The 72,089-nt window shown below is 40.1% G+C and overlaps 1 protein-coding gene and 1 non-coding gene across 3 annotated transcripts; both read right to left on the bottom strand.

The window, feature by feature from the left end:
• Positions 1 to 25,915: 25,915 nt before the first annotated feature.
• On the bottom strand, positions 25,916 to 47,621 carry Cfap418 (cilia and flagella associated protein 418). Of its 2 annotated transcripts, none has more exons than XM_026383658.2 (6): positions 47,444 to 47,621; positions 43,352 to 43,439; positions 40,354 to 40,418; positions 39,742 to 39,807; positions 31,999 to 32,094; positions 25,916 to 27,264 (listed from the first exon to the last, which is right to left on the bottom strand). In XM_026383658.2, the coding sequence occupies exons 1-6, from the start codon at positions 47,593 to 47,595 to the stop codon at positions 27,111 to 27,113; spliced, it is 621 nt and encodes a 206-aa protein (XP_026239443.2). In that variant the 5' UTR covers positions 47,596 to 47,621; the 3' UTR covers positions 25,916 to 27,110. The 2 variants fall into 2 exon arrangements, with proteins under 2 accessions (XP_026239443.2, XP_026239451.2); XM_026383666.2 differs by lacking the exon at positions 25,916 to 27,264 and adding an exon at positions 31,271 to 31,403.
• Positions 47,622 to 48,074: 453 nt separating this feature from the next.
• Trnas-aga (transfer RNA serine (anticodon AGA)) lies at positions 48,075 to 48,156 on the bottom strand. The gene has a single exon. It is a non-coding gene; the product is annotated as a tRNA-Ser (tRNA).
• Between the last annotated feature and the right edge of the window lie 23,933 nt (positions 48,157 to 72,089).

Below are 72,089 nucleotides of genomic sequence, written 5' to 3'. Positions count from 1 at the left end.
TGCTATGGGTCCCCACCTAGCCTGACTGAGTCAGGGACACCTGGCGCAGCAGATCTCTCCTGTTATTTGTAGATAAACAACTCAGCAGGGTGGGAATGTGCCTAGGAGTGCTCTGTGGGTCTTTCCAAGGACAAAGGTCATGTCCCTTCCTTGGACGGGCTTTGCTCTGAGGTAGAGGCTGGTTTTTCAGTGTCCTTGAAAGAGAGAGGAGAGGGAGCTCTGGTGCCCAGGGAAGATGGCCATGTGAAGAGCAGGGAGAGATGGGGATGATGGAGCCACTATCTGGAATGTCCAGGGCCACCAGAGGTGGAGAGAGGTAAGGAAGAGGCCTCTCCTAGAGGCTTTGGATAGATGATGCCCCGCCCCCTGCAATTTTGGCCCAGTGATACTCACTTCCAACTTCTGGCCTCTAAAACTGTGACAGAATTTCTGTTGTTGTAAGCCACCCACTTTGTGGTAATTTCCTGTGGCAGAACAGCCACAGGGAAAGAATACAGCTGGCAAACAAGTAGCAGCACCTCCTCCGCCCAAGGCTGACCTCAGTAATCACTCTGAGCATTCCTTCCCACCACCCGACCCTGCCCACGGGCTTCTTGCAGCCGCTGCCTTACTGCTGGGTAGGCATGCTCCATGAAACCTCTGAGCCTCCTCCTTGACCCTGGCCTGGGCACCAGCAGACCACTGTTGTCAAGGGGCTGGGTCTCAGCCTGGTGCTGGGGTGTGAGTGTCTCACCTCTGCAGCATTAACAGCACCTGCCGGTCTTCAAACATCTGCTCAGGCTACCAGACGCGGCACAGCAGCTGGGACTCCTCCAGCTCCCTGGCTGTCCAGCTGCGGCACAGCAGACCGGCAGCCTGGGAATTGTGGCCTCACCCCCAAGGAATAAGTCATCCGCAGAGACTCAGGCAATGAAAACCACTGTGTGAGCCAGTGGGTCAAGAAAATGCACCAGTGATGGGATTTAAGGGGCTGTGACAGTCCTGAGGGGGCCTTCTTTCTGATGCCAAGGAGAAAAACAGCGCAGAGGTGCGGCATGGGGCTGGGTCTTGAAGGAGGAGTAGAAATTATCCAGATAAGAAGAAAGGGACAAGAAATCCTTAAGGATGCAGCCTTCTCCACCCCCACAGGAGGCCACTTTCTTACCCTTCTGGAAAAGTCTACTTCCTCTCGCAGATCCTTTCTCCCTTTCCTTTGTTTTTCCTCCAACCTTGTGCAACAGAAGTACTGGCTATCCTTATGCAAATGCAGACACCTTGGCTGCCTCCCAGACATACCCACTGCATCCGTCTCTGAGGACAGGGTCTAGGTACATCCATTTTAAATACACAGCCCAAATGATTCTGACGTACCACCAAACTTTAGGTCAACCAGTGACCTGAAGGTACTTCCTGCAGGGCCTGCCACTGCTGGACTGGTTCAAAGCAGTGTGAACACTTCCGTTCCATTTTGTCCTTGTGAAACTGGGCATGGGATATGGATGCTCCATGACTCCCAGAACAACACTGTTCCCATGGGCCCTTTCAGGCAGTTTGGGCACAAGACTAAGCCCAGGTGTAGTCCTCACAAGTCTAGCCTGAGATTCAGTGAGAATGGCATTGCTGTTTATTATTAAGAGATGAGTGATCTTACTAGAGCTATTTAACCTCTCCGTGTTCTGCTCTGGAAATCGAGAATACCCACAGAACGGGGTTATTGAGAGGGTATTGAGCAAAGGTGTGGCCATAAAATGCCTCATCTGGTGCATGCACAACGTTCAGTGAAGCAGAGCTTTTAAAAAATTACTTTTAATTATTTTAATTAATGCAGAAGAGAGAAAACTTAGTTGAAATTATCATTACAAAGCTCAGTGGAAGCGCTCCTGCACATTAAACCCTCCTGGGGAATATTGGAAAACATCTGTCTAAGTGCCTCTCCCCCAGTCCGCACCCTCCCCATTCTTCCTTTAGACCAGTTAAACCAAAGGAATCTCTGGTAGAGAGACATCTGCATTTTTTATAAAGAAAAAACAACAACAACAACAACAACTTTATTTAAGAAAATAAACAGCTGGGGATAAGCTCAGTTGGTAGAGTGCTTGCCTTGTATGCACAAGGCCCTGGGTTCAATCCTCAGCACCCCCAAAATAAAAATAAAATAAAATAAAATTCAGGATCACTTGGGGGCACTTGGAGATATGTTTTATGGACTCTCCAGCAAATTTTGCTTCAGGGGATGGGATCTTGGAACTGGTGTTTTAAAGCAGGTGCTTCTTATCTTTTCAGAAGTTAGGAAAGCACTGACTTAAAGCAAGTTTAACCTTCTATGGTAGCATTTTGGTGCCGGATGGGGAATACTGTTTATGGTGTAAAGACCTGAGTGTTGTGTTTGGAGATTACCAAGTTTAAAGTCTTAGTATGTGCATGTGTTTTATGTAAGGGTGCACACACACGCACAGTTTTTTGGAAAACTACCTAAGGTGATGGATGGCAGGAAAGGAGAATTGGCCCAAATCAGAGAAGTTGGGGGCCAAGATGACACTTGGGGGAATTCCAAGTGGGGATTCCCCATGGATGATGTGGAGAGCAGCAACTGGAACCCAGTTATCACCTTCTCAAGGGGTGCAGCACCATGTCAGGCTGCTGCTCTCTGGGAATCCTGGGAGGACTGACCCTGCCTTGTGTGTGCTGGGGCCTGTCCTAAGAAGCCACTTAGCCAACCCTGCTGGCCGAGACAGGAGCAGAGAGAGACTGAGGCCCTTCCCCAGCCATTTCCATTGCTAAGGACTCTGCTCCTCTCCTGCCAACCCTGTGCCTTCCTTTTTTGACATGTCCTCTGTAACAGAGACTTGACAGTCACAGTTCAGGCAGTGTCATGCTCACACAGTCAGATTTCAAGGAACCATCTGCACCAGCCACGCTGGGGTTTGGGAGAGGATCAGTGTGGGATTAACAGCATTCTTCCAGGATCAGACCAGGAACAACAAATAGAACTGGAATGCAACAAGACCTTGGGCGGTGACTTATGAAACCAAAACAACAACAACAAAGCATCACTGAACGCACTAAAAACCATTAAATCTCGTTTTATTTATTTATTTATTTTTGTGGCATTGGGGATTGAACCCAGGGCTGTGTACACATTAGATAAGCACTCTATCCCATAGCTACATCCCCAGCCCTTCAGATGCACTTTAAATGCACTTTGTATGGTATGTGAATTATGTCCCAATAAAGCTGTTACCAAAAAACAAACAAAACAACAACACAAACAAAACAAAACAAAAAACTAAATGCTGAAAAGTAGGTGATTTATAATCAATCATCAACCTATGTGGGATTCTGTTTTCCCTCCTGCCCTGTCTGGTTCAGAACCCCTGTCTGGGATCATCCACCAACATCACAGAAACTGAGCGATCCCCAGCTCAACAAATCGCTTGACTGTTTGAGGGTATTGAGATTTGACAAATTCCAAGAGTCATAGAGGGGAACCCTCCGTGTTTAGGTTTGGATTGGCAAACTGAATCCTGAGTAATAATAGCCATGAACCATGAAGAATGGTAGCTAGCACTTACAGACCAGTTCTTTTGGGCCAGACCCTGCCTAAATGCCTTCAGCCTTCACAAGAACCCCACATGGTAGTACTTGGGTGAATGTGCACTTCACACTGAGGAAACAAGCACACTTGGAGTGAATTGCCTGAAGCCACACAGCTGGTGAATGGCCAGGCCAGAGTTCAAGATCAGGTTCTAATCTTGGCAGCACATGGAAATATCTGGAGAGCTTTAACAACCGCTGGGGCCTCTTTCCCATCTCTGGAGACTATGATTTTATCGACTGGGGTGTGATCTGAGCATTATGCTCTTTTGGTTTTGCATATAGTGTACCAGGTGACTTTAATAAGTGGACCCTGTGGGGATCACGTTCCTTCTCCATTAATGAGGCTGTTTACCCTTGGCCCGCTACCACACCTGTGCCTGGCCTGTGCACCACTGGGAGCATGGCTAAATTCCTTCATTTGGGGTTCATAGAAGGAAGAGAGGCAGTTTGGGGGCTGTGGCTGTAGACTTGGCACAATTTGTCAGGCCCTGTCTGATGCTTGGGCTCTGCTAGCTTCCCTTCCCACAGATGGAAACTAGGGTCTCACCCCCAAGGACAGCCTCATTGCACCCCAATCCCCCTGGCCATTATTATGGTTTGGAGGTGAGGTGTCCCCCAAAAGCTCATGTGGGAGACAATGCAAGAAGGTTTAGAGGAGAAATGATTGGGTGATGAGAGCCTTAACCCAATCAATGAATTAATGTCCTGATGGGATTAATTGTGGTAACTAAAGGCAGAGCAGATGGGTCATTGGGAACATGCCTTTGGGGTCTATATTTTGTGTCTGGTGAGTGGAGTCTCTCTCTGCTTCCTAATGATATGGGAGCCACTCCCCTACACCATACTCTTTGGCTATGACGTTCGGCCTCACCTCGAGCCCTGAGGAATGGACCCCGCCATCTATGGACTAGACCTCTGAAACTGTGAGCCCTCAAATAAACTTTTCCTCTTCTACAATGGTTCTGGCCAGGTCTTTTAGTCCCAGCAGTGAAAAAGCTGACTAAACACCAGCGCTCACCCTGGCTAGGACCCAGGAGTGGGTGGGTCATCAGGGAGAATTGCTGGTTGTTAATCAACCCAACCCAGTGCTGTGGACTTTGTCTTGGTCTGATCCGTCAACCAAGTTAAGGGCACTAAACATCTGTCCAGCTCTTCCGGGCTGAGCCCCCAACTCACCTGAGCCCTGCTCTCTTTTCATCCCTATATTTCACTTAGTGAGATCGAGGCAGGAGGATCACAAATTGGTGAGGGTCAATCCCTGGGTTGGCAGAGCTTCTCTCTTCCATCACGTGCCTGAGCTGATACCATGATACTTAGCAGCTCTAAGTGAGGCTGCTCTGACTCCACCCCCAACTCACCTGAGGCCTGGAAGCCATTGGAGGCCTTCTTGCTGCTTCTTAATGCTATTTATAGGCACCTGCACTCACCCTCCTTGAGAAAAGTTTCTTCCTTTGAGATCAACCCCTCCACCATCTGGAATGTTTGGGATTAGTTCCTCTGCTGACAGAGAGCCTATAAAACAGTGTGTCAAAGACTCAGAGCAGGTAAGTCTCCTGCATCGAGTTCTCAGGGACCCAAACTTCTTCCCACTCATTTAAGGTGGACCTTAGTTCTCCTAGCCCAAAACGTGGCCTACACTTTGGTTTGGCTTATGCTTTGGTCACCACATCAGAGCTCCGGCTTGGCCTCAGAAGAAAAGCTTCCAGAAGCACTACGGCCACTCCAAGCAACCAGCTAGGCTAGCAGTGCCATTTGAACATTTTGAAGGGTTGGGGACGTAGCTCATGGTAGAGTGCTTGAAGCCCTGGTGTTTGATCCCCAGCACCAGAAGAAAGAAAAAAATCTGGGTGGCAATGGTTCTGGCTAAAAATCAAACACTTTACTAAGAAAGAAGGGGCCCCTGGATGCCAGGAGGCAACTCAGTGTCCCCGTGCTTCTCACAGCTTGCCTCACAGCTCTGAGGACTTCGGTGCTTGTTTGCCGCTGATGCGAGTTACCATCATCTTGGGAGACCTCGGGATCACATCAGTGACCTCTCACTTCCAGCCATCTTAACCTCCATCCTCAAGGGCACCCAGGGAGCCTCATCCCACCTCTGAAGTGTCTGTCCACACCTCTTTATGCTTCCTGTTCTCTTCTCCCTCTCACGAAATTTATTCTAGGCTCCCATGAGGCTCTTGAGTTCCTTACCTCCTCTTTACTTACCAAGTACAAGAGCCTGTTCTCTGTTTACTTCTGTTCCCCCCCTGCCGCCCAGATGCCCACGGTGACCTTTCACACTCGGGATTTCAACCCCCACCTCCATCCCAGCAAGGCTTTCTGGTTTGACTGAAGCCACGTTCTCCCAGTCCTCAGGTATGTTTGGTTGTGTCTGGGGGCCTGGCGGACAAAGTCACCTAAAAATATTTATCAGGGAAAAAGAAGTCTCCTGGGAAAGAGGCAGGCTGTGGGTTCATCCCCTCCATCCCAGTCAATAAATCAGATTTAATTCAACACACACCAGCCAGCACTCTCCTGGACACTGGGAGTATGGCAGGGGGCAAAACAGACGCAATCCTGGGCTTCTGAAGACAGACGTAAACAAGGTAGACGAGTAAGATGCACAACGGACAGAAATAAAGTAGGGAAAGAGGAAATGGGTGTGGATGTTGGCATTTGAGACGAGGCAATCACCAAGATGGGACATCTTGAGCCAAGACTGAAGAGGCGCGTGGTGGCCATATGCAGGGAAAGTATTCCAGGTTGAGGGACAAAGTGCCAAGGACTTTTAAATGACATTTAGGGGAGGCCAACGCTTTGGACTGGGCTCCTTCAATAGGCCCAACAGACCGGACCAGTATGGAGTCACTCGTGCCAGGTGTCGTAGAATCAGACTGAATTTCCCTTCAAAGAAGAAAAACCAGGAGATTCACAGCAACCAAACAGAAGGGGCCCGCTCTACCTCGGTGGGCACGACAGCATCCCTTCTGTTTAACCCTATAAAGAAAGTGGCTTTGAAATGACCAACTTTTCTACCAAAAACCTAGCTCCCCTTCTCTGTTCACTGGAGCACCTTTCCCAAACCTTGAGATAGGAAGTTGCCCAAATACATGAATCACAAACAAGAGCCGATTTGATCTTTAAACTACGTTTGTTGAAATTTTGTTTTTTAACAGTCCAGAGAGGACATCCACGATGCTTTGCAGGAGGACAGAAAGAAGCAGAGTGAATCAGGAGCGGCTCAAAGATCAGATCAGAGTGACAGAGGTGTGTATGTTTTGGTGGGGGTTTGTCAAAACTTTGTAAGGACATGAGTTTAACTCTGAGGAAGGGTTTGGGGCAGAAAAGTGACATAGTATGATTGATGTCTTAAAAGCCTCCCTCAGCCTACTGTGTTAAGAATAGGCAGAAGGACTGACGATCTATTTATTTATTTATTTTTTAATGTAAATTTCAAAAAATTTATATATGACAGCAGAATGCATTCAGATCTATTTAAATAACCCAGGTAAAAGATAATAGTGGATGGGTCTGGGCAAAATGGAGGTGGTGAGACCATGTTAATATCTGCTGCCCATCTTTTTTTAATATTTATTTTTTTAGTTGGACACAGTATCTTTATTTTATTTATTTATTTTTATGTGGTGCTGAGGATCGAACCCAGAGCCTGGCACATACTAGGCGAGTGCTCTACCGCTGAGCCACAATCCCAGCCCTGCTACCCATCTTTTAAAGGTAGTGCCAACAGAATTTGCTAATGGTCCACCCACAGGTGATGCTATTTAAGACTAAATAGTCTAGACTTGGGGAGTTACTGTCTATGTGGGCTATGCCTTTAGATAGTGTGATGTGGGTGAGGTTAGGAATTATTTTTCTCAGATACAAATGGATGTTCTTAATGTTAACCATTGTTGAATGATACCAGTCCAGGGGTAAGAAGGGAGGCAGGCTTGGACTGGAGCCAGGGTGTCAGTGGGGCCTGGATCTCCAGGAATGGAGATACTGAGGACATTCCTGGGATGATGTTGGTGGTGATGGTGATTGTCTTACTCCATGTTCTGATGCTATAACAGAAACAGAGAGCAGAGATTTATTTAGCTTATGATTCTAGAGGCTGGGAAGTCTGAGAGCATGACATTGACATCTGGCAAAGGCTTTCATGCTTCATCATCTCATGGTAGAAGGTGGATAGGCAGGAAAAGGCAAGAGATAGAAGAAGGGGCTGGACATATCCTTTATCAGGAGCCCACTATTGTGATAGCTGACCGACTCTCATGATAGTGGCTATTAATGAGGGACCTGTCTTCATGACTTAATCACCTCTTAAAGATTCCCACTTCTTAATACTGTCATAATGACAATTAAACTTCCTCATGAATTTCAAACCTTAGCAGTGGTCGTGGTGGTATAAGCAAAGCAGGTGGAGGCTGAGTTAGCTTTGACCTGGAGCAGACCAGGATCCAGACAGGGCTTGACTGTGGAAGGACTAGGGTAGGGTTGAGTCCTACTGGTTTTCAGAGAAGCCACCCGTGGTTACACCCCACCTGCTTTTTGTGCAGACAGCAATGCTGCTGATGGTGGGCACTGGTCCCAGTGGGTCACAGCAACAGTGGTGGCAGTGAGGATCAGGTCCAGGCCCACTTCTGAGTCTGGCATGATCCAAAACACCACTGCAGTGAGCAGGAGCTGGGGAGGGGGAAACCATGGATACCATGTAGCAGGAGGGGTCTAGTTCAAGAAGTAAGTTCATGGGCTGGGGTTGTGGCTCAGTGGTAGAGTGCTTGCCTATCATGCAGTGAGGTACTGGGTTCAATTCTCAGCACAACATATAAATAAGTAAATAAAGTAAAGGTCCATCAACAACTAGTAAAAACATTAAAAAAAAAAAAAAGTAAGTTCCTCATGGAGGCTTCCATATACATACACCAAGTTTCCCCAGAATTCCCTGGGATGTGTTTGAGAGGGGCTGGATTTCCCTGAGTGGGAGAAGGTAGAGGCAGAGAAAGACCATCTTGGGTGACTCATTGTCATGCTATTTTTTACTCCAGGCTTCTGTTGTCTGGGAAATGTGCCTTCTTAGAGTCAGCTGACTCCCAGTCTCTCCCTCCAGGCCAGTTTTCCCTCCTGACAGCCACACCTCTTGGGCGTCTTGATTTAGAGAGTTCAGACTTCAAATCCAACATGTCCCCAAAGTTACTTCTTCTCTGCAAACCTCCTCTCCCTCCTGTTCTCAGTCTCCAGAGTCCCACCAGCCAGCTGCCCAGGCTTGAGCTTTGGGCCAAACTGGACTCCCTCTTTCTTATTGTTGGTCACAGGCTCTGGGTGTCACCTCCTAACCATCTCTTGGCCTCTCCTGTTTTGCATCTGTGCAGCCCCACCTTGAGTTCTGGGGTAACTCCTTGCAGTTGAACCTCCTTTGCTTCAATTCTTTCTTTCCTCCTCACCCCCAATACAACCCAGAGTGACTTTTGTGGAGCTGTCACCTCCTGCTTACCATTCTTTAGTGGCTCCCATCACCTTTGGGAGATGATGCACAGAAGACAAGGCTCATATCAGTGTGGCCCAGGCCACCTGTCCAGCCTGCAGCCACTCCCTGAAGCCCTGCAAGTGTTAGTGGTTCCGAACTACTAAAGTTCCTGCACCCTGCTGGGGGTGGGTAACACTTACTCCCAACATCTTCTGTTTCTATTGACTGGAGGGAATTTCAGAGACCCCAGTGGGAATGGTCTTGAAAAACCATCAAGGACTTCTAGTAGCTTCTCTCCATTCTCTTGGGGCTGTGGTTGGGCTCTTTGGAGCCCTGGGAGAATCCCCTGGGCATACCCACCTGGGCATCTTCCCTTCTTGCTCTGCAGAAAGATGCAGTCAGGTCAGCTTTCCCAGTGGTCATAGATGGTGTTGGGCTCTGCCTTGGAAAGCAGTAGGCCTGCATTTGAGCCCCCGTTAGGAAAACCACACCCTTGAGAGTGTTATTTATTCCCTACAGCCCTAGCAAATCTCTGAAACTTCTGTGTCCTACCAGCTGCTCTTCTCTCCCTGAAGCATCCTGTCCTTCTTGTCCACTTGGCAAAGTTCTGTACTATCCTGTTTCCCCTCCATCTGCCTAGTCCCCTCCCTGGCCACTGTTCCCTCCCCTACCCCCCAACCTCCAATCCCCCTTCCCAGGTTTTCACCACACTGTGCTTCCTTCCCATGTTACAAGTGCTAAATCTACTGCAATGTCTGCAAGTCTAATGCAGGGGTGGTTTTTGTGGGGACATCTTTTCATCTTTGAAGTTCTCATGCCTTGTGTGACATCTGGCACATAGCATTTTGGTACATGTTGAATAATTCAGTTTGACATTGTCTATTCAGGGTATATTATGTTCTAGCCATTGTGCATTGGGAGACAAGAGTGGATAAGATGATGGGAACTGCTGGAGGTGTACAGACCCAGTGGAAAAGGCACACTTGCAACCAAATAATTATCAAGTAATGTGATAAGTCCTATGTGACATTTATGAAGGATGCTGTTCTTGTGGGGTTAAGAAGTACTGGCTCTGGCTGGGCACAGTGCACATGCCTGTAATCCCAGTGGCTCAGGAGGCTGAGGCAGGAGGACCTCAAGTTCAAAGTGAGCCTCAGCAACTTAGTGAGGTCCTACTAACTCAGGGAGACCCTGTCTCTAAATAAAATACAAAGAAGGGCTGGGATGTGGCTCAGTGGTTCAGCACTCCTGGGTTCAATTCCCAGTACCAAAAGAAAAAAAAAAAGTACTGGCTCTGGAGTTGGGACCCTAGCTCCACAAGCCTCTAGCCTCCATTTTCATAGCTGTCAGGTGGGAATAATGACATCTTCTCATGTGTTAAGGATCAAGTGAGATAAGGTATATAAACACTTACTAGACCTGTTCTATATGCCCAATAGAAGTCTGTGGGATTGAATGTGTTCTGTTTTGTGGCACCACGGAGCCTAGAGCCTTTGTTTGCTTGGAGGTAGTTGGGAAGACTTCACTGAGGAGGGGCATTGGCACTGGATTCAGAGAAAGCTGTTGGAAATTGCATTTCTGGAGAGAATTCTTGGAGACAGGCTTGGGCTGGAGCCGGGGCCTGTAACTTGGAGAAGCTGCTGCCGGAGGAGTATCCTGCCATAATATCTGCAGTGATGTGTCTGCTGAATCATCGGGGCCCACAGGACTCTGCTTGACCAATGGAGCTTTTGGCTGCAGAACAAGCCTGGACAAGGCCACTGCTACCAGGATTTTTGTGATTTTGTGTCCAGCTCTGTTTCACGGGAGCAGCTTGGAGTTCTGCTTGCCCCACCTCTTCCTCCCATCCCTGCTGGGAGGCCCCAAGGAACCTCAACCCATGTTCCTAAAGTGAGTTCCAGTTCCAGGTTAGAATGGGGATGTGTTTTGTTGGGAGCAGTGTTTTACCCCTTGCAGGTCCCAAAGCAAAGAAGCTGTATTAATTCTTGCTTCAAGGTGTGGGGGGTGGGGGTGAGAGGTCAAGCAGCCCCAGGATGCAATCCCAGCACAATGCTGGGTAAGATGTTTAGCTTCTTTAAGTCTAGTTCCCTCACCTGTAAAATGGGGGTAGTAAGGCTTGCATCCCAAGGCTCTTACCAGAACTCACTTTGCACAGTGAAGGTTTTCACACTTGTGTGGGATGATGGAAGGAATGATCTGAGGCTCTGGCCTCTATTCTCATTTATCATGGAGTCCTGTAGACTCAGTGTTTCTCAAGCTTTCATGCTAGAATCACTCAGGGAATATAAAATGCAGTAGAATTGGGTGGGACCTGAGAATCTACATTTCTAACAGGCACCAGGTGCTGCCCAGGCCTGCTGCCTAGAGCATACAGTGAGCATACAGTGAGCAAGGCTCTAGATGGTTCCCTCCCCTCGGCCCCAGTCCACCCTGCAGTACCCTCCTACCTGCCCCCCCCCACCCCCACTCTTCCTGTAGTGCAGGGGAACATGGCTGGTGGGAGCCACAGGCAGGAGCTGCTGCTTGTGCAGGGGGAGAGGAATGAGAAGGCTCCCTGGAGGGACCCGCCTTTTATCTCCAAAAACACCTCAGAGGCTGCTTGGGGTGTGAGAAGTGAGTCACCCAGGCTGCTGCTTATGCTTAATAAGAAAGATGGCTGTAGCAGACATGACCTCCATGTGATGAGTGGTGGCTGCTAGGCTCTTTGCTGTGACTCAGTTCTTCTGTTGATAAAGAGCTTAGCAGGTGCCTGGGATCCCAAGCCCATCCATTGATTGTCAGTGAGAAACACCTGCTTATGGGAGGAGGCCGAGGTGAAGGGCCCAGAACCACCCTCTTCTGTCCTATCCATCCCTGCTCAGCTCCACTGTGTGTGTGGTGGGGGTGTGTGTGAGTAGGGTGGGGAGGAAGAAGGGCTAGTTTAGTCCCTTAGCCTTTCAGAAACAATTGTCACATGGCTGTTTGGCCAGATAAGTCCTTCTTTTTAAAAGCTCACAGCCATCCTCACATGTGCCCAGAAAATATTTTGGAGAAAAGAGGAAAAGGAGCAGATGGAGGCTCAGAAATAAGGTCGATGTTTCTGTTGAGTGGTTCCAGCAATGCTGGGGCCCAAATCCTGCATGGTTGCCTTCAGCTGGGTGGCCTCCCTGCTATTTTCTGCTAGCCATAGTTCCTGGGGCAAGAAGCATGGTGCTGCCTTCACAGAGTTTGAATGTTAAGAATAGAAAAGTGAGATTTATTCAATTGTGCAAAAATGGCAGAATGGCTGTGCACCAAGAGTTCTGAGTTGTAGCTGGAGATTCTGCCAGGGGCTGTTGATCTCTTAGGGTGGATTCTGAGTAGATCTGGAGGAGCATAATTTTCTAACTGACAAATGAAAAAATGCAGATGGGTGTTGCTGCACATAAATCACATTCAGGAGGACACCGGGGTCCCTGTGAGGCTACATCCCTTTTTTCAGTCTTCTTGCATAAAAGATATGATTGGCGTGAGCTTGGCTGATTTACTAGCTAAACACAGATGTGTGCTTGCAGCTGTACTGCACTTGTTGAGCTGTCAGGAGGAAATTGTACATGGTGCATTAGTGAGCAAATGATTAAACAGGAAGCTGACTGTCCACCCATGGTGGCTGTGATTGCATTTTGACAGGAGAGGCAGAAAATAAAGGAAAGGCTTTATAGGACAGTTGAGGACTGGAGTTGATCTATAACAAATTAGTTTACATCTATGGTGGCTCTGTGGAATTAGAACACACTTTTACATCTTCTTTTTGTAATCTGATCTTCTTCCAGAAAATAATAGACACAACTTTTAATTAAAAACACATATGTAGCTAGGTGTGGTGGCGCATGACTATAATCCCAGCTACTCAGAAGTTAGAGGTAGGATTGCAAGTTCAAGGCCAGCCTGGGCAATTTAGTAAGCCCCCGCCTCCACCTCAAAATAAAAATAAAAAAGGGTTTGGGATGTAGCTCAGTAGTAGAGCACTTCTCTATTATGTGTGAGGCACTGGGTTTGATTCCTAGCACAGTTAAAAAAAAAAAAAAACTCAAAACCCCCAAACACATATGTAAATTGGGTAGCTTAAATACAAGTCAGAAAGATCAGAAATGATAGAGAGGAAGTGGGGAGAGAACTCTGCCCAAAACATAAGGTGAGAGATAGGAGACAGTAAACCTGGTTCTGACGGTCTCTCATTTTGCTGTTTCTACCTGCCTCATGAGGCTGGTAAAGTGCATGTCCCATGGCTCCCTGAAAGAAGTTATGGAACATTCTCCTAGGAGGCCACAGATGAAGCCTTTAGTAGCTTTCTGAGCTGAGACAACCCTGGTCCTATGCTCCCCTGCCCTGCTGTTCTCTTCTGGCCAAGGAAAGTTGAATCCGGTAATACTGGTTGACAGGCTGGATGCTGTGCCTGATCCCAGGTCCTGGGGACGGGCACAGGCTGAGGTCCATACCAGGCCTCTGTCCCTGGCCAGCCTTCCTCCAGCTCCTCTGCTAAGATGAGGAAACACTGGGCTGGGGCTGGGGCTCAGTGGCAGAGCGCTTGCCTAGCATGCGTGAGGCACTGGGTTGGATCCTTAGCACCACATAAAAATAAACAAATAAAATAAAGGCATTCTGTCCATCTACAACTACAAAAAACAAAACAAAACAAAAACAGATGAGGAAACATGCCTGTGGCTCAAGTCCACCTCTTCTGTAGCTACTCTTTCTTCTCCTGGGGCCTTCAGTGGAACCAATGGAATAGGGAGAAGACAAGGGTGGGGAGAGTCAGGAGGCAGGAGGGTGGGCAAGGCCTTGAAGGTGTTGGGAATGTGGGATTCGGCTCTTGAGCGTTTTAGGCAGGGAGGTGACTCAGTCAGATTTGATCCTTGTATTCACCTGGCACTGGGCCCCAACTGCAGGGTGGGGAGCAGGCCCGAACACTCAGCCCACCAGGAATCTGTTATTTGTGGAGTCTGGCAGAGGAACCTGGCTTGGATTAACTATGGCAGAACCATCCCATGGGCTCTCTCCCTGTCTGGCCTGCCCACCTCATCCATGTCACTCTCCCTGATCGTCACCCTGCCGCTGTGCCTGCTTTTTGTGCTCTAGTTGCACTTAGGTCTTTAAGTTCCTTAGGACTTTAAAGGGCTTCCTTCTCTCCTGCCTCTGGGCCTTCCCATGATAGTTTCCTCTCCGCAGATAAAAACCAGTGAACTTCATCTGGCTGCTCCTTCCTTAGGGGAAAAGTGTGATGTCTCATTCTGGGCCAGGCCCTACGTGGCATTTGGCAGTTCCCCTTTTAATCATTCACCTCACTTTTAATTACATGAGTGGGGTGGACAGTCCCTAATTTTGTGGGCTAGCAGCCTATTTACTTTGTGTGTGGTTACAGTACTCTAGTTTTGTTTTCCAGTACCACCCTCCTCGATTCTCAATCTATGTGCTTTGGGTAAAGTTGACCCAACCCCTAGGTGCTAGAGTGGAGCATGTGACTGAGGCTAGGCCAATCAGTACAATCTATCCACCCTGGCTTCAGTGATTGGCTCAGAAATGGACAGGTGATTTACATAAGCCAATCAGCATTAAGGGCACTTGATCCCGGGATTTTTGTTTGGTTCTTGCAATCACTGACTCACTTCCACTGGTCTAAGGTGGTGGAGATATGAGCCTGAAGTCATTTGGGCCATCATGAATAGCTAAGAACCAAACCAGCCCAGAGGGTGCAGAGCCAAGAGATGGCTCCTAGTGACATCATGTACTCTTTGAATTAAGCTGTACCTAAGGCCAAACCAATTCTTGGCACATTTCAGCTCTAGGGGCCAGGCAATTCCCTTCTTAAACATAGACCTGTTTGGGTTGTACTTGTTGTGAGTTGCAATTGAATCCTCTCCGTGACAACCTTGGCCCATGTTGTCTTCCTTTTGCCATGAGTGCAGGGACTGTATTTGTGTCCCCAGGACCTGGCTCAGTGCCTGATTCAACAAATGAACACAAAGGAGGAAAGGGGTCTCAGAGCTTTTCCAGCTCTACTTCAGACCTGGACACGAGGCAGCAGGACTGTTTTTTTTTGGGGTGTGTGTGTGTGTGTGATCTGGCTAAAGCCCTACAGGAACCAATTTTCTTTAGTGTGAGGAACTTCAATTTTAAGAAGGCAGACACTTCAAAGTTATGACAAAAGGGGCCCTAGGAAAGACTTGTTGCTCGATGAAATCTTCAGAGTACACAGCTGCTCCCTCCATCGTCTTGGGGACTTCAGCAGAGTTGAAAATCTGTGCTGGTGACTGTGATCCTAGAAAGCCTGCTGCCCCTCGCCTGAGATCCTCCCAGGGCAGGAAGGTCCCACCTTAGAGACGCGGTGGTGGCAGCCAGCGGTTAGCAAGATTCTTTTGGCCTATGGTTCTGAAAACTCTTATGTATTATCTCTATTTGCTTACAGAGTATAAAAAAACGCTGAAAAGATACACATGAAACTAACAAAATCAGTTATCTGCAGAGAGTTGGAATGAGAAGTGTCCTAAGGGAGGCTAGGCAGGCAGAGGAATGAAAATTTTTATATTGTTAGAGTTTTGAGCCATCTGAATGTATTGACTTTTCAAAAATAAGACTATCTTTTGAGAGTGTAAAACCACCAGGAGTCATTATCAGCTCTTCACAGCTGTGGGGAGGACATTTATTTATCAGCTGGGCTTTCCACAGGGGTATCTGATTTCAGTGGGGGAGTCCCTCAGATGGACCGGCAGGAGTAGTTGGTTTTGGTTGAGCAAGAGTGGTGGAAAGAGGGAAACCCTAGGGGACCATCTGGAGAGGTCTGGCCTGGCAGTCGCCACACCTGACAAGGTGACCTGGAGAATGAGGGGAATGGCGTCAGAGCTACTCTTTTACAGGGGCCCGTCTGCCCCTGGCTGGCCTTGATAATTTCTAAGACTCCTCTTATCTCAAAACAGGTCCTCAGCCCAACTCTGGGCAGGTCTGGAGGCATGTCCCCGGGAGCCTGTTAAATAGAAAAGGGAGGACTCGTGATCTGGGCTAACATTCCGTTCAGCTCTGGTGCTCTTATTTGAAGATGCTGACTTCTCTCCCTTCCCCTGCTCTAAAGTCCCAGCTCTGTTCAGAAGGTACAAGATATGGGCAGGGCCCACAACATGTATCTTCAGGACACACCAAGCTGAAACACTGACAGGAGCTCAAAACATCTCTCAAGGGCATTCACAGTTCCTTCCTGTGTTTAGATACCGTTCACTGAGGTTTGGCAGAAGAGCAGGTGATGTTAGCCCAGTGCGCTGCTGACAAGCTTCCTGCCTGGTCCCTCACTGGCACCTCTGGGGCTCCCCTGCACAGCGCCTTCCTCACACAGCTGCTCCCTCCATCGTCTTGGCGACTTCAGCAGAGTTGAAAACCTGTGCTGGTGACTGTGATCTAAGAAAGGGTGCTGCCCCTCGCCTGAGATCCTCCCAGGGCAGGAAGGCCCCACCTTAGAGACACGGTGGTGGCAGCCAGCGGTCAAGGGGCAGCAAAAGGGGATGAGCAGCATTTGAGGAAACCTGGTGTGGGGGGATGGTGGAGCAGCCTGCTGGTCTGTGGGGCTGGAGGATGGGCGGGGACCCAGGCACAGAGGTTGTCAAGGGGCGGGAAGGCAAGAGGCACAGTCAGAACATTTGCCAAGATCTAAAGTTTAGATTTTGATATTACACAAATGAGACCATGAATACAGGCCAGGGACACAATGGAAGGAATGAAATATGTTCATTATACCATTCACAACTGTCAGTCCCCAGCCCCTGTGGTAGGGGCAGGGCAAGAACAGCAGCGACTGTCCATGGAAGAGAGAACAGAGCAGGGGTAAAGAGGCCTTTCAGGGCTGCAGAACCTCTATCATGTCGGTGCACCCATTCAAAGACCCAGGAGGATGGACATCAAATGGGCAGTGTTTATCTTTTGGAATACTGGAAGATTACTATATTTTTAAATATATATTTCTATATGCAAAGTAGAATATGAAATGAGTTTTTATTTTTATTTTTTTTACAATGAAAAAAAATAAACCTTAAAAAACAAATCACTGTCCTCTAGGGACATTTGTGCTGAACAATCATGTTCAAAGTTCACGAAGATATGATTTCCCGGTTTCAAGAAGCCCGTCAGCACAAACCCCCTTGCCCTTGCAGTTTCCTTGCTTGGCCCTGCCCCAGGTCGTCACCTTATTTTCAATCAATTGTTAAAGGTGAGGAATCCTTTTAGTGCACTTTTAAACTTCAGATCCATTTAGAGTCCTTGAAGTGATTAAGGAGCTGATTTGTTAGGTGAACCAGTTACAATGTTCTATTTCTTTCAAAGGTGGGGACCAAAAACACCACACAAATGCTTCTGGGTAGAAAGGGTCTCTAAACTTTCCTGGGAATATTCAACTATTTGATGCCTCTTCTTTTCTCCTTAAAACAGACAGATAGGCTAGACTAGGGAGGATTTCTATTTTCATTCAGAGAAAAGCATAACTCTAATACTATAGGCTATTGTTATCAACAGCAGGTAGGTTCCATGCAGAATGAATCTGATGTTTTAGAAAAGGGTTCTAGGTGCCTTCCCCAGAGACCAAAACCAATGGAGAAATGAGATGTGATCCTTGGTGCAGGTCTGCCCCCTATGGGCTAGATTCTCAATTTTTTAGTCTGTCGGTAGGGCTCAGAATGGTGTGGCTTTTTAACTTCCCCAGCTCCTGGAGCTACACTTGTCCCTTTCTTCTTCTTTTTCTTTCTTTTTTTTAAGAGAGAATTTTTTAAATATTTTTTTTTAGTTATTGGCAGACACAACATCTTGGTTTGTATGTGGTGCTGAAGATCGAACCTGGGCCGCACGCATGCCAGGCGAGCGCACTACGGCTTGAGCCACATCCCCAGCCCAATGTCCCTTTCTTCTTCACTGTGACTACCTCTCCTCTGGTTAAGATCGCTTCAGGACCTCCCTCCTCTGCTGTCTTCTCTCCTGTGTCAGGGACAGTCTAGAATGTGACTCGATGACTCAAGAGCAACCACAATATCTCAGTAAGAATTTGACTATAAAAGGGGAAGCTAAAGAGATGTGCTTTCCTTTTTCCTGTCTGGGAGCAGTGCGTTTCTGGCACAAGTGTTGGTACATAGCTCGGCAGTTTCCATTCAGTCATGATATAATCAATAGTGAGCAAAACAGGGAGATGTTCAGTGCTGAGTTTCTCTTGGTTGTGAAATAGCGAAAATGTACTAAGTCTTCCTGCAGCCTTTAATGTCTGATATTGACCAGAATCAGCCTCCTGACACAAAAGACCAATTATAATAATTTCTTAGGAAATGATCCATGTATTACCAACCCCCACTACTGTTTGATCAGTAGCACTTCTGGGCCCTATTGCCACACACCTGGCACAACACAGGTGAACCTTGAAGTGAAATGCACCTGTGCTTTGAAGGCCCACTTTAAAAGGGTCACATTGGGTCTCCTGTAAGATGAAGCTTGGTGGGACTATAAGATGTTTAAGACAAAACAGGAAGACTATTTAGATTTAGAATCATGGCAGAACATTGTCTTTAAGGTGTGCATTTTATGCTAATCAGAACTCTTAGCAAATAATTCACACTAAGCAATTACTATGTGATAAATGCTTTACATGGCTTACTCTACTCACTTCCTCCCAGAGTTTCTTGCTGTGAGGTGAGCATTCTGTTGCTCAGGCAGGTGGGAGAGGCTTAAGAGGATAAATGACGTGTAGAATATCACCTGCCCAGTAAATTGAAGAGCCAGGATTCAAATCCAAGCTGGTGCTTCTCACCTCATTTAATGTAGTAGCTTCTGGAGGGTGAGAGACAGCTGACTCATGGGGCAAAGGCAAGAAGTAGCATGGAGCTCTTTTGTGGACACAACACTGTGCCTCATGAGGATTCACATCATCTGTGCCTTTACAGGGGTGTTTATGTGTCAGGTAAATCCGTCCCTGCTCATCCCCTTGGGTTATCACTGGATCTGGGATATTTCAGAAAAAAATTGTGCTAATACCTAAATTAAATACCTAAAACTCCTCCATAAAATCTCGTGGAAACAGGTCCAACTGGTTTTCAGCACACAGCTGCACAGGGAAACCAAGGCCAGAGAGAAGAGGCTTGAAAGACATTTTCTGGGTCTTTCCAGGGCTGACTGAGTCATTTCTAATGCTTAGAGCTAAGGCTGAAGGCATTTATGATAGGCTGTGCCTCAACACACTGGGAAAAATCTTGTTTAATCCCCCAGTCTTCAAGAAAAATGTAAAAAATAAAGCATTCCGTTCTTTGCAAACCAATCTTTCAATTTTCCCAACACACCTTGTGGATGTTAAATTAAAAAGAAAATCTTGAATATAAGAATTTACATTGGCTTCTAAGTTATGTAAATGTTCTCTATTGACTTAAAATTGTTTCCCATTTACTTTGCAGAGTTCATCTTTCTACATAATATTGTTATTAAAAGCTGCTGTTTACCATGGAAGATGGTATCAACTACTCGCTGTCTCAGGGCCACTCGCTCTGAAATGATGCTTCTATTGGAGAGAGGTTTGTATTGTCCACGTTTGGAGGTTCTATTCTTTTCCATGTAAGGTGAATACTGGTCCATTCTTCTCCATCTCTATTTATTATGGGATTCAAAACTTCACATTAACACCATTCTTTCTAGGAAAATGCTGAAGAAAATACACATTGAACCCTAAATGGAATCATTAATTAGATAGGTTACAAAATGACAAGAGATTCATGAAAGCTTAATCTTAGGATATTAAAATCACCATTAAGTGAAAACAACACAATCCAAGATGGTCTGTATACCTTGATTGAGGCTCTGCCCTGTGCATATATTTATGCTGGTAAATAAAGACTGCAGGTGAATTTGTATTGAAAAAAAATAAAAAAATAAAGTCACCTAGTATTAGCTCATGGTTTGATACTGGTTATAAGAGGAAAAAAAATATATGTTTTGTTTATAGGTGAGGATACTACAGCCCAAAGAGGAAAGTGACACACCCAAGGTCCTATTGCTGTTAGTGGATTTCTCCCTCAGGTGCACACTAGAATGGGAGAGTTTTAAATGGTATTGATGTCAGGCCTCACTGCAGACAAGTTGATCAGACTTTTCTGAGAATGGAGCTTGGATACTGGTACTTGTAAAGGCTCTTCTGCTGATCCCATCTAAGATAGGGCTGAGAACTGAGTTGGACAAGAACATAGACTGCAAGCCTATTCCACAGTTGTCACATTCAGGGCAAGCTCTCATTCCCCATTCCTCAGCCCATGGCAGACTTGACCAGTGGTTTCAGAACTCTGCTGCACAGCACTTGGGCTGCTTCTCCTCCTGTTCCCGAGCACTGGGAGCCCATTTGAAGCTGAGTTCGTGAGCACTGTATCTTGGTTCCTCTAAACAAAACCACACAGAATATCTGAGAATATTTTTATAGCAAACTTGGATTGTGTATTCTTGAGGTCCAGGGTATGCACCTATTATAAGCCCACCAGGACTGTGCAGGGCCATACCTGGGAAAAAGCCACATGGTCCTCCACTGAGGTTCTGCTCCAGCTCATCTCACAGAGAGCAACTTCTTCCTTTTATACACAGATGCGGAACTGGATGGATCTAGGTTTGAATGCTGTTCTGCTATTTACAACTTGCATGACTTTGGTTCCTTGTGCCTTCGTTTCTTTATGTGTAAGTAAGAATAATACCAAACTATTGCACGGGTCCCTCTTTCTTGCCTCTCCTCTGATTTTGATTTCCAGCAAAACTGATATTTGGGCCCTCAGTATTTCCATCCCTCTTTGTCTGACTTGCAATCCTCTCAGTCCCTCGATACTAATTTGTTCTGATGAATAAATCCTTCATAAGAAAGAGTCCTTAGGCCCCACGATCATGTACTCATTGCCTGTCTTAGACAGTGACTATATTCAGGCCATGTTTTTTTCTCTTGGATGCTGTGTACTTCTGTAGCCAGAGATGAACTATATACAGTCTCTTAACAATTTAGATCCTATTGAAATCAATTCTATTCACAATTGAGAGCAAAGGAGGTAGTCTATTGGCCTAGATGCAAAATAAAACCAATCTACCAGGAAAAACAACACAAAAAGCAACCTCCACCCCTACCCCTCCCACCGGCCTCAACAAACTATATTCTAGTAGTCTGAGTCTGAGCCTATGTCATACCCACAAAACCCTCTTCTTTCTAGTAGAGACCAGTTTTAGTTAAATCTTTGAGCAGGTCAATGCCCCCATGGCTTTGATCCCTGTCATCTTTTTGGTTGAAAAATAAGTTCCATCCAGGCTTTCCTCTCAATACTGCTCTGTTCTCCCCATCTCCTGCTTCTCCCACCTTCCCCAACTGCCGCCTTCTGAACAACTCTGCTTTCTATGCCTTCTGGAAGGTCCATCTCATGGTAAGTGAACTCCTCATGCCCTGACCCTGCCTTGACTGAACAGAGCTTCTTAGGAATAACTCCCTTTCATTCTCGGAGTGGGATGTCATTCCTGAGTTCAACAGTCTTCCTAAATAAGAGTGCCACACATGGAATATGTGTCACGTGAAAAATGTGTGTGTCATCTTGTTCTCTCAACTGCTTCTTCTAATTAGTCCAGTTTGTATCTGTGGGACTAAATGGGACAGGTTTAGTTCTTAATTCAATCCTACTTATCTCACTAGTATAGGTTTGGCTCTTACCATTTTATTTGCCCACATTCAATGTGAAAATCAAGACAAATCTATTTCCTGAAACACATAAAGCAGTATGATGCTGTTTATTATTATTATTATTATTATTATTATTTTATTTTTAGTTTTGTACTAGCTAGGGATTGAACCCAGGGGCTCTCTACCACTGAGCTACCACATCCCCTTTCCTTTTTATTTTTTTGAGACTGGGTCTCATTAAGTTGCTCAGGCTGGCCTTAAATGTGCCTCAGCCTCCAGAATTACTGGGATTCAGGCATACACCACTGGCTCTTTTACTTTTTAAAAAATGCTCCTGGTTCCTTATTAACTCTCTAGCCTTCATGAGGACAACTTAAGAATCATCTACAAGGAGGAAGAAATGACTTCTCTCTACCTGACTTACATGCCTGTCCCCTGTAAGGAGGCACTGACTTGTGACTGTGAGAACTCCCTGCTCATCTCAAGAGCAAGTGCTACCCTGCTTTTCTCCCCTCACTGGAAGCACTGAGAGCACACAACTGATGTCATTTAGAAAACCCCTGTCTCCCTGTCTCTCTAATCTCTGATTCTAGTCTCTTCCCCACTACACATACCACATCTTCCAAGATGTGGCTCACACAATGCTGGGCTCATGGAAGTATTTTTAAAATTTAAATTTTTCTTTGAAGGTGTTGGGGATAGAACCCAGGGCCTTGCACATGCTAGGCAAGTGCTCTACCATTGAACTATATCCTCAGCCCACCAAAGTGTTTTTTTTTTAGAGGAACAGTATTCATATCATTTTAATAAAGTGATTCACTTCCCAATAAATAAATGACAGTATTGTAAGCCAAAATAAGAATTTTGGAAAACTTCTATCTACCACAGTGAGCATGACAGCTTCCTGAATAAGTAAATTCTTTCCTGATGAGACTAGTGGTGATAGTAACAAGTGATTTTTTTTTTTATTTTTTATTTTATTTTATTTTATTTTTTTTTATTGGTCGTTCATAACATTACATAGTTCTTGATACATCATATTACACGGTTGATTCACGTGGATTATGAACTCCCGCTTTTACCCCGTATACAAATTGCTGTATCACATCAGTTTCCCTTCCATTGATTGACATATTGCCTTTCTAGTGTCTGATGTATTCTGCTGTCTGTCCTATTCTCTACTATCCCCCCTCCCCTCCCCTCCCCTCCCCTCCCCTCCCCTCCCCTTTTCTCTCTCTACCCCTTCTACTGTAAATCATTTCTTCCATTGTAACAAGTGATTTTTTAAATACTTTTTATAATGAAATGTGACAGTATTTGAAAGATCTATATAATCAGAAAAAATATTACCAAATGACTACATGATATAACAATTTGTATGTCATTAAATCCAATTCTTGTTTTGCAGATGAACCCAAAGACACAGTGGCTTACAGTGCCCCAGGAAGCTAGTGGCATAATTGTCTCAGTTTCCCCATGGCACAGAGAGTCTTTAAAGAGTTTGAGGTCTAATGTCTAAGACAATACAGAAGCACACAAATAACCACAAGGAAAGATATTATATGAGAAATAGAAAGTGTGAAGGCAGAAGGAAGGGGGAGAAATCACACCTTTTTAAGCAGGGGTGTGGTGTGAGTAGGAGGACAATCAGGATTGTGTATGATAATTCTCAACCTTCTTAGTTTCAATATCTTTTTAGGCTCTTAAGAATTGTTTGTGTGTGATTCTGTAATATTTATTACATTACAAATATATATAAATATCAAATTTTTAGAAAAATAATTATATTTTCCAACACAAATATAGTAGGAAGAGCGGTATTTGTTTTGCATTTCTGCCAATGAGCTTAACTTCATTTTGTCATCCATTATTTTAAGACATTTGAAGAAAGACAAATTTAATTATTAAAACAAGGCACAAAATTATTTCACAAACCCAAAATAATATGAAGTAAACCCTTTAAAGATATTGTGTATTTTGAACTTTTTCATTACTTCAGAACTATTTTAAACAGACAGAGCTTATTATTGGGAATAGAATGTCATCTGATAAAAGATTTTGTTAAAACCTAAAACCTGCTGGGCATGATAGTGCAAGCCTGTAATCCCAACTACTTATGAGGCTGAGGCAGGAGGGTAGAATGTTCATGCCTGGGCTACTTAGTGAGAAGATCCTTTCTTCCAAAAAAAAAAAAAAAAAAAAAAAAAATAGGGTGGCTGGGGATTTAGCTTGTGTTAGACTTCTTGCCCACTATGTGCAAGGCCCTGGTTTCAATCCCCAGTACTAAACAAAAAAACAAAACCTTAACAGCTGAGAAACAAAAATCAATATTTGAAATTTATTGCTGAACTTCATCATAGTACTTTGGAAACAAAGACTTTTCTTTTTTTCATATTGAAAAATATTAGAGGTCAGTAAGAAAAGTAGGGAAAGTGATACTGATTCACAGGTTGCTACCACCTTTGGGCCAAGAAAAGAAGGATTCTAAGTTTCTTGACATCTGGATATGTATCACATCAACCTACTCTGTTCTTGAACTTAGGACCTGTACCTTTGACTAACCATGCTTTTTTATGAACGCATGTACACACAGGTACAAGTACACACCCACTCTTTCTTAAATTTGCAGCATGCACATTTGCTGCTGTGAGAGTGTATGTCACCCAGTTTTCTCACCCATTCCACTGTTCATGGGACTTGAGTTGTTCTAGGTTTATTTTTTGATGTTGTTGGCATCATTCTCAGTTTTTTCCACCAGGTTTTTAATCACTTCATAAATTTTGTACACATTGGAAAAAAAAGTGTTGTATTGTTGAGTATGGATAGATTCAAATATACTAGGAAATGCCAATGTAATGAATGGATCAACAGTCTGAAAATTCACGTGTTTATTCCTTATCCTTGTTAAAAAATAATTGCAGGGTGGGGCATGGGATGAGTGGAGGAACTTTGGATGGGGCAAAGGGCGCAAAGGAAGGGGCATGGGGCAGGGGGGTAAGAAAGATGGTGGAATGACATAGACATCATTACCCTTAATGCATGTATGATTGCACAAACGGTGTGACCCTACTTTGAGTACAACCAGAGAAGTAAAAAACTGGTCCATTTGTGTACAATTAATCAAAGAGCATTCTGCTGTCAGGTATAAGCAATTAGAACAAATAATTAAATAAAAAAAAATAAGAGACTTGGCATTGTTCTAGAGCTTCTGGACAAAAACAGTAAAAAAGAGTCCCAAAATAGGTTCAAAAATTAAATAGTGATTATGGCTGCAATTATTTTAGTGAATATACTAAAACCAACAAATTGTAAAACATTTTTTATGGTGTATCTATTATATCTCAATATTGGTTATTTGTTTTAATAAAAAAAATTGCAGCATGCTACTGCCTACCTAATGTAAATAAATTGTTCAACTGGATAGCTGGAAACTTTCTTGTTGACATTAAAAAAATACCAAAGTTATTTCAAATAATACCCATGTGAATATTAAAAAATAGAAAGTAACAAATACAGAATAAAGCTATTTATTTACTCATTTTTAGGCAGCATGAGGTCTGAGACTATACTACAGTTCAAAGAAAGTAGTTACCTGGCTTTACAACAGATACTTGCTAAAGATGGGAAAATAGGAATATCTTAAAACTTTTATAGAGTTTACATTTTAAGATTGTAGTTATCTAGAAACTACGCTTTTCTTATATATTGACACTAAAGTAGATGCATTTTAGCTTAAATGTCAATAGGTAATTATATATAAATGTAATATTCTTTCTACATTTTAGATTAAAATAGTATAATACTAAAAGGCTTATAAACTCCCAATAAAAATGGAAACTCATAGAGACATTTCTGACATTACAGAATTATATTATGATTATTATGTTATGGGATGCCAAACACAGGTAATGTGTCCAAGTTTCAGGATAGTTACAATGAAAAAGAAAAAGTTAAAGAGACATTTTCATCCATGTAAATGAAAATAAGTTAAAATATTTTTTAAATTGATGATTTAGTAAATTTGTTTATTGGAATCAATAGAAGTCATCACCCTTATGATTAATATGACAAATCCCATGAGATTTTGAATATGAATCTTGTTGTTTTGTAATTTTTTGGAATAGATGAATTCAATCTAAATCCTATTATATTTCTGACACAATTACAATGACAAATAGTTTTGGGGAGTAAAAAATTTTATTGAAAGATAAAATCTATAAACATGTCCTTGATACAAAAATATGAGCATTGGTCACGAGGAGATTTGTTTTATTTCAATGATAGACTTATATAAGTTTTATAAATACACAAATGTGTCATGGCTAGCAAAAGGCTTTTAATGAATAGATAGATATTCCTTGCTTTTGAAGAGTGGCTGGAATGGAGTCAGCGTAAGACCAAGAAATCATAACTTTGCTAAAAATTACTCCCTTTCAGTGTGTCCTGTGTTACACATTTGAACCAAATTGTATACACTTGTGGTATAGAGTTTTTGGCAGATTGCAGGGCCCTTGGAATCTCTCAAGGGTGCTGGGAACTGGAAACTTTGAGGTTAATGATTTTCTAAACATGTTGCTCAGTGATATCAAGGGGGAGCCCAACATGATACCTGCTTTATTTCCCTTTTCATGTACTTGCCTGAAAAAATCATCTTACTTGCTCAATTGACAGAATCATAGGCATTAAAGGCTAGAGTACTTGAAAATCCAATAATGACCTACCTATATCAGGATTCTTGTGATTTTATGTACATTGAAAAAAATTCTTTATATATATAAATGGATATTTGCTAAGTAACTTTTAAATTCTAAATGAACAAAAGGAGGAGAAATAAGTTAAAACTGGTGACACATACTTGTCATTATTGTGCATACGCTGCTTTGAGCTGCTGAGGTATAAGGCAGTGTTTTATAACATACCTGTACTCCTGACTGCCCTTCTGTTAGCTGCTTATCATCTAGTTTTTGAGATGTCTAAGTTATGATCTTTTGACAACAACAGAAGTGACTGGAGGAAGTGCCATAACCAATCCTACAGTGACTCTGTGCCCTGGTAAACTCCATCCCCTTAAATGCTCTAAGTAAGGAATGTTTACACCAAGTGTCTGAGCTGTCAATGCAGTGGTTGCTAATGAAAGGCTGCCTATATGTTAGTATGAAATGCTATCATTAAACAGGAGATAGGTGAGCAAAGAATTTGGATATCTGTTATCTTACTTAGTGAAACATCTATCATTAAAAAGGATTAATTCTTAAAGTGTTATATTCTCTTCCCTAGTCCATTTGATCTTCAAAAATTTACATAGTTAAATGAAATTCACTGTCTTTTCCCAAATGGCATAATACGATATGTGCCTTTACGTAAACATGATGATGGCTGGAGGCTGCCCTAATAGAGGCATTTGTCAGAATGTCAAAGGCTGCAGTCTCAATGTTTACCACAAACCCAGCGAAGCTGATGATCTGTCTGCAGGTTGGTCAGTTCTTCAACAGTTCTCCAGCTACACTGGCACGCATATGCCCGTGATCCTTTCTTCTTTACCAACTTTGTTTTTAATTTATGGAATTCTGGCATGTTGTTCCTATTAGTAAAACAGGAAGGGTTTTAGCACAGTAGTTTTATTTAGTGCTTAATTATAGAAAAAAGGTTATACTTGTTTTATTTTACTATTTTTACACTAAATGACCTTGATCCCTTCACACTAATAGAAGATAGACTTCAGTGTTCACTTTCTGAAGAATTTCTTTCATATTCAGTTCTTTAAAAGGTGAGTCCATAGGCCTGGTTATTAATGCTGTAGTAGAACACAAAAACAGCAAGGGATGAATTTCTGATTTGTCCTATCAGACACAACATGAGTGGGAACACAATGGGAAGAAGCGTGGTGTACCTTCTGCCTCAGACACCTCTGCTACAAAAGTCTACACTATAGCAAGTGCAGAGAGCATAATAAGCCTGAAGGCAACAGACTTCTGATGAATTAACTATAGGAAATTTTCATTAATCGAGGGAAAAACTGCCTTTTATTTCTGTATATTGGTCTCAGCATCCTTCATTTCAATGATTTTCTCATTATACTATCAGCAACAAAGTGAATGCTATCCTGAAATAAATATTAAAGATGTTAAAATAACTAAATCAATGAGCAAGCCTATCATAAAAATGATAAACAGACTTGATGCTATTATACAAAGGATACAGAAGTTTATTAAAATATAAATTATGATTTTAATGTCAATTCATGTGCTGAATATATGTGAACATTCTATGGCAAAGATAAATGGACAAATTAAAATGAAATGCTGAAAAAATACAAAGTGAAATAAAATACAGTATAAATACTAAAAAAAAAAAGTGATATCTGTTACTTGTGGCTACCACCGCAATAGATGGCAGGCTCCAAAGTGCCCTCTGGTGGTCAAAGGGGAAAACATTCAGTACTGTATTGTACAAAATTCTGGCACAATTTAGGAAGGGTAGAAGGTGGAAGTTAAGAAAACCTGATTTTTCTAGATGACTTGTCTGATTTTAATAAACTGAGATTCTGACCAGCTAAGTGCCCTAGATAAAGTTATGGTGAACTAGGAGAAGAACTAATAAGTTTTATTGGAAAGGCGGAAAAAAAAAAAAAAAACAACCACCAAAACTAAAATGTTAAATATTTAAACAAATGTTAAATGTTAAATTTTTGGACAAATTTAACATTTGGTACTTAATTAAATCCTTACTTAGAGGTTTTAGGAATAAAAATCATGAATATTCAAGGAGCTAACTAATTAATACATTTAAGTGGTTTTCTTTCTTTTCTTCCAGTGTTGGGCATTGAACCCAGGCCTAACACATGCTAGGCCACTTAAAGTACTTTTAAAGAAGAACATATCCTAAAAGTTTAAAAATGATTCCATTGTTTTCCCCTTAAAATACATGATTTAATAGAAAAATAAAAACATTTATTTAGGTATAATAGCAGGGTGTCAATAAGTATAGCTTATGTTTCTTTATAAAGTTCTAGAACTTGTCAAAACTAGGATACACTTATTTCCTTCATCTGTAAAATAGGACAGTAAAACAACTGCATAGCATTTCATGCTGTGACAAATGTACAGACTGACACTACTGGAAACAGATGGCTCCCTATGTTCCTTGGGCATTTAGTAGCACTCTGCTAATCTTTTAACTTGTCTCTGGTCACCAAGAAATGGTCTTTTGCCGATTTCTGGTTTCCCTAGTGACTGGTCCCATCCCTCCTCCAGTTTCATTTGCCCTCCACAATTTTACTTTCAGCAGATCATATTCTCATTCTCAAAATCAGGCCAGGGGATATGAAAAGCCTTCCATTTCCTAGTGAGCTCTCCCTGAATACATCCATTTCTTACCACCCTCCCTCCAAGATAGAGGAAGTGGTCCTCCTTTTCCTATTCAAGCCTTTTTCATCATCATCATCATCATCATTTTTTTTGAAAAATGCAAATAAGTTTAATTTCAGCTGGGCATGGTGGTGCACGCCTGTAATCCCAGTGGTTTGGGAAGCTGAGGCAGGAGGATCACAAGTTCAAAGCCAGCCTCAGCAAAAGTGAGGTGTTAAGCAATTCAGTGAGATCCTGTCTCTAAATAAAATACAAAATAGGGCTGAGGATGTGCTTCAGTAGTAGAGTGCCCCTGAGTCCAATCCCTAGTACCCTCCCCCCCAAAAAAGTTTAATTTCAGAAACTGAATCCACCATTTATAAATACACTAAAGCATAGTCCACTCAAATTTAGATTAAGTATAGGTACTTAATCAAAAGGCTCCTTTTTCCAACACACTTGGAACCCCTCTACGCAAATACCTGTCCCCACCCATGTCTGCCCTTTCCTTCTCAAATAAACCTCACAGTGTTTCCTCCTTAACAAAATGATCCTTACCTCTTACCTCTGTGTTCACTGACAGTCTTCCAAGTTGGCCCTCGTGGGTAATACTGTCCATCTCATGGCTTCAACTACCACTCTATAGATGACATTTCCTCCCTGAGCTCCAGGACAGTTTTTAATAGCTCTCATAAACAAACATATAGCATCTTTCTTTAAATTTGTTCTTAAATTTCAATGGACATTATCATAGTCCTTCTATTTAAACCAAGACGGAGCATAGGACTCATCTAAATGAAACTTGTTTCTCATATTCCATAGCCAGGACATCCTCTAGAATCTTTCTCAAATACATCACATCTGCTCCTCTTTACCCACCTCATTATCATGATCCAGGATCCTTATTTCTTTTTCACTGATTACCACAATATCCCTCCATTAATCCCCATGAGTATCAACTGGCTTGGTTTCCATAGAGTAGTCAGTTATCTCTGAAAAATTCTGATGTTATTTGTGATGTATCCCTCTCAGAAGTGAGAATTATTAAAGAGCAGAAACTGGGTCCTCTTCACTTTATGAGCCTCGTTCCCAAGAGTGCCACAACTAGGTGCTGAATAATGTTTTTGGATAAAGAACTGCTAATAAGCTGTACAAAATAAATACCGTATCAATGATCTATGTCTGCTTGAGATGGCCTTACTGTTTACTTGTTCTGTTCTCTTATCTCCCAAATATTCCTAAGCATGAGGGCTGAGATCATATTTTTCACTGATTTGAAGAATAATTACTTAATTTTAATAGAATAATAAATCTTCTCGTATTTATTTTTTATGTAAACACACAAGTTTTTTTTTAAGCCACGCTGCTAAAAATCTAGATTAAACCAAGTGGTGTTTTTACTCAGATTGAGACACTGTAAATTCCTCAAGTACCAATGAAGTCACCTGTTTGCTTACTTTATGCCTGTGCTCGCCACTGTTTTGATGTTACATGCATCTTATTATCCTATAATGGTTTTATAAAAATTTACAGTCCATCTTTGTAACATTCAGGGATTATTAATCACTTATTAGATTAGCCAGAAGACAGTAAATATCAGAGAAGTCAGAAAAGCGAACCAAAACTTGATTAAGCTAACTTTTCTGATTTTGGCAATAAAAAATGGGCTAAACCTAAGAGTAGGGGTTCTGAACCTGGGATTTTGGGACTGGGCTAGGGTGGGAACTGTGTAACTTCCCAAATTATAATTTTCCCATATGTTTGTATATTGAATTTGTGTGTATGTATTTGTGAGTGCATGTGTGAGTGAGGAGGATTCAAAGTTGTTCTTTGAAGTGAGTGGTCTTTGAAGTGAAAAAGTTTAAAAACTGATAAATTATGAGAGATGCTAATGAACTTATTGAGGACGATGGCTGCCAGAAGAGGTGGAGTAGGAAGCCTTCATCCTCTTTTTTTCCCTCTTTTTTGATGGTGCTGGAGATTGAACCCAGGGTGTTGTGTGCATGCTAAGCACATGCTCTACTACTGAACTACACCCCTGGCCCTCTCATCTTTTACTTTATGCAACTGAAACGTAATATAATATATATTGATTACTTGTATCTGAAAACAGTCTTTGTTTACACACAGGTCTTCGGGGAGGCCCAAAATGCAAGATACACATACTTATTAATTTTAACTCAATTTTATTTGCAAATATGAATATATAGTTAGTTCAAATACACTTTTATAACTTGTAACACCTTAATGATATTAAGTATTTTGGAAGTATATAAAAATGTACAAATTATAAAAATGAAGAAGCCATTGTTCTGACCATACAGAGGAAGGTAACCATCAATCTAAGATCTTCAATTTCATATGACAGTAAGAGCTGAGGACACAAAGGAAAGGAATAGTTTACTTCCAAGTTGAGAGAGGTGAGGGAATCAGGAAGATGCATGATAAATTGTCCCTAAAGGACAGGAAGAGTTTGGGTAGGTGAAATGGTGGTCAGCCCCCAGGAGGTGAGGAGCTTGCACAGTCAGAGGAAATGGGGACACTGAGTACTGTGATGGAGGTAAAATATTGCAAAGGTAAAAAGTATATTGTGGAAAGACAAAGCTGGACAAAGGCTGGATAACGAGGGTCTTAATTAACTGCTAAGGAATTTGAACTTTATTCACTGAGCAGAAGGGTGTTGGGCAGAATAATGGCATATTCAGAGTCATGCTTTAATTCTGAGCAAGGAAAGGATGGTTTGAAATAAGAGACTGTAGGCATGAAAATCAGTGAGGAGGCTATGTATTCACATCAAGAAGTAACACATCTTTGTTTAGGCTGACAGCAGACAGATAGAAAGGAAGAGATGGACTGAAAAGGTGCAGGTCACATGATCTGGCCAAGTTTAAAAAAGACAATACAGCAAAACAAAAAATATAAAGTCCTTAGTACTGTTTTTCATAGAGTGAAGTGCTTTGGGAACATACCTAAAAAACAGATAATCACATGATTCGTCCCACATATAGTCATTGTAGTTCACTATCCAGAAATCACAGGCTATACAACGCAGATGGTCACATGCTCTGTTTGGAGAAAAGAAATGTGTATTAGCACTGGGGTTGCAGCTCAGTGGAAGAGCGCTTGCCTAGCATGCATGAGGCATGGGTTTGCTCCTCAGCACCACAAAGAAATAAATGAAATAAAGTCATTTTGTCCATCTACAACTAAAAAGTATATATATATGTGTGTGTGTGTGTATTAAAGATTATTGGTATGTTTAAATATGAAAATATGTGTTTTATTCTTGGGACATACCACATATTACAGATTATTGAATAAACTACAGAAAAATACAGATTAATCTGATGTTAATAATTGTTTACATCTCTAAACTTTCAGTTTTTTGTACACACCTACCTATTTTACTGACATCTTGCAGACAGATACATACATACATACATATTGTACAGACATAAAGTGGTTTTAATTCAATTCAATGGTTTTAAAATTGTGTCTGAGGGAGCTTTTCACTTAAGCTAACTTTCTTCCTACTGAAATTTCTAGGGATTCTTCTGATCAAAGAATGTGTGATGACACTACGTTGCAATTAATATCTCCCACAAACTCCTTCAGTGCTGGGACAGTGTCTTATTTGTTTCTGATTCCCCACTACTTGGCATGTGTACATTCATTTACCCACTTAAAACTAGTTACTAAGAACCTACTATGTGCTAGTGAGATTCTGTCTTCATGGAGCTTAGATTCTAGTATATGATAAAACTAAATTATACAGTATGTTAAAAGGTGAAAATTCAATGAAATAATAAATAGATTAGGGTAAAGAAAACAAGGCATACCAGGAGGGGATGGGTTGCAATTTTAAATAAGATGGTCTGTATAGACCTCACTGAGAAGGTATATCAGAGTAGTTTCTTTAAAAACTTCTCATTTAAAGAAAATGATTTTTAAGAAGGGAGGGAAAGAGCATGTTTGTATTGATGGCAAAGATGCAATGTAGAGTGAAATTTTGATGGTGTTGAGGAGAGAGGGCAAAACTGCTAGAATGATACTTAATACATAATAGGTACTCAATGAATATCTGAGAAATTGAAGTGATAAGCAATTTTAAAACACAATTATGTATATACTATATAGTAACTTTAGGAGTAAAATGACAATATAAGCAAGTATAAAAGAATTATGAGTTGCTGTTGTAAACAGTTTCATTTTATAGTAATTCTGTAGTTTAAAGAAACCTCAATTCTTTGAAGTGTTTAAAAGCTAGAACAAACAAATTTGATCATAAAAATTAAAAGAAAAGAAATTTTAAGATATAAAAATGTGAAAAAATCGGTAATGAGTTGAAAACACTTTCAACACAACACTGTCCTATACAAAAAATGTTTATAAATGACAACAAAGAAAAAAATCTATAAAAATCATCATCACATTAGTATAGGCAGCAAAGAATAGTAAAGAGCATAGATTCCGGATGTAGAGCAACTGGATTCAAATGCCACTTCCACTATTTACTAAGGTGCAACTGTAGGTAAGTAACTGAACTTCTTTGTGAATTGGTTTCTATTATCTGTAAAATGGAAATATTTACATACTTCATAGAACTATTATGAGGACATAATGAGTTAATTTTGGTAAAGTCTGGCACAAAGTATTTGTTAAAAAGTTAAGATATTATATCTAAAGGATTAAAATGTAAAGCAACCATGAAATACAGCTTTTCAACTAATTAAGTTAAAATCATCACTCTCATATATTTCTGGTGGGTATGTAACTTGATATGACATTTTGGGAAAAAAATTGGCATTATGTTTTAAATTAGAATTATATCTAATTGTTGTATTACTAATCCTGTTTTGGGAAACTTATTACATATAAATAAAAGCACTAATATATAAGTACATATCTTAATAATGTTTACATTATTATTGTTGAAGTTTTTTTTAAAGGATATTAATTGAGTATATATCAAAAAGGGAAAGACTGGGCTGGAACATAGCTTACTGCTAGAGCACCTCCCTAGCATGTGCAAGGCCCTGTGTTCAATCCCCACAATCTCCCTTCCCTATACATAAAAAGGAAAAGTCTGAATAACGGGCAGTATATTTATATAAGGTACATTAGGCAGCTGACAAAGAGAATTTATTAGATTTATCTACTGACTTGGAGGGATACCCAAAGCAAGGTACATAGTTACTAACATATGATACAGCATGACCCTATTTTGAGAAAAGACAACCAAAAAGAAAATTTCCTGTAGAGGTGGTAAGTTCCTGTAGAGGTAGAAGTTAGTAAGAACATGGCAAAAAATAGTAAGAACATGGTAGAAAGCTATATACTACACAGCCAATACTGGCTGGCTCATGAGTGGTGGGAATGAAAAGGAAGGACGGAGATTATTATGTTCTTATATATTTTAAAATTTAATTTTTTCAATAAGCATATAATATTTCTGAAACAAAAATGAAACAAAACCCATCATTATATTTTTCCCACTTATTTATCTAAAACTTAAATATGTTAATTTCAAAACTGCAAATAGTTTTTGGCCTGAAAGTTTGAAAATGCTTCATATTTCTAAAAATATTACTAATAATGATAATCAAACATTAAAAACCTATACAAGTTTCAAAAGCAATTCTTTATTTCTTTTAATCTGTTAGCAATTTATGCAGTTGTATTGTATACATGGAAATTTAACACAATTACATTGGTACCCATTTGAACTCAGATTTTAAATGTACAAGTCAGGAAATGCAAAATGATGGTTCCCAAAGCTACTATAACTCACTTTCTTATGCATATATAGTTTATTACATGACTGCACAGAGTGTTAACTTTAATGCCTTAATACATATGTGCAATTTGGATGAATTATTGCTGTTGTGGGAACTATTATTTAGAATTTCCTGACATTTTGTATGTGTAAAATCTCAACTATAATGTTAAATACAGCTTTTTAATTTAAAATTTAGTAGTTTATTCAAATCTATTCACACTACCATATTTTCCCACAAACACTGTCCTGTGAGAAAAATAAAACTAACTTGCAGCTAAGAAATCATTCCACTGCTACGATTCACTCTATTAGATCATAATGAGTACTAGTCTACGGAATAATTTAGTCTTGTAAGTAGTTTAGAAATAATTAATAGAGTAAACTTTGATTGGCTTGAAAATATTGCCTTGGTTTTTATCCATACTATTAATATTACCATGCTTTCAAGTGTATTTCTCTTTTCCTCAAAATGGGCAAAAGATTCAAAATTTTCTACTCCAAAGTACTTAGCATTATCCCCAATCCAGAGCTTTATCCAGAACTCAAATAAATAAATAGGACAAATAGACTCAATTTATACAATGGGCATTCATATCAGTGCTTATTTTCTGGGCTTAAATATATTTCTCTTTCATAAGTATAAACAGATGCTGTTCAATTTACAAAGATGTTACATCCTGATAAGCCCATGCTAAGTTAAAAATGCATTTAACACACATAGCCCACCAAATATCACAGCTCAGCACCACAGTATACTGCAGAGTATTGGCTGTTCAGCTTCTTATCTAGTGACTGGCCAGGAGCTGTGGCTCCGTCACTGCCACTGAAAGACAGTCACACCACTTACCAGCTTGGGAAAAGATGAAAATTTAGAAACTTAAGTATGATTACTGAATATGTATAATTTTTGCACCATTGTAAAGTTGAAAAATCTTAAGTTAAACCACTGTAAATCAGGACCATCAGTAAATAAAAACTTATCTAATATAAATTCATGATTCCAGTGAAAGATAAATTGCCAGACTTCCCCTCTAAAATGTGGAGGGAATACACAATAAAGGACAAACCAACAGCTTTGTCCTTTTGCCCTACTAAGTAGAATTGGCTTTTAAGATGTTTCTGGTGGGAATGCCCAGAATACAGCTTAATATCATCTTCTGCCAGGATACTGGTTCTCAGGTAAATCCTATCAGATTGACACTTTGGGACTAGGGAGTCTTGATATTTGAACAGTTTGAAAAAAAGAGCAGCTGTAATAGCAAAAGCAGTTAAGATTCTTTTCTCTTACATACACTACATGCTGCAAACTGGTATACTAGAAAGTATAATGGGTTAGGAATCAAGTTACCAATCTGAGTCCTTGCTTTGTAAAAATTGATGTGACCCTGGGCAAAGCATACTATACTACCCAGGAGACATTTTTAATAACTTTCCTCCTTATCTACTATTGCCATTAAGTCACAGAATTCTGCCAATTCTATATTCTAAATATCTCAGATTTTATACTTTTCCCATATAGCCACGGCCACCACTACATCACAGCTGCCATTTTCTTTCCTAGATCACTGTACCTACTGTCTGTTGACTAGTCTCCCTGAGTGCTTTTCTATCTTTAACCGTCCAAATTCCAAGCCATGCTGCATACAACAGCCCAAATGACTTTTTTTTTTCAAAACAGAAATCAAATTATGTCACCACTATTTTGCCAAAAACAAAACAAAAACAAACAAAACACCCCCAAAGCCCCCAATGGCTTCAACTGCTTATAGAACATACTTTCTCTAAAATTCTTCAAGGGACTCTAGGACCCCAAACCAAATGCCTCTGGACTCTCCAGCTCTATTAGGAGCCATTATTTCCCCCACTCACCATGCTATAGTCCACTTGGCAGCTATCTCTTCCTTCAACATGCCCAGCTCCTTCCCATCTCAAGGATCTTATAACAAGGTTTATCCTCTGGCTGTAATAGTTCCCTCTCTGCTTAACTCCTCATTTTTCATATTGTGGTTTGATTAAATGTTATCTGTTAGGGAAGCATTCCCTAGTCCTTCATATTAGTTAGGGTGCCCATTATCTATGCTTATAGCATCCCATTCTTTCCCTTTATAACACACATTAGATGGAAATTAAGTACATTTGTGAAAATAACTAAAGTTTATCTCCTCACTTAGACTGAAGCTTATTGAGGGCAGGGAAATAACCATTTATTTATTCACCATAATTTATTAACTGAATTCCTAGGACCTTGCTGGTGGCTAACACGTGCTTAATGAACCTAACATCAGAATCTCAATCTCATTTATAAATGGAATTAAAAATTTTTGCTCTAGTTAATCTGTCTTTTTTTTTCCTGTGAAGCCAGGTGAACCAACACGCATATATAAAAAGATATAAAAAAAGTTCTTTGGAAAGTAGAAAGGATTTCACATATAGAATGTTTTAATGCATGTGAATAAATGTATTTTTTTATATGTACAGATTCTGTGTCATGAAAGGAGCAGCTGATCATTTTTATCTTTGTGATGGGTGAGGAAGAAAAGATCTATGAATATACACATTTATCTGTGCATATGTAAGCACATAGTATCTCCTATTGTAGGAACAGGATTTGATACATTTTGGCATCCTTACTCATCAACACAATGAAATAGGACCTGCAAGCTATAAAAATAGGCTGTTCTTTTGTCTACTGAAATCTCATCTAAAACAAGACACCTATATGGCAGAACTTTATCAAAGTGTGCACATGCATGCGTGTGCACACACACACATACAAATGGACTATACATATAAAAGTCAAATGTAATATTAATCTTTGGAAATAAAGTATAATATAGCATTTTAAAAGATCCTATTTAAAATCAGAAGGTATCTATAAGTAAACATTGATATGTATTTCCTGAGAAAAAGTGGAAAAGTAGTAGGAGAATATAGGCTTCTTGCCCCTGAGAGAGAACGAGAGAACACAGCAAGAAAGCAGGACCGCTGGATCAGAAAGACATAAACAGTTACAAACCAGCATACTTGTAGTAGTTAGCTGTCTTTTACATTGAAGGCACTGCTATTATATATTATATTCTTTCATTTCATCTTCACAATATCTCCATGAAGCATGATTAGTTTTTAGGGACAAGCAAACCGAGCTTTTAGAATAGAGTCTCTTCTCAAGGCTTGGCAACTTTGGAGTGGCAGAGTGATGAAGGTGTTCTGTCATCGGAGCACTTCCTCTTTACGCCCCAGTGTAATCATGTGCTGGTTTTTTTTTGTGTGTGTGTGTGTGTGTGTGTGTGTTGCTGGGGAGTACACTCAGGGCTGTGCACATGCCAGGCTAGCGCTCTACCACTGGAGCTATACCCAGGTATCATTTGCTTATTTATCTGTTCCTTTACTGACCAGTGTTTTACTTTTTTTTTTTGTAAACTAGTACAAGGCTTAGTGTGGACATTCAGTGCACTTGGAAAAAAGAAAAAAAAAAGTTTAGATAGAACGAGAAAACAAATTGGTAGTATGTGAGTTAAAGCAGGATCTATATAATTAGAAAGGGAACTATGTAAAAATACTCAGAGGCAAAAAAATGTAAGTGGCAAGTAGAGGATGACAAGTGTTCTAGTGTAAGTGGAATAGCTGACTCAGGCTTTGATGGCAGGTGAAGGAACTAAAGAGAAAAGAGGAAGCACAAGGGTACAATTTGATAAATAGGAAGTTTAGAGTTAATGTGAGACAAATGGCAACTCATTTGCCTTGTGAACAGGAGAAGTGCTCAAAGTAATACTTTGGGGATGTTATCTTGAATGCTTTATGTGCGTGAAATTTGAGAATTTGGAAGTGGATGGTAACTGGGAAGCTGCTATAGTTCCTAGTGACTTGACAGAAGCCTGCCTGGATTAGAGATGGCATGGCTCTGGAAATGACTACGATGAGTCCAGTTGAGCTGACACAAGATTGATGGCAACAAGGCCATATTCTGCTCTAAGCAAGTTTGTATCCCTAATTCTTTGTTTAGCTAGTCCTCAACAAATGATGGTTCAACTGCTATCAATTCTTATGAGTAGCACTTAAAGCAGGCACCACCCCAGTGGACTTACCCTATTTGCTGCCTGGTGTTTCTGTCTGGGGTCTCTCCAAACTCCCAATTTCACTTTAGTCCTACAGTCTTTCTTTCTAGGAAGTAAGCTAATACTACCAACTCTCCAACAATGTCTTTTTAGATTCTACTTCCCTTAGTATAACAGCCCTCCAGAAATGTGGTCCACATGCAATCATACGACTCAGTCTAGAGAACTTTTTGAGTAACACAGACTTGTAGCTTCTCAGGCTAATTGTATGGCCAAGTCGTTGTGACTAATGCATTCTTTGAAGCTGTGTAGCTGTACTGCTTCACAGGTTTTACCCACTGGTTTCCAACATTGGGAAGAAGCTCCTTCTCTTGGTACCCTGTGAAAATCAAGCTAGGGGGCTGGGGATGTGGCTTGGTGTTTGAGTGATTGCCTGACATGAATGAAGCCCTGGGTTCAATCCCTAGCCCTGAAAAAAAAAAAAAATCAATCAAGCTAGTGTTGGAGTGATGCAGGCACTTCAAGTAGGGCTTAGAAAAGGGCATCAACAGGGCTGGGGATGTAATTCAATAGTACAGCACTTGTCTAAGATGATGGGTTCAATTCTCAGCCCGACAAAACCAAACCAAAACAAACAATGACAAAAAAACAAAAAAACAAAATAAAAAGAAAAAGGGCATCAACACAATAAACAATCTGTACCCAGCATCCAGCTTTTAACAGCTATCTCTCAAGAATAACAAACATTTCAGCAAAACATCTGGCTAGTAAATCTCTCATTATAAAATGTATTCAAGACAAGATGATAAGAACTACATTTTAACAACAGGGCATCAATATGTAAAAACATAGAAAGAAAGTATATTGTTACATTCTACCTCGGTGAAGTATTTGTTCCAATTCCGAATGGAAGAGTGCTTCCACCAAGGTACACTGGGCTGCAACTAGACGTGTTCAACAGATGGAGAAACATGAAATTACAACAAAAAGAAATATGAGAAGTTAATTTGGCCTCATTGACTCTATGTTCTTGTAATCAAATTGTATATTTTCCCTAGCAAGCTAACTATTTCAAAGAAGCGGTATTTATTACAGGATCACTGCTTTATTGGACATAACCTGTACAGAATTCTGGAACACTCAGGAGTTAAAATGAGTCACAGAAAAATGTGTTTGCCAAATAATGTAAGGGACAAAGTAAATACTAAAGAATATAACAGAACATTAATTTTGAGAAACTGTTCACACTTTTTTTTTCTAACATGGCAGAAAATTATTTACAATAGCAATAATCTCTCATTTAATTTCCTTTACACTAAGGGGTCACAGACCATAAGAACAATAAAGATATTGCTATAGGTCTTTCTCCTGAAGGCCCAAACCTGTGCTTTGTTCTTCAGTGTCACTGTTTAAATGGTAACAAAATAGACTAGACTATGCTTATAGTGTTTGTTCACCAGAGTGTAATTCATCAAAGCATCTCAACTTACCTTTTACTGTGGCCTTGAATGGAAGCTCTGACAGATGGGTTACCTGAAGATTTAGATTTTAATTTCTGTTAACAAAACAATAAAAGGCCAAGAGTAACTTAGAGAAATGTAACATGAAAACTAATATTCTTTACTTTACAACAAGGATTTTTTTAACGACTTAACAGAAAAATTTTGGTGGCATCATTGTTAAATAACTGAAATAAAAACAAGGTTCAAAAGCCTTTAAAGGCAACAGGGAAGTAGAACTCCCTGAGGAATTTGGAAATTACTATGCAACTTTTAGTCTAGGAAATTGATATACTGCCATTATTAGCAAGTTAAGATTTAGAGTCACTTTATAACTCTTCAGTTAATATTGGAGTTCAATGATTTAATATGAAATGCTTTCTATTTAAAACTTCATTCTGGAAAAATTCAATTGAGGAGGAAAAAAAACCCCTCAGACTCATTTTTAATGGCTGTGAACAGTGCTCATCTGAACTAAAAACAAACTAACCAAACTCCTGTGTAACTTCAGCAATATTAATTTTGATCAGCTGGAATGGTATCAGCCAATAGATGTTCAAGGGAAATGCAGAGCTACCTAGTCATAACCATACAGTAGTTCCTATATGGTCACATAACATCATATCATTAGCAAGCATTTATTACGTGTTAACTGGTATATGGTACCAAACAACATGAACCAACCACATACTAGGACCACCGCCAAGGAGAAGGAAGTGAGATGGAAAAAAGGCAATTTAAACTATGCAGAGACATGTTTTTATTTTACCTAGTGGGTGAGGAAATTTAATGGAGGCAAAAATATTTCATTGTACATTCTCTTAACTCTTTTATTTAATGTTAAACAGAATCAGAATAAAATTTGGTGTGAGTCTGAAAAATAATGTGCATGAGTCTCTTTTTGTCTTGGGGAGCATGTTTCATGTATCATCATGGTATTCCAGGCTCACAACTGTGACTGAGGGGACACACTGATATTTGTTATTGGTTCCTTGCCTTTCTGGTGTGGATCTGAGAAGCGGTTTAGAAATGTAATGGGAGAGCAGAGGTTGGGGTGAGAAGCAGTACTTTCAGGGTATAATATGGCCCCTTAGGACAATGTGGGCATGTAACACTCATTTATCATACTTCTTTTCCACATCCAATAAATATTTTACATAGACCTGTTTTCATTCTTGAAGCTTGGAAAATTGAGTATAAATGTGCACATTGTGTGTGTGTGTGTGTGTGTGTGTGTGTGTGTGTGTGCGCGCGCGCCCGCGCTGGGCTTTGTGTATGCAAGGCAGGTGTTCTACCACTGAGAATTCCATCAGCACTCCCAAATTAGTATATCCCAAACCAGAAAAGTATGCATTTTCTCTTTCAGAAACACCTTGAACTAAATATCTCATATACAGATATGTACCCTGTGGTAGTCAATAAATAATGAATTGCTCAGATGATTAATGAATAATACCAAAACCATGTACCTTTTTTTCTATTAATTAGCACTACTAATTAGCATTACTATTCGGCACTTACAATTCACCTATTCTGCATTTAGGATATAGTCTGCAGAATATTTTAATATTGCTATTGTGTTGACATGCTCAACTAGGCAATTTACTCAGGTAAATTGAAAATGTTCAATTTAGAAAAATTCATGCCTTAAAAAGCTATTACTAGTCATTTAATTTTTAGTCTGGCTGACAAAAATACAAGTAGCCCCTATTTATATCCTTAATACCACTGTAACCTAGTGATTTTCAGTTCCCTGTCTTATTTTAATCTTCCCTACCTTTTAAAAAAATACCACAGAATAATAATTGTTTTAGATACTTTTTCTTTGTGGTCTTTGTAAATTAAACATATGTTTGGTTTACTAATTTAAACAAATGTTTTTCACACATTGTACCAAAAAGGTGAAGATGAATATACCTTATGACCTAGGAACTCCTTTTCTTATTTTATATATGCTGGAGACACTCTTGTACAAGCGTAAATAAGACATGTAAAGATATCTGATGAAGCACTGTCTGTAATAACAAACAACTGGGAATAATCTAAATGTTTATCACCAGTGAATAAATAAACTTGGCAGAGTAACACAGTGGACAATTGTGTGCAGATAATTTTTTTTTATAGTTAATGTATAAGTTATAAAAGTATCTAAAAGTATGAATGAAAAGGATAGTGGTCACCACTGGGAAGGGAGACAGTACAGTAGGATTTGGAGGGGTCTTAAACTGTATCTCTGATTTTCATTTCTAAAAAAAAAAATCTGGGGAGGCAAATACAGAAAAACATTAAGACATATCCATAATTAGGCAGCTGTTAATTCAGTATCTAGGCGGCTGTCATGTTATTTTATAGACTTTAAAAAAAAAGATATATAAGCATTTAATAAAATATTAACATGTAGTAATAGCAATGGCACTACATCTAAAATGCTAAGCATATTCCTATAGGGAAAGGAACATGCTTAGCATTTGAAGGTGTTCTAAGAGATTACAAATAATCTGGTCTGTGAGTTCAGATCAAAGATGAGAAGCGGTTTAGAAATGCAAAGGAGAGCAGAGGCTGGGGTGAGAAATAGTCCATACACCTTGTACACTAACAGCTTTTCTAATTTCTTATTCTTGTTAAGAAATGAAGAGGGAAACATAACAGTGAGTTTCAAATATTATAAATATTTTATTTCCTCTTCAACTCTTTTGTTGCAGGGTTTTTTTATTTATTTATTTATTTATTTTTTTAGAGACAGGGTCTCACTGATGTTTCCCATGTCTCAAGTGCTCCTCCTGCCTCAGCCTTGTGAGTATCTTCAGGCTGCACCACCACACCCAGTTCTATATATCTCTTTAAGTGGAATGGTTTCTTTAAGTAATTACATTTCTCAGAATTCAAAAGGATTATAGATAGCTACTGTGCCTTCTTTAGGGTTTTCATGCTATTTTAAATGTCTTGAAATAATGAAAGAATGAATGCACATTTAAAACACTTGACTTACAAAGTTTTTTTGGTTGAAATTGGGCTCTTCAAATATTTCATTAATAAGACTGTCAAGATCATCTTCTTTTTTTAATGTTTCTGTTGATCTGAAAAGAAAAACACAAACAAAACTCCCCACCTGGAGCTTAAGATAATGTCTGTCTCAGAAGTTTTATAAAAAGTCCACTATTACAGTTGATAACAGAAGGATAATGTGATGTTAATTATTTTTCTTGATATGGCCATAGCCTAAGTTGCTGAGACAAAGAGAGTTTATCAATACAAATTCACATATGTACTTTACTATTACATACTTGAAATAAACCTATATATTATATTCAAGAGAAAACTAGGGATGCACTTTTCTAAATTACATCAAGCATTTATTTAGAGAATATAAAATATGTAGAATTTTAAGTAGGACCTGATATTATAAACAAAGGGTTCCATTGTAAATCAAATAACTGTATCTCTTTACTAAAAGAGTCAAAGGTCATGAAATCAAATGACCAAAGGGGGGAAAATTGCAATGTGTTAGATACAATATCTCAAATATCTCTTTACCTTCTCCAGGCAAAGCCATCACTAGATTATTAATACAAACTGTTCCTGCACAGAGCTTCTGTTTAACAGAGAACACTTACTAAATATTTACTAAATGCCAGGCAAGTACTGTCCTAAGGCTTTACAAGAAGATCTTTATTATCCCAATTTTTAGGTGAAAAAAGGGCACTGAGATTCAGAAGCTTGCTCAATGTCATACAAATCAAGGGACGAAAGGCTTGGAATGGAATATAGGACAGTCCATATACCTAATATTTTAGCAGAATAACTTACGAGTTTATGTTAGATAGTGTAAAACAAATTCATTGGATCATAAAATGATTTGTTTTAGAACCCAAGTTTATTGGTCAATCTCTCTAATTTTAGAAATGTATTTACTGTGAAGTTTCTTTTTTTAATATTTATTTTTTAGTTGTAGTTGTCAATACCTTTATTTCATTTATTTATTTTTATGTGGTGCTGAGGATCGAACCCAGGGCCTCGCACTGCTGGGTGAGTGCTCTACCACTAAGCCACAACCCCAGCACTCTGAAATTTCTTAACATAAGGAATATAGCCCTTCTTTGATTCTGCTTGGATAAGATAACTTAAGCTGATTTAAGAAAATCCAGACACTGCTGCCTAATACCTAATTGTTGAGCCATATTTTCAAGAGTCAGATGAATTCATATTCTATTCAAACTGGCAGCTCACATAAGATTTGTTATTAGATCACACAATTTTGTGTGTTTATGCTTTATAACAGTAATAATACAAAAGCCAACATTTCATTCAAAATTCTTAATTTTAGAGGACAATATACTTTGTCTTTTGCTGCTATAATAATCTTAATCAGTTACTAATAATCTTTTATTGCTTCCCTCTCTTACCTTGCTTTTTACATTCTAATCTTAAGATATAGTTTCTGCTGAAAAGGTACATTCAAAATTACAAAAAAAACCCAACCATAAACACAATCATAATTAAGTGAGAAGAATACATATGACTTAAATTTAGATATATCATGTCCTGGTTAATTTGGCAATATGAATCTGGAAAAGTAACTATTTGGTTTGGTCAGTGAAATGAGGATAATATTATTCACCACACGGGGGGTGTGGAGTTTAAATGACATATAAAAGCACTTAGCAAATGGACAGGACTCAATAAATGTTAGCTATTATTATTACAGCTCTTTTATCAAACAGGCTATGATATTATTTTCTTTTTTTATATTTAATTAATTAATTTTTATGTGGTGCTAGGACCTTGCCTGTGCTAGGCAAGTGCTTTACTGCTGAGCCCAATCCAGCCCTGATATTATTTTCAAATGTTCTCATCTTATCATCTGGAACTATTATTTCCACCGCAGTTTTACTTAACCCATATCAATCTTTTTAAAAGATAAAACTAATCACATATTTCTTTTTATCATTTTTAACACTTTCACAAATTGCATTTTTAAAAAGTCTTTTACATTAGCAGTTGTTTTTGGTATTCAGATGCAGCATGATCATTTACTGTATTATCTGCAGAGCTACTCTTTCAAGAGGTAATTTCAGTATTTTAACTCATAAAAGATACAGGCTGGGGCTGGAGTTGTGGAGCTGGAGCTGGAGCTCAGTGGTAGAGTGCTTTCTGAGCACATGAGAGGCCCTGGGTTGGATTCTCAGCACCACATAAAAATAAATAAAGTGTTATGTCCAGCTACAACAACAACAGCAACAGAAAAGATAGAGGTTATGTTACTGTACAATTGGTAGGCCATCTCCTGTTAATAAATGCACAACATAAGTTGCTTCCTTGCCTTTAAATATTAATGTTGGCTCAAGGAAAAATTTTAATATGTGACATTATATACCAAGTAGGGACTATATTTGGTATTAGGTTTAGGGTCTTTGTTGCTGTCTTGCATAATTTCCAACTACTTTGGCAGATAAAAAGTGTTAACACAAATGACAACAGTGCTAATTCACTGTAACTTTTATAAATTTACTGAAAAAAACTAATGTGGGATGGGGCACTACAAGACATGAATGAATTTCAATAGTACAAACAGGAATGAAAGAACCTGAGCTTTCCATTATGAGCTGTCTGCTCTGAAGACACCCTATCTGCCTGCATGCTAGTTCTCCTAAGATGAACAGGGCTGGAAAGCTCTTTGATAAATTCTCTCCATTCCCCAAAGGAACAAATTAAAACAAAAGAATTTGCAAAGTAACACTTTGGTGGGAAAGGGATAGTAGGAGTAGATATGCTGTGAAGGGTTTGTAAGGAATTCCAGCATACAATATTTAAGTTAATGAGAGTGATATTCTCATATACATTCAGCCAAATGGGAGTGGATCCATTCAAAGTAGTCATTTTAGTTGTTTCTACATTTATTTTTTTTAAAATGCTGCTTGGTACTCAACTTATTTTGAGATCTTTTGTTTTTGAATTCCTTTAAAATCTTCTCAATATTTTTATCTTCTGAGAGTGAATTTTTATAAACAAATGTCATTGTAGATAAGTCTGGTTTGGGTAGCAATGGAATGGGGTAACACTTCTTAGAAATCACACATGCAAACCAAACAACAGCAAGAATGACATTTTTGGACCCATCCAAAGCTGCTTCTGTGTAATTTCACAAGCCTTTCCCAAATATTCTAGGCAAGAGGCAATTTGCAAAAGATTCTAGCCTGAGTTACCGCTGGGCCTTCCAAGTCATCACTTTGAAGGACAGTACTCACATGATGCTAATACTTGGGTGTGTGTGTTTTTTGGGGGTTCGTTGGGTGGGGGGAGAGGCAGCAAAAGAGGGTGACCTATAATGTAATGACTATATGGAGGATAAAAAGCTGGCAAATTTGAAAGGTAGTTTTTTGGGTCAAAAACCCAGAAAACTTAAGAACCGTCCCCAAATTTCCACGGAGATGTCTGCCATCTGCTGGGTCCCTTAACTCGGTGAGCTAATTAATACAGATATTGTTCACAATAATTAATCTTTCTGTCATGAATCTAATCTCATCTAACTCTCTGAGTTAAAAAAAAATGGGGGTAATGGCAGAATAGAACGGAACCGTTTTCTCCTTCCTTAACAAACAGACCAAGCACTGGCTGGGGTGAAGACATCAGACGCAACAACAGGTCCTTCTGTTAGGGTACCTCACAGGGTAGGGTAACCTCGGTGTCAGACGGCCAAAACTGGGCCCAAGTCAGCGCTGCCCTCTTGAGGCTAAGGAAAGGCGCGCCAGATGGGCACCTGGGCGGGCTTTAGGACTCCGCGGGCTGGCACGCCTCGGTGCTGGGCAAGGACAGCGTCGGGGCCACAGGCTCTCCGGGGCGGGGCGTCGGCGGGCCCTGCTTCCCCGGCCCAGCCCGGGGGCGGAGACTGCGCCGAGCCGAGGGATGCCCAAATCCTTGTGGGCAGCGGGTTGAACTGGCGCTGAACTGAGGGTGGGAAACAGAGGATCTAAGCCCTAACCCGAAGGGGGCTGGAGGGAAATGGCACTTCTGTTTGGGAGCAGCGGCGGCGGGGCGGCTTTGGGGTTTTTACCAGAACAGCCCACCCCTCCCGTCCGTTAACCTGAGCTTCTCTTTCGCCTCGGCTCGGTTTCGGTCGATTCTGTGGGTGACGCGGTAGCCTTTGGATGGCTCGCCCATGCCCAGTCTCAGTGGGTCGGGTCTGCAAAACTTGGATTCGACTTCATCCAAGAGCTCATCCAGGTCCTTCGCCATCTTGAATCGTCATGTCTTTCCTTTGCTGCCTTGGCCGTAGCGCCGCGTGGTTTCCAGGGGCAACGGGAGGACACGTCACGCGCACACTGGTCTTGGCTCACCCCCGCGCATGCGCGAGCCGTGCTGCTGTCGGAGACAGCCAGGAGGGAGCGGGCTGGGCAGAAGGGTTCGCGCGGGAGTTTGCGGTGGGTCGTCTAGGACCGGCTTCCTGCAGAGCTGGAAGTTAGAGCTGTCATTTCGTGTATGACCCTGCCTCGCTTTGCTTTTCTTCCTTCTAGCCTGGCGAGTCTCGTTCCATTACCTTCCCAAGCCGTAACAAGCACACTCTTACTCCTACCATTGTGGACTCCTCCGTTTGGGTTCTTGGTGTGTTCCGATTGTTCACGAATTACTTAAAATTATCCGTTTTATTATCTGCGTAAGATCAGGATGACAGTTCCAAAGTAAAACAATAAACTCTGCGTAAAATTCTACTTTCCCGTAGTCGGCAGGATTCGAACCTGCGCGGGGAGACCCCAATGGATTTCTAGTCCATCGCCTTAACCACTCGGCCACGACTACTGCTGATGTTAATTTTAGCAGGGAGTTTCTATGTAGACTCTGAGCATGAGCCTATGCTGCAGTAACAGGTATGTTTGGATCTGTAGAAAAACACTGCTAAGCTGTTCTTTGAAGGGCATATTCGAATGTTATGGCTCTTATATTTAGCTGTTTAGAGGACTCTTAGAACATGTTCCATCCAATTCTTTCTAATCCATCGAAAATACAGCGACCTAGCCAAATCTCCCAATAGAGGGAGAGAAGGAAAGCCCAGGACTGCTGTATATCCGTCTACCTGCTGGCACAGCGATGGAACCGTTTCTAGTAGGGGAGCGGAAACCGTGATCCGCCGACCCCGCTCCAGATTTCCGTGCACCACTCCGGGTTCCACCCCTCCGCCCCTGTCTTTGACAAGCAGCTCCCAGCACTCTCTTCATCCACTCTGAATCAAAATGCGATTACCTAGCTATTTAAATGTCCCACAGTACCATAAAACACCACTTCTACAAAGTGTAAAGCATAATACGAAAACAAGCTACAATGTTGTCTTTAATGGTATTCTTATCCTCTCCATGGTCTAACCTGTGCTTTGTGTAGTGTTTCTAAAGTGGATCAGCACAGAGGTTTGCACACTTGGAACCTCCGGAAACAGTTCTCTATCCGATGATTTATTAGTTTCATTTGTTGTTCAAAATATCTTTATTGTCACTGAAGAGCAACATGCCATGATGCACCTAAGAATGGTACCTGCTCACTAGAGCCCATCTTTAAAATATAATGAATTTGGAAGCAATCATTATTAAAATTTACATTATGAAAATTTACAATTAAATTATATTTTAAACAGGGTAAAACTCAACCCCGCATTCTAATTATTTCACTCCATTTTACTATTATTTATGCTGTAGAGTTTGTTTTTATCTATTGTATCTGAAGTTTTATACAATAATTTGCTCTTGTGCATTTCTTCTTATCTTCCCATTCAGTGATGGCCCTTGGAAACTTGATATCAGTCATGTGAGTGTATTTTCACCAGGGAATTGAAAATGCCATAACACATGGCTTTTTTTCCCCCCTCCCAAGAGCTGCTTGTTAAACATTTACTAGCACACCACTGCTGTTGCTATTGGATCAATTTTGAATATTCCCAGGAAATCAACAGTCTTCTTTTCTGCAGGGCAGCTCTGGTTATTCCCCTGTAGTTTAACTATTAGGATCTTGGCTCATTGTAGGATTTCCCACTCATCTATTTTCTAAAATCCCACACCCTATCCCAGTTACTTTGCTATGTGAGTGTAACTGGAACTGGCCTTCAGCAGAAAGACAGGAAAACCCCACTTGAAAATGCTTCCCTTGCAACTTGGTACCTGAGAAAGTAATGCTAAGTGGCTGTCCAGTTTGGTAGACTTAAATTAATGATTTTTCTCTAGAAAAGATGAAATATGAGGTGATATAGACCAGTAGTTAAAAGAATATCTTAGGAAGAAGATATGCAATGAGAGATCATAGAAAGGTAAAAGAAGAAATGTTTCTGGGTTTGTGTGTTTTGTCTGTACGGACACTAGAAAAAAATCAGATTTTGTTCTGTCCTTTCCCCACTTTAATAAAAAATCATGTGTAGATCATTCAGAGTTCAGCATTTTGAGAATTTTGTGTATACCTCTTTCAGCTCTCCAGTGGACCTCCTGACTTCAGTCATGTTCTTTCTAATTTGCTTTTGAGAGAGAAAAGTCAAGTTCAGTGTCTATAAGAAAAAAAATGCCACATATCACATAAATGTGTGATATGGCTCTGTGATAGATAAACTGTAAAGTGAGGTATGCTATTAAAATCTCCAGGTGTCAGAAGTGATACCAGGTGTTTTAGTCAGCATTCTCACTACTGTGACTTAAAGAACCAACCAGCACAATTGTAGAGGAAGAAAAGTTTATTCAAGGGCTCACAGTTTCAGAGGTAGAAGTCTGCTCCATTCCTCAGGGCTTGAGGTGAGGCTGAACATCTTGGTGGAGTGTCTACACCAAGATGTTCACATCATGGTGAGAGAGAGAGGGAGAGAGAGGAAGAGAGAGAGAGAGAGAGAGAGAGAGAGAGAGAGAGAGAGAGAGAGAGAGACACTCCACTTTCCAGATACAAATATTAGACCCCAATTCCACTTTCTAATTCTCATCTCCTCCAGCCACACCCTACCACTTCAGTTAACCCCAAGAGGGATTAATTAATTCACTGATTAGGTTAAGGCTATAACCCAATCATTTCTCCTCTAAACCTTCTTGCATTGTCTCATAAAAACCATAACAACAGGACATGTTTCATTGGACTTCAAACAATGTAGGAATGTACACAATGAATGTTGATATGGCTTTAGAAGATTCTACATTTGTGCAAATCATATTAGAAGATAATTTTTAAATATATATTTATTTCTTTGGGTTTTTGGTTTTGTTTTCCAAAGTAAGCAATCTTCATTCTTATCTCTGCAATTGGTAGTGTGTTCAGAAGATTTTTGAATCTTTGTTGCCAGTCTTGGAAAGCCTGCTATAAGTGTTTCATAAAGGAAAATATAAATGTCTTCAGATGATACAATGATTCAACAGGTAAAAGTGCGTATATCACAGGTTTAGTGTATGCACTTAATATTCCTGGGAAGTATTTTAGGGAAAAGGTGTTCAAATGAAGGGAACAAAGCCCTGTGGGCTTTTCCAAGTAACTGAAGAATACTCTGAGTCTGTGTGTTCTTATAAATGAGTTAGAGGTGGTGAAACAGCTGGTTCAGTTGTCCCCTGTAGCTTGGACCAACCCCTTCAGTTACAAGGTGTTTTATAATCCTCCTGGCTATTCATATAATGAATTTGCAAGGCCTCTTTGAATTCCTGTGTACTTAGATTTAATTTTCCCGACCCTGGTTTTCTCCCCACACATCACAGGATTGCTTAATAAACACCCACTGCTGGGCAGTGACACTATTGTGCGGGAGGCATCCTCCTGGAACAGTCCAACCCTCCAAGGGGCTGATGCTGTGGAAGATATGGAATAGCATTATGGCAGCTCCAGTTCTTTTAAGCAGTCCCTGAGTTAGGCCTCGCTGTCATGTAGGTAAATTCAGTGCAGAACAGGCAGAATCTTTATTGGAATTTGTACATTCGTCTCTCACAGCTGTGGAGAGTTTAGACTAATCACAACTCTCACTGGGATACTATCATCTTGGTAATTTGAAAAAGGATCAGGAGCCTGCAGGCTTGGAACATCTTGAGAAAACTCTGGCTCTGAAATACATCATCACATGTGGGGGACACCACTTGCGGCATCATCGCAGAGAGTTTAAGGAATGTTGAAATCAAGTATTTCTCTGGCATGATTTCAAATGGCTTAAGACATCTGAGAACTGTTTTTTTTTTTTTTTTTTTCCAACTGCAAAACAGATTCTTTCCTCTTCTATCAACCCTGTTGCTGTCAATGTGTCCAATGTTAGGTGCCAGAAATGAGCCTACTCTCATAATGATAACAATGCCAAGGTTAACACGGCCACCAGGGGCTCTCTCAAGAATCTGTGAGGGTGTATTTTGATCCACAGACACGTTCTGAAGGCGTGCACCTCCTTAGTCTTTCTAGTCTCAGTACATTTCTCTTCAGCAGCCGGGATAAAATCTGTCACTTTTTGCCAGAACTTCTCATGCTTTGGGGCCCCTCAGACACCATTTTTCATTGATCCAGTACATCCATATGGTAGAGTTAGGTTCAAAGCTGGTATTTGGGAAGCAGCTTCTGACAGCATGAAGGCCTCGTGAACTATGGTCATTTGTTCAAAAGGCCAGGATTCACAGATGTGCTGTAAGAGTGTAATATAATTTTTGACCCCACCTAAATGGATATTTTATCAACATTCACATAGCAACCAACAAACAGATCAGCTTGAGGAGGCAAGTGCTAATGTATGTGTCTCAAACCATCAATCCTCTGAGGAGTCAGTAGTCTAACCTCTTTCTGATGAGTTTGTATTAAAATATTTCTTTAAATTGTAGTTTTGTGAGTATCACTCCATCTCCCGCTCTCTGAATTTCATATCATTTTTTTCCTTTATGATTTTTAACCTTTAGAAAGTTAAACTTGATTGAAGAAAATGAAAAAGAGATCAGTTGGGGAAATATGGGAGGGGAGTAGGAATTTCAGCCAGGTGTTATAATGAAAGCAGAGAACCAAATTGGCAGAGGTGATTGGGAGTGTCTCATAGGCCTGGGCTTAGGTTTGGTGCCTATCACTTTTCCACTTCCTTCCATTGCCTCTCAGGGAAGAACCTGGGATTTTAAGCAGAGCAGCCTGCTATATTCCTCAGTTGGCCTTCTACATGTCAGCCAATCTTTCTGGTCTTTTTTTTTTTTATTTATTTTTTATTAGTTACACATGACAGTACAATTATCTTGACCTTTCATACATTTGAATCAAATGGAGTATAATTTCTCATTCTTCTGAGTGTACAGGTTGCAGAATCACATTGGTCATACAGTCACATATATACATACAGCAATAATAATGTCTATTTTATTCTGCTGCCCTTGCTATTCCCCCTTTCCCTTCCCTCCCCTCAATTTTTCTGGTCTTAATGAAGGTACCTTTTGGTATCTACCTTACAATGAACCATCCAAGGAATATTCGGGGCCTGGAAAGACTTAAGTGATTATGTATAATTTTTTTTTTCATTTAAACAATGAAGCAATCAAGGTCAAAGAGGTGAAATAATTTAGAAATTCTTTGATTCTTTGGAGATTTTCACTGCATCATGTCTTGTATTATCTTTTATATTATCATACAACATAATATGGCTTATATAAATTTAATATAAGATTGCTATATTTTATAATCCTTTTATGCCTGGATTAAGATTAATAAAAGGAAATCTCATTGTCTCAATTTTAATTCCATTGGCCTGTGTTACTATAGAGCATCTATAACTCTGTAGATTAGTGACTATGTCTCGACCTCAGAGTATATTTGAGGACTCAAGCTTCTAAAGGACAAGGATTATAACTGATGCTTGTTTATTTCTCCTAGAGTAGTGACTAGGAAGGGAGGAAGAAGCATGGCTTTTAAGAAATTATGATACTGTTTTTATTTTTTTGTTTTTTTTTGGGGGGGGAGTAGGTAATCCTTGTTGAATGCTGATAACCAGGCTGATTCTTGGACTTGTAAATCAGAATCCTACAGTAATAATAAATTCCTCCTTACCTCAATTCTCTTTTCTTACTAACATGAAGACATATGGTCTTTTCAAGTCATGGAAGCTCTTGATTGAAGAAGAGTTTTCCTGAGCACACAGGAAGGTCTTAGCTCCAGAGGGGGAGATAAAGATCATAGAAAAGGGCCAGGGCAGCTGGTGAGCTCCAGGAAGTCAAGGCCACCCCTGTGCTGACATGTGCCTGACTTGGCAACAAAGGGAGCTAGCACTCTAAGACCATGGGAAAGATCTCTTCCACAGTAGAAGCAGCATATTTTCTGAATATTTTATTCTTTTGTTCTGAAAGTGACATCTATGACTACATGTGGTCTGGTTCTAGAAGATATTTATTGCCAAAAAGTCACTGTCTGCTCTATCAGTTCCTATTTGCCTTGCTTGGCTATGGGTTACTAAAATATTATAAGTGCAGAATGAACCCAGTAGCTCCTAAGCCAATCCAGGACTTACTCTTCCTCATCATCGTTGTTAGATCTAGAATTAGATATCCTAGGTCTAGTATCCAGAGAACAAAATGCCACACCGCTGTCTTTCCCGTGAACTCTTGTATGATGGTTTCTATCCTTTTTTTAAAAAAGACTATTATTATTATTATTTTTAGTTGTAGTTGAACATAATATCTTTATTTTATTTGTTTATTTTTATGTGGTGCTGGGGATTGAACCCAGGGTCTTGTGTGTGCTAGGCAAGCGCTCTACCACAGAGGCATAACCCCAGCCCCCTATCCTATCTTTGGATGGAATTCCACTTCTATTTATGGGATGAAACTTTGAATGCCAAACCCTTGTCAAGGGCTGTAGCAGTTTCCCAGGGCTACCATAACAAATCACCATTGAAAACACAATGGTCTGGAGACCAGAGGCTTGAAATCAAGGTGTATCCAGGACCATATTCCTTCAGAAGGTTCTGAGGAATAATCGGTTCCTTGTATCCTCTGGTGGCCATTAGAATTCCTTGGCGTTCCTTGGCTTGTAGCCATCATTCTGAGCTCTGCCTCTGTCTTCCTTATTTTTTTGTGTCTGTTTTATAAGGATACAAGTGATTGCAATTAGGGCCTACCTAGGTTATTCACTACAGTATCCTTTTAAAAAGTCCCTTAACTCACACCTGCAAATACTCTTTTTCTAAATAAAATCATATTAAGTTCCAAAGATTTGATGTAGATATTTTTTGGGGGGGAGGGGATACATTTTCCATGAGGACTCTGACCAACTCCTGATGTGGTGTGAATCCTGCTTCCTGGGACATTGATTCCTTGTCTCTCTTGATCCTGGCTAATGGCTAAGGCTGTTTCCACATGAGTGAGTCTGTCTGGAATCAAATTGTTATCCACTTAACTAAGTACTGTCACGTTTTTATTGCCTTTCTAGGCCTCAATTTCCAGCCCCTTTGATATAAATGATAGATTGGCTAGACCCAAGCTTGCCTTTACATACTGTCACTCAGCCTAATGAACTTATTTCTCCAAGTCAGGTCAGCTCTCTTAACCTGAGCCATACTGGAATGGACTCTATTCTCTTGCCTATCGTTGAGTTTTTTACATGCTTCATGGCAACACATTGTGTTGGGTATAGTATTCTTAAGTCCATTATTATTGCCCACCTACTGTATTCTAAGCTCTCTATGGGACTTATCTTAATCATAACTGAAGCAATTGAGACATAGAAGTAAAGTTATTTGCATAAGATCATATACCTTGGGTTTTGCAATTGGGTCTATCACAAAATTCCAGGTGACCTTACCATGCTGCATTGTAATTTTATGTAGTTTTAAAATTAGGTATCTTGTTATTATCTCCTCCTTTTATTAAAAAGAAAAAGCACAAAACAAAACTGAGGTAAGGGTAGGAATTAGTTTTATTTGATAATTTCTTATCAGGACTTGCATCGGGGTAAATTTACACAACCAGACAACTGAATTCTTAAATTCTTCAGTGGTGGATCTTTCAAGTAGGTACATAAGTATATATAAATGTATAATGCACTTGCCCCAGTTGGAATGTTCTACATTTATTGTAATTCACCACCATGTACAGTGTACAGAATCTGTACTCTCTTGACATTCTCCAGTAACCATTCTGGTACACAGAAAAGATGAGACATGAGTTTGAAGAAAAATGCCAACATTTCAATCAGCCAGGAAAAGTTCAAAAGTCTGAATTCTAAGGAAAGAGTCATGCACTGAACTATAAACTGGCCTATTGAAACCCAACCCAATATTTCAAGACTTCAGGACTGTGAGACTAGAATTCTTAGCATCCAAACTATTTAAGCCACTTGACTTTTCTATTAGTTTTAATTCTAGACCTCTTAATATATTATAATGTTGGATAATATTAGAAGTCTCTTTGTTTTTCAGTCTTCTTATCCATAAATTGTGCCTAGTAAATGTTTAATATCCTTACCATACCTTGGCTTTCTATGATATAATATACAAAAAGAGATTTTAAAAAGATATTTTTCTTGGGGCTGGAGATGTTTCTCAGTAGTAGAGTGCTTGTCTCCCTCTGGATTTGAACCTTAGCAATACACACACACACACACACACACACACGAAGAAAACTAATTTTTCCTTTATTTTTAAGAGTCTAAGTGCTCTCACACTGAGCTTCACCTCTAGCTCCAGTTTTCTTAATCTAAAGGAACATGTAGTGAACATGTAGTGAACATGTGGCTTTAGAAATCACATGGGACTAGATTTCAATCTCATTTCCCACATTTACTAGCTGGTGGTGGTGGGGATTTGAAGGTATCATTTATATTTATATGTCAGTTTCATTATCTGATAAAAAAACAAGGATAGCAATTCAGTGCTTATCTGACAGGGAAGTTGTGGGGACTGAATGGGAGAGCCCAGGGAGGAGGCAACAGAACTGTGGAGCTACTTAGAGCAGGGAAGTCCTCTAGAATGAACCAAAGAGGAAAAGACTGGCCTCCATTGCATAACACCCTGAACTTGCCTAATGTATTCTCTTAGTATCAGGACTCTATAGCAGACAGATAGGGGTTAGTTTCATTATTTTAAAATAAAATGACACATCAAAGACTCACTGAAACTCAGGAGAGGGGTGTAGGTAGAAGGTAGGGAACTCAGAAGAGGCTTTGGTTATCCTTGCTGGGAGCAGAGAGAACAGGTGACTGATGCTGCACTGTAGATTATGTCAGAAAAAACACACCTCTTTCACTAAACTTTTTCTGTTGGATTCCACTCCAGTTCAAACTCTTGCCTACCCTCACAATCTGCAAATATCCTTTGACTGGTTCCTCTACCTTCGCATACTCTTTTTTCAATCAGATATTTATGGATGTACTGCTAACAATGCCCTTAGAACAGAGACTTTGACAATTTTCAACTACAAACCACAGAATGAAATATATTTTCTATCCCAGTATGGTGTGTATATATATCTGTTTATCTCTCTCTCCATCCATCATCTAAAATCATCTTTTTAGTATCCTTCCTTCTTATCTATTTTCCTATCTTCTGATCTCATCTATCATCTATTTATTAATTGTTATGGTTTAGATGTGACATCCCCCAAAAGCTCACATATGAGACAATGCAAGGAGGTTTGGAGGAGAAATGATCGGGTCATACATAGCCTTACCCTAATCAGCAAATTAATCCCTGATGGGATTAACTGAGTGGTATCTGGAAGCACATGGGGTGTGGCTGGAGGAAGTGGTTCATTGGGAACAAGGTTATGGGATATATATTTGTATCTGGAAAGTGGAGACCTCTCTCTCTGGTTTCCGATCACCATGTGAGCTGCTCTCCTCTGCCATTCTCTTCCTCCATGATGTTCAGCCTCAGTTTGAGCCCTGAAGAATGGAACTGGCTTTCTATAAACTAAGACCCCTGAAACTGTGAACCCTCAAATAAACTTTTCCTCCCTTAAAATTGTTCTTGTTGGGTCTTTCAGTCACAGTAGTGAAATAGCTGACTAAAACATCAATACTCAGTCATCTACCTACCTAGTGATGTGTTACTTATCTAAAGTGGGGGGCAATGAATGAATGTGTATTTTGATCTATGTGAAAAGTACTTCAATATTTTCTGTTCTATTCTGTTCTTATTCCAATATTTTATATTCCATTCTATCCTTTTATTTGGAGAAAAAGTGCTGGTCATTAAATAGAATCCATGATGCACTAGTCAGAAGTGGCCCACAGTTTGAAGTATTCTCTTCGTAAGGCATTGTTCTAATTATATCTTTAGTCTTGTACCAAATGCACATGGCCTCACATTGCTTTTCATCGAAAGTCCAAATTCCTTGCCTAGGAAGCTCATGGTGGCACCTCAGACTCATTCCTATTACCACTGGCAGGAGACAGAAGATTGTAGCTGAAGTTTTGCAATAAGATGGCCAGAACTGGACTGGTCTTTGGCACTTCCCAGGACTGTGGACTTGGGAAAGTTAACTTAATTTTTTTTATATCCCTGTATCTTCACCTGGAAAAGGGAATAATGGTGCTCACCTCACTGGGCAGTTTTATGAGGTCAGATAAGTGTGCACTTAGTACTTACTTACATGACAGACATCAGAAGTGAGGTTCTACTCCATACGTGCTCCAGTTCCTTACTTACTCCACTACTGGCTCTTCTCTAGAAGCATTTGGTGCCTTCCTGCATCTGTGTATTTGTTCATTCCATTATTCCTTGATCTTACTGCCTTTTGGGGATCAGCTAAAATGTACCACTAACTTGAAATCTTACTTTATTGATCAATGAGATGGTTCCACTCCTCCATTTAGTATCTATAGCCCTATAACCACATTTTTGCACTTATCATTATTGCCATTTATAGTTATTTCTCATGTCCCTTACAAGAATATGAGATCTATGAGGATGGGGAATAGGTTCACTGCAAGTATATTCTATCAATGGGTATTCTCCCAAATTCCTAGCAAAAACCACAGGTTAGATGATTGTCATGGTCAGAATGTTGGTGTCCTCCAAATTCATATTTTGGAAACTAAGAGCCAATGTGATAGAAGTAAGAGGTGGGGGGCTTTGGGAAGTGATGAAGTCATGAGGGCCCCATCTTCAGGGATAGTATTGATGCCTTTCTAAAAGGCACTTCTGGGTATATATCCAAAGATTAAAGGGCACTAATTGTTGGATATATATCCAAAGTGGAATTGTTGGGTTATTATGTTCATTCTATTTTTAAGTATTTTTGGAGTTGCTATGCTGTTTCTAAAGCAACCAAGTCATTTTATACTACTGCCAATAGAATATAATTTTTCCACACCCTCATCAACATGTGTCATTTTATTTTAGTTTAGTTTTTTTGGGTACTGGTGATTGAACTCAGGGGCATTCGACCACTGAGCCACATCCTCAGCCCTATTTTGTATTTTATTTAGAGACAGGGTCTCGCTTAGTGCCTCACTTTTGCTGAGGCTGTCTTTTAACTCCCATTCTTCCTTCCTCAGCCTCCCGAGCTGTTGGAATTACAGATGTGTACCACCGCACCTGGCTTGTTATTTTATTTTTTGATGTACCCATCCTAATAGTTTTGGGGTTGTATGGTAGGTGAGGCGGGAAATAGTTTTGGTTTGTAATTCCCTAATGATTAGTGCTGCTGAGCATCTTTTCATATGTTCATTGGCCATTTCTATGAATTCTTTAGAAACATCTAGTCAAATTCTTTGCCCTTTTTTGATTGGGTTGCTTTTTGGCTGTCAATTTCTTGTGAAAAATCTGATAATCTTATTGAGGATTCCTTGCATATGATGTGTTACTCATTGTTTGATGCTTTCAAGGTTCTTTGTCTTTTGAAAGTTTGATTATATGTGTCTTGGTGTGGGACCTTTGAATTCATCTTACTGGAATTAATTGAACCTTTTGGATGTTTATATTCAGGTCTTTCATCAAATTTGGGACATTTTTGGTCATTATTTATTCAAATATTCTTTCTTCTCCCCCCTCTCTCTCTCCTCTATCTGGACTTCTATAACACACATGATCATCATTCACTTGACCATATACCACATGTCCCTTTGACTTTATTGATTTTTCTTTAATCCTTTTTCTTCTCTTCCTCAGACTTGATAATTTTCATTGTCCTATTTTCAAGTTTGCTGATTTCTTCTTGTGCCTGCTCTAATATGCCTTTGAATTCCTCTAGTCATATTTTTATTCCAGTTATTATGCATTCAGCTCTAAAATTTCTTTTTTTTATTTTTAGGTTTTCTTTCTCTTTATTAATATTTCAATTTTGCTCATGCATCATTTTTAAAAAAGCTTTCTCCATGTTTCTTTAGTTCTTTGAGCATCTTTAAAATAATTTTTTAAAAGATTTTGTCTAGTAGATTTTCCATCAGAACTTTTTCAGGACAGTTTTTGATGATTTATTTTTTTGAAAGTGCTATTATTTCCTATTTCTTTATATGCCTCATAATTTATTTTTTTGTGTTGAAAAGTGGATATTTGAATATAATGTGGTAACACAGGAACTCAAAGTCTCTCCCTTCCCCAGAGTTTGCTGTGTTTAAAAAAATGTTTTTATTTATTACTTTTATTCATAGATCATCTCTGTGCCAAGAATTATCCTAAGTTGTAAACTTAATGTCTTTTCTGATCTTTTCTGAGCCTGCACATTTCCCTGGGCATGTGTGGTTGCTATCTAATTTTCTCTGTATATGCAGTTGTTTTTGAATGTCCTGGTCTTTAATGTCCAGCTACACAAAGGGGAAAAAGAAAAAAATAAGAAGAAGAAAGGAAAAAGGGCACTCTTTTAAAAATTCCCTGGAATTCACTTCTGCTAAAGGAAGTGGGACTTGTAACAATGCAGGAAGGGTGCAGCAACAATGGCCACCTGCCTCTTTGTACTTCTGTGGCCAAAGACAGTAATGAGCAACCAGAGCAGAGATTCCCAACAGTTGCAAAACAGTCCTTTTTGCCTACCCTGGCTCCAGGACGCTGTGTACAGGTTGCTCCAGGAACAGGTGCACAGCTGCCTTCCATGAGATTGGGGGTCTGGGGTAGGGGTTGCTATTCCTGTGTTACTAGCTGAACTTGACCAAAATGAGCCCTACTTTATGATGTTACAAGCCTTCCTTCGGTTGGAAGTTGCCATACTTCAATAGATGCCAATTTCCATGTGGTTATATTAGGCAGAGTCTGCCAGTGCAATTATTGTCTAGGCGGGGAGACAGATTCCTAGTGTTTCCTATTCAGCCATATTCCTAGAGTCTCTTTCCCATATATTTTTTCATTCTAATATAAATAAAATGAGTAAAAGTAATCCTTGGTTAATTTGATCCTTTCATAAATATATAAACTGGCAATGTTAAGTGATCAACTAATAGCTGGTTTTGTATCAATGATATCAATGCTGTTGATAACTGTCATTACATATACATATAGCATATATATGTATTATGTGTGTAGGTGAGTTTGCACTTTAATACTTGTATATGTGTATGTGCATGTATTTGTGTGTGCACACACATACACTCTAATTCTTCATCAAAACATAGTAGAGGGAAACGAGTTAGTGCAAATAATAGATGGCATACTTGTAGAATAAATCTTGATATCAGAGTGTAATGGTTATGAATGAGGTTTAGGATCCTGAACTCCTGAATTTAAAACCCAACTCATTTACTAACTGTTTTTTCTATTTAGACTCTCTGTACCTTTATTTCCTTGTCTGTAATAATGGAGGCTAATGATAATACTTGTATCATAAGGACTATTATGAAGATTGAGTTGATACATGGAAAACACTTAAATAGTACTGGTTAGTACCTACCAGTGGAATCTAATACATACATTTTTACCAGCTTTTCTACTCTTAGGTATATACTCAACAACTATGAATACATATGTTTTCTAAAAGATAAATATGAATACATATGTTTTTCTAAAGGAACATTCATTGTATTAAAATTTGTAACATTCCCAAATTTGGAACTACATAAATGCCCACCAACTGTGGAATGGATAAGTAATTTGCAATATATTTACATAACATAATATTAAACTACAATGAAAATGAACAAATTGTACATGCAACATTTATCTAAAGTTCAAAACCAGACAAAACCAGAAAGCAGAATAATGACTACTTGGCAAGGAGAATAACTAGAAAGTAACATAAGAGTGGTTTTGGGGTGGTGGTGCTAAATGTGTTTCTTGTTGTGGGTTCTGACTACATAGGTGTGCAAGTCATATACTTGTGATCGGTGTATTTTTCTGTATATAAATTTGGTTTTAAAAGTAACTGATGAATAGAAAGTGCAAAAGTGCTTAAATATTTCTACATTTAAGTACTTACACACACACATACACAAAGAAGTCTATATTTTTTAAATAATTTGTCTTTGTCTAACTTTCTCTGATCTGTGGTCATGGAAACTAGAAAGTCTCTCATATTATGTATTGCTCTTGTTTAAGAGATAATGATACTTGCTCTGAGGAGACAGATGCTATTGAGAACTGGTGAGATGACATTTTAAAAAGTGGTGACAGCCTCTTTAATATCCAGCAGCAACCTTGGAATAGATTTTTATTATAATAGGGGGAAAAATCATTTGAGTGCATCTCTTCGTTACAAAAATGTAAGAACAGTAGACTTCTTTTACCTCTGGAGGAATGTTTTTAAAAGATTTTGTTTGTGGTCTCATAAAGGTGGCCCCCTTACCTTAGCCCCTGGTATAGAGAACTGCTCTTTAACGGAAGTTGGGCAATTTTTCCAAGGGAACAAGGAGCCCTCTGGAAGGAAAGCGATATTCAGCATGGGTGTGTCTGTCTTGGTGACTTGCATTGGGACTGGGTCAGGACCTCATGGGAAAGGGGTACTTCCTTCATAGCAATGGCTGAGGAAGGAGCCTTCCAAATCTAGCTAGCTGGGCACAGTTTCATGCTAAGGAATAACAACTCTAATGATCCCAAACCACAAGTGAAGGCATGACTGGGATCTAAAAACAGAAAACACTGCTCCATAGTGAACATAATCAGTCCTTGGTCTGAGTTTGGCCAGAGTTTAGAATGCTCATGAGGGAGCCACCAAAGGAATGGTGGTGGTGCATTGATAGAACTTTCTGGTTATTTCTTTCACCTGGTATTTGTAGTAAAACTGACTCTCTTGAACAAAGAAAGACTCTAGGAGGTTGGACCATTTTGGGGGTAAAGTAATAGAAAAGACCTCAGGGCGAAATACCAGCTTCCTGCTGGTAAGTTCTTCTGGCCTCAAGCAAAACAAGAAAAATAAAATAAATGAAACACTATTTGTACTCTGAGCCGGTGAAGCATACGTTCTAGCTAATTCTAATAGGTGTCATTTAGTACATGGATGATGCGGAGACTGTTCTTTATTTACTCAATGGTCCTGTCTTTCTTTCTAAGAATGGAAAGGCTTCTGTCCAGCCTCTTTTGCATTAGATGCATCCCTGTGACTAAATCCAGACCAGAAATACTTGGTAGGACTTCTGAGCTTGGGACTCAGGGCAGCAGACAGTTCTCTTTATGCCTTCCTTCCCCATTGCTGGTTGGAAACCCATAGTAATTCAGGTGATACCCCAGGATGCTAGCAATGTCCTGGAGTATGACCAAACAACATAAAAGAAGGAACCTGGATTTCTGAATGACTGTGGAGCAGGGCTTTCCTGTAACCCTGAATGACTCACTCTGGACCTGTTATGTGAGGAAAAATAATCTTCTTTGTCCCCAAAGCTTGCATTTCTTCAACTTTGATGGACACAAGAATCAACTAGAGATCTTGTAAAATGCAAATCCTGATCCAGTGAGTTGAGCAGGGGCTAGAGAGTTTGCATTTCTAACAAGTTCTAGGTTATGTTAATGAAATTGGTCCAGCATCTATAGATTGAATTCTGAAGGAATTCTAATTTAATTGGTGGAAGTGAGTTCCAGGGAGACTACACAAGCAAGCATTCAAACAAACAAACAAAAAACCAAACACCAAAACCCTCCCCAGGTAATTAATTGCAATCACACCAGGATTGAGACCCATTGGATGGGAGGAACATTCTCTGAGGATGCAGAGTTCCTTTCCTGGTGCCCATATTCCTTTTTGCTCTTTTAAACAGCCTTGTCCTCCTATCTTCTCATTAACCACTCATGAATGACGCTTCTGGATGCTTATGTGCAACTCTGGGGCACTCGTCTTCTTAAACTTCATTTCACCCAGAAACTTCTTTTCTGGCATCTTGTTGAAATTCACATTTTATTTTGGATGTTGAATTTCGTCTTTGAACAAAATAATTCAAGATGATGATTTATAGAGAAGTTGAATGTTGGCTGTTCCCAAAATATATCTTTAGGGACCACATGTTAAGCATTTAATCGTAAACACTGTAGCAGCAGTCTTACATGAGGCTTCAGCCATAAGGCAGACGGACGCTCACCATTACTGAGATGGATGATGTAATAATTAAACTATTATTTTGTGTGATCAGTTTGACTCGAAGGTTCCAAAGCCTTAAGAACATCTGGTGGCAATTTGTTAGTTAACAGAACATTATTTTGCATTTATTAAGTGTTGATAATGCACTAGGTGTTGTATAGAATACAACCCCTGCTCAGAGGCCAGGAAAGAGGGTAAGAGTGTCCCAGTAGAGAAAATTAAGGCTTACAATGGTTAAGGACGGTTCCTAAAAATTCCTTCTATCTAAGTTAGTGAGACCTTATGATTTTGGAAAAAGCCCTCATTTGTATACTGTATCTGCAGTTTACACAATGTTTTAAAACAGATGATCTAATTTAATCTTCAGACTTGCTTCATTGTTATTTATTCCATGGCAAGCATTAGGGAATCTGATCCAAATTGCATTCAATAATCAGGAAAGTTATAATTGTCTCATATTGAAATCCAGAGGTGTAGTGATCTCAGGGTCACTGATAAGCAGGTGTTTAATCATCTTTTTTGCTGCTGTGACAAAAGACCCAATAAGAACAATTGGAAGAGGAAAATTTATGGGCTTATGGTTTAAGAGATCTCTGTCCATAGATAAGTAGCTCCATTCCTTGGGGCATGAGGTGAGGGAGACCATCGTGGCAGAAGAGTGTAGCAGAGAAAAGCAGCTCAGGATGTAGAACCAGGAAGGAGGTGGGCAGGAAAGTGGGGGAGAGAGAACCTTTCCTCATTGACCCACCTCCTCCAGCCACACCCTAGCTGCCTACAGTTACCACCCAATTAATTCCTATCAAGGATTAATACACTGTTTAGGTTAAAGCTCTCAAAACCCAATTATTTCACCTCTAAACTTTCTTGCATTGTGTCACACATGAGCTTTGGGAGGATGCTTTGTGTCTAAACCACAACAGCAGGTTAATGAGCATTCAGGTAATTCTTTCCACTATATGATCCCTGGTATCAACTCCAATCAAAGCTACTTTCCCTTATGATAGTAAAAACTCTCTTTTTAGCAATTAGGACTACCCAACTCATTATTGTTGAGAGCCACAGCCGAAGGGGCCCCAGCAAACTTCCAGCTGCCAGCTGATGATTGGCTCACAGCAGCCCCAGCAAACTTCTAGCTGCCAACTGATTGGCTCCTCTGCGGTGATGCTCTTTGGGCTGTTTCCCCGCCCTTTCAGCCCACGGAGCTGCTCATTGGGTGACTTTTTTTGGCTCCGCCCACACGACCCAGCCAATCGGCCTGGCCTCAAGAGCAGGAGGGGTGGGGGAGGTTGAGAGGCTTGTGGGAAGCCGGTGGTGGCAGTTGGGCTCTGAGGTTTTTCCTGAAGAGCTGTGTGGTGTGGTGTGTGTGTTCTAAAAATAAAGTTCGCTTCTTTTGGCAAGTGGCTCCTGAATTGTGCCCAGCCAGACTGCGGCACATTATGATACCAGTTTATTGCAGATCTGGAATGGGTTCTTGTTCCCTGGTGTTAAAAATTTAACATCAGAGAGACACTGAGGCATGTGTAGTAAGCAAGTTTTATTGAAGAAAGTGATAGAGACAGATTTCTCCAAAGAGAAGAGGGGCTTTGGAACTGAAAGCCCACAAGAGGGGTGTGACTTGCTTTTTTATAGGTCCCAGAATCACCCTTTTTAATTATTGGCTTCTCTCTCTTTTTTAAAGTTCTTTTTAATAACTTTTTTAGTTGTAGTTGGACACAACACCTTTATTTTATTTATTTATTTTTATGTGGTGCTGAGGATTGAATCCAGTGCCTCACATGTGTGAGGCAAGCACTCTACCACTGAGCTACAACCCCAGCCCCAATTATTGTCTTTTCTTCTTCATATATGTGATCAAGAACTAGGGCTAGAAGTTAATGGTTAGCAACTAGAGTGCCCAGGAGCAAGATCGCAGAGGTTAACCCTCAGCAACTCATTATTCTCTCTTTTAAAAATTTTATATGTTTTTTCTAGATATTCATGACAGAACCAGCTGTCACCCTCTCAGAACCCTCATCCTTCATTACTTACACTGACTGCCTGACCTTTGCCCCTGCCTCAGTTTGCTGAGAGATGTGAAAAATCCTGTCCACTTAGGCCAGGTGGGGCTGCAGGTGAATTGCTTTTTTGGCAAAGAAAGCATATGGAGGTCAGCACAGTGGGCCTATTTCATGGAATGTATTCTCTTAATCTTGTGTTCCCACCATTCTCATCCCTAACAATTATTTATATCCAGCTTATATGACAGAAAACCTCTCACCTAGCTGTGGAAGGAAAGTTCTTTTCCTTTCCTGGTTAGTTTAGGCAATGTGTCCCTCCCTCAGGGGGAACCTACAGTGACTGGCTAGTTCCTGAATCAATCACTGGCTAGGAAGGGTAGACATACTATGGCTGATATAAGCAGAGCTGGGAACTGGGTCAGTTTCCCCTGGGTTGCATGCAGGGGTGGATGAATGAATCAAGTCAGGACTTTGTTAGGAAAGAAGCAAGAGGCAACAGAGACTAGGCACACTTAACAGGGTCCACTCCAAGTATATGGTGCTAATTTTCAGAGAAAACTCCCTAGGGTTATGAAAACCAAGTAACTACCCAAGGTACCACTGTTAGGTGATGGTACAATAAAGAATTCTAATTACAAAGGGAAACAGGACCTCTCTCCCCTCCTCTTCCACCTCTCATCCACTTACCTGTGTGATTTAGAGGGGGAAGGTCCTAATGGCATGGTGATATCAGTTTCTGCATTGCCATGAAGAATTTCATTTCTTTGGGCTTCCATTCTTTAAGAAAAAGGACAGAACTGTTGTGGCATTTGTTAACAACTATAATTTTTAGAACACTTTCCTTCCTCCTATTTTCCCTGGAGCCTCCCCTCATGAGTGGTTTCATATTTTTTTGAGTTATGGTTAAGATGTGTATTTTATATAATGAACGCATGCACACATACATACTCCCGAGTTAAAAGTTTCATTAAATAATACTTATCCTCAGGATATAGTGCCGGACATTCTTCCATTATAATCTAGGACAGTCTATTTTATATATTATCCTAATATTTCCTGTTCTATCCCATCCTATTTTTTTTTTTTTAATTCTGGAGAAATACTGCCCACTTTGACTTCATGACCCTTCTATAGATCCCAACCCTTAGTAGAACTTTCAGGATCAAACTTCAACTCTCTATAGACCTTGGAATTGGCAAGTCTTTTTTCCCCTCCAACTTCTCCATCCACCACCTGCAACCCAGTAAAAATTTCGGATCTTATATTTCATCTCTTGGAAATCCTAGCATCTGTTTTCCTTTGTGAAAGTCAAGATATGCTGACATAAGCTCACCAATGTGTGAACCAACTTTGTGCTGCCCCCCCTTCTCTAGCCTAAGCTATCGTGAAACCCACTGGTTAGATCTTGTTGGGTTCTCACAGGGCCTTTAGTCAAATTTGACTCTCTTTTGACTTCTGACACCCATAAACCATACATGGAACAGAGAGGAACTATTATTTTCTAGAATAGAGATGGAAAAAATTAGAACCTTATAAAAGTGAGCCACTTCTTTCCTCAGATCCTGCCTCCTCCTTCTACTCAGAATGAGATGCTCAAGTCTAGGACTTAGCAATGGTCTGTCCCACTTCCTGCTAACCCTCATCACCATGGAAGTCACCATTGGCTCTCCCTGTGAAAGTGGAGCTTTGCCCAGAACTCTTCATGACTGATTCATGCAGGTTCACTAGCCACCTTCACACCCAGAAGTCAAGTCTAGTCCAGTGCTTCCTAAGTACATAAATCATTTTAGGGAAGGTGAAAGTTCATCTGGCCCAATATTTCTCCTCTGTTTTGGTTTATCTTAATCCTGTTGTGCTATTTTTTTCCACCACACCCTCAATCTTCTCTGTCTCTAAAATGAGTGTAAGGCCCCTCCTCAACTTTTACAGACACTGTTAGAACCATTTTTTTTCAATAACGTGTTCCATATGTTGCATACATGAGCTCCATCAGGACCCCCTGCCCCTTCTGCTTCCTCATTTTTACATGGCATCCATCAGTGTTTTAATCGTTATGAATAAAAAGGGAAAATACCCTCCAGTCTCACCCCAATGGGACCCTTCTCTTTGGTGTGTTCAATGTTTTCCATCATTTAAAAAGTTCTGTGGGGTTTTGTGGAAGTTTCTCTAATGCGGTGAGAAACAGCTGGTCTGCCTTCACACCCCCCCTTTCCTTTGAAAGCCCCATATGGCTTGGATGATGCAGCCTTTCCCTGCACAGGACAGTGCTTCCTGTGATAAAGGACAGAAAGCGCCACTTTGTTCCTTGGAGGGGTTCAACAAAAACTCTAAATAGACAGAGGATACCTCTCTTGTTTTCCAGGCCATTTCCTCTGCAAACACATTCTCAGATTTCGGCTGCTTTTAACTGCGTTTGACGACTTTTTTAAAAATAAGGTTTTCTTAGCTGGGCGCATGCCTGTAATTCCAGCGGCTTGGGAGGCTGAGACAGGAGGATGGCGAGTTCAAAGCCATCCTCAGCAACAGCAAGGCACTAAGCAACTCAGTGAGACCTTGTCTCTAAATAAAATACAAAATAGGGCTGGGGATGTGGCTCAGTGGTCGAGTGCCCCTGGGTCCAATCCCAGTACCAAAAAAAAAAAAAAAAAAAAAAAAAACAACAACAAAAAAAAACCTTTTTCTAAATAACTCCATGAATCTATTCTAGTTCTTTTTTCCAATCTATCTAGAGTTGATTGTTCCATGAGACACACACTCCATTGCTCACTCTGCTACCAGATTGTTACTTCGTTTCTGACTAATAATTACTGCTTGATCTTTCAGGGGCTATATCTTTTCCTTGTGATGATATATATTTTTTTTCTGTGCACCAGGAGGCTTTATCATCCTACTTCTTTTCATATCTCACTGAAGCAAGAGAGGTGGCCTCTCTCCTCGCTCCATTTGCTCAGGGGCTGGGATGCCCCAGGTGTTAGGAGTAATCATCTTGCAGGCTCTGGCAGGGTTGCAGTGACAGGGAATTGCCCTGTGTTACTGTTGCTTTCAAGGCTGACCTTTCTTATACTGTGGCAGGAAGCTGCTTTAGAGAGGTTGTCACGCCTCCCACATGGATGTGGTCCTCTAGTGAAGGCTGTGCCAAGGTTCATGGGAAGGTAGGAAGCTTTGTGTTTTTCGCAGCATTGATTTCTTCTCTTTTTTTTTCCCCAGTCTTATAAAGAAGTTGTTGGAGAAATGTCTACTCAAATCCTTATTTAGCTCAGTTTTAAAAAAAAATTTTTTTTATTTGGTCTAATTACTTATACATGACAGCAGAATGCATTTCGATTCATTGTACACAAATGAAGCACAACTTTTCATTTCTCTGGTTGTACACTACATATAGTCTGTAGAGTCACATGACATGTACAGTCATACATGTACCCAGGGTAATGATGTTAATGATGTTCATCTGATTTCACCATCTTTCCTACCCCCATGTCCCCTCCCCTTCCCTCCCTCCTCTTTGCCCAGTCAAAATTCCTCCATTCTTCCCATGGCGCCACCCACCCCCAAATTATGGGACAGCATCCACTTATCAGAGAGAACATTCAACCTTTGATTTTTGGGGATTGGCTTACTTCGTTTAGCCCACTTTTTTACTTTATTATTTACTGTTGAATTGTGGGAGTTGCTTATATGTTTTGGAGATTAACCTTACACGTAATTTCTCCTGTTCCTTAAGTTGCTTTTACACTCTGTTGATTGTCTCCTTCTCTGTCCAGAAGCTTTTTAGTCTGATGTAATCCCATTAGTTTATTCTTATTATGGTTGCCTTGCTCTTGGTATCATATTCATGCAATCATTGCCAACACCAATGTTATGATGCCTTTCTCTCTGTTTTTTTTTTTTTTTTTTTTTTTTTTTTTTAGTACTGGGGATGAAATCAGGGGCACCTGACCACTGAGCCACATCTCCAGCCCTATTTTGTATTTTATTTAGAGACAGGGTTTCACTGAGTTGATTAGTGCCTTGTGGGTGCTGATGCTGGCTTTGAACTCATGATCCTCCTGTCTCAGCCTCCCAAGCTGCTGGATTACAGGTGTGCACCACCGCACCTAGTCTCTCCATGTTTCTTTTAGGAGTTTTACTGTTTCATATTTAAGTCTTTATTTATTTAGAGTTGATGTTTCTGTATGGTGTAAGGGCCCAGCCTTCAACTGGTATACAAAAATTACTCAGTGCCATTAACAATTAGGAAAACACAAATCAAAACTACAATGATATATCACCTCACACTTGTCATATATATATATATATACTCACACACACACACACACACACACACATGTATGACTCACACCTGTCAGGGTGGCTACTACTAAAAAAATATAAAATAACAGGTGGTAAGAATGAGGATGAACTGAAACTCCTGAACATTAAAGGTGGGAATCCAAAATGGTGCAACTGCTAAGAAAAATGGTTCCTCATAATGTTTCTTGAAAAATTAAAAATAGAACTATCATGTGATCCAGTAATCCACCTTATGAGTATTTATCCAAAGGAATTAAAAATCAGGATCATGAAGAGACTGTAGCACTCCAATATTCAGTCATGCACTATTCACAATAATTAAGATGTGGAAACAACCCAAGAGTCCACTGAGAGATGAATGGCTAAAGAAAACGTAGGGTACACAATACAATGGAATACTACTCCCTCTTAGTAAAGAAAGGAATTCTACAATATGTAACAACAACAAGGATGAAACTTGAGGACATTATGCTAAGTGAAGTAAGACCAATAGGGCATAATTCTCAGGGATTTGTTTTTTAGGTATCAGTTTCTTTTTATTACTTTTACTTGGTTAAACAACATCATCTTTTTATTTTAATTTGTTATATATGACAGGAGAATGTATTACAATTCTTATTACATCTATAAAGCATGTTTTTTCATATCTTTGCTTGTATACAAATGTATTCACACCATTTGTGTCTTCTTCATACATGTACTTAGGGTAGTGATGTCCATCTCATTCCACCATCTTTTTTTTTTTTACTCCCTTGCCCCCTCCCTCCCCTTCCCTCCCCTTTTCCCTATCTAGAGTTTGTCTAATATGCTCCCCCTTCCAACCCCACTATGAATCAGCCTCCTTATATCAGAGAAAACATTGAGCATTTTTTTTTTGGATTGGTTTACTTCACTTAGCTTGATATTCTCCAACTCCATTCATTTACCTGCAAATGCCATGATTTTATTCTCTTTCATTGCTGATAAATATTCCATTGTGTATATATATCACATTTTCTTTATTCATTCATCTATTGAAGGGTATCTAGGTTGGTTCCACAGTTTAACTATTGTGAATTGTGCTGCAATAAATGTTGATGTGGCTGTGACCCTGTAGTATGCTGTTTTTAAGTCCTTTGGATATAGACCGAGGAGAGGGACAGCTGGATCAAATGGTGGTTCCATTCCCAGTTTTCCAAGGATTCTCCATACTGCTTTCCATATTGGCTATACCAATTTGCAGTCCTACCAGCAATGTATGAGTGTGCCTTTCCCCTCACATCCTCCCCAACACTTGTTTGTATTCTTGAAAACTGACATTCTGACTGGAGTGAGATGAAATCTTAGAGTAGTTTGACTTGCATTTCTCTAATTGCTAGAGATGATGAACATTTTTTCATAAATTTGTCATAAAGTCTTTTTTGGTGCCAATATCATGCTGTTTTTGATAGTATTGCTCTGTAGTGTAGTTTAAGGTTTGGTATAGTGATACCACCTACTTCACTCATCTTGCCAAGGATTGCTTTAGCTATTCTGGGTCTCTTATTTTTCCAGATGAATTTCATGACTATTTTTTTCTATTTCTATGAGGAATGTCCTTGGGATTTTGATTTTGATTTTCAGAGGTGTGAGAGTACTTGGGGTTGGGGGGTGATGCCTAAGTCTTGTCCCATGAAGTTTCAGATCAGTGCCAAGAGTCTGACCAGCTCTAGTCTGGGTGATAAGCAAAGATGGAGCCAAGATGAGAAACCAAGAGAATTGAGAATCATGAGTGCTGTATGAAGAGGCTCCCAGCAGGCTGTGGGGGACATTCTGGAAGAATCTCCTGAGCTGCAGTCTAGTGTTTGCTATGGCTTTTTTAAAAAAATATTTAATTGTCAATGAAACTTTATTTAATTTATTTATTTATATGAAGTGCTAAGAATCAAACCCAGTGGCTCACACATGCCAGGCAATTGCTCTACCACTGAGCCACAACCACTGTCCTACCATGGCTTTTTATGTGTGCTTCTGGTGTGAGTATCCTAGGGTTGGTTAAGGAGCTGCCAAGAAAGAGACTTGTTTTCTTGGTTTCTAAAATGCCAAG

The sequence above is a fragment of the Urocitellus parryii genome, chromosome 7 (assembly GCF_045843805.1).
Source record: "Urocitellus parryii isolate mUroPar1 chromosome 7, mUroPar1.hap1, whole genome shotgun sequence".
Taxonomy (NCBI): domain Eukaryota; kingdom Metazoa; phylum Chordata; class Mammalia; order Rodentia; family Sciuridae; genus Urocitellus; species Urocitellus parryii.
The sequence above is the reverse complement of the archived record's forward strand: the minus strand, read 5'-3'. Positions and strand labels throughout refer to the sequence as shown.

Coding starts and splice junctions, on each gene's coding strand:
- Cfap418 (XM_026383658.2), bottom strand. CDS start 47,595: ATGGCGAAGGACCTGGATGAGCTCTTGGATGAAGTCGAATCCAAGTTT. Junction 40,419..43,351: donor ATTTCAACCAAAAAAACTTT/GTAAGTCAAGTG, acceptor TTTTGTTAACAG/AAATTAAAATCTAAATCTTC. Junction 32,095..39,741: donor GGAACAAATACTTCACCGAG/GTAGAATGTAAC, acceptor TTCTCCAAACAG/AGCATGTGACCATCTGCGTT.